At 34.8% G+C, this 72089-nt stretch overlaps 5 protein-coding genes across 5 annotated transcripts; 3 read left to right on the top strand and 2 right to left on the bottom strand.

Moving 5' to 3' along the window:
• Positions 1-4033: 4033 nt before the first annotated feature.
• LOC133784665 (protein TOPLESS-RELATED PROTEIN 2-like) lies at positions 4034-9495 on the top strand. The gene is made up of 14 exons (XM_062223954.1): positions 4034-4240; positions 5360-5770; positions 5835-6073; positions 6258-6432; positions 6519-6645; positions 7008-7117; positions 7570-7705; positions 7779-7888; positions 8108-8177; positions 8275-8346; positions 8420-8517; positions 8602-8697; positions 8862-8989; positions 9279-9495. Exons 1-14 carry the CDS (start codon positions 4034-4036, stop codon positions 9493-9495), a joined length of 2196 nt encoding a protein of 731 aa, XP_062079938.1.
• Positions 9496-13298: 3803 nt separating this feature from the next.
• Positions 13299-15113, top strand: LOC133781616 (grpE protein homolog 2, mitochondrial-like). The gene is made up of 4 exons (XM_062220658.1): positions 13299-13339; positions 13423-13590; positions 14445-14612; positions 14925-15113. Exons 1-3 carry the CDS (start codon positions 13304-13306, stop codon positions 14595-14597), a joined length of 357 nt encoding a protein of 118 aa, XP_062076642.1. The 5' UTR covers positions 13299-13303; the 3' UTR covers positions 14598-14612; positions 14925-15113.
• Positions 15114-38028: 22915 nt separating this feature from the next.
• On the bottom strand, positions 38029-48686 carry LOC133781617 (uncharacterized). Its single transcript, XM_062220659.1, has 8 exons — positions 48365-48686; positions 48195-48241; positions 45991-46063; positions 44413-44457; positions 39128-39558; positions 38668-39048; positions 38478-38582; positions 38029-38398 (listed from the first exon to the last, which is right to left on the bottom strand). Exons 6-8 carry the CDS (start codon positions 38782-38784, stop codon positions 38054-38056), a joined length of 567 nt encoding a protein of 188 aa, XP_062076643.1. The 5' UTR covers positions 38785-39048; positions 39128-39558; positions 44413-44457; positions 45991-46063; positions 48195-48241; positions 48365-48686; the 3' UTR covers positions 38029-38053.
• Positions 40990-43393, bottom strand: LOC133784664 (uncharacterized). The gene is made up of 2 exons (XM_062223953.1): positions 41192-43393; positions 40990-41046 (listed from the first exon to the last, which is right to left on the bottom strand). Exons 1-2 carry the CDS (start codon positions 43391-43393, stop codon positions 40990-40992), a joined length of 2259 nt encoding a protein of 752 aa, XP_062079937.1.
• A 7006-nt stretch (positions 48687-55692) lies between the features above and the next one.
• On the top strand, positions 55693-56187 carry LOC133784662 (BURP domain protein USPL1-like). The gene has a single exon (XM_062223952.1). It carries the CDS (start codon positions 55693-55695, stop codon positions 56185-56187), a length of 495 nt encoding a protein of 164 aa, XP_062079936.1.
• Positions 56188-72089: the final 15902 nt, after the last annotated feature.

The following is a 72089-nucleotide window of genomic DNA, read 5'->3' as shown; positions in this document are numbered from 1 at the left end:
GTATCGAAGGTCAGTGATTCTCTGCTTCATATGTTGCTAATTTTCTTTTTCCCACCTTTTCTTATCTAAAAATATTGTGACTACGTACCCGAGATTCTTACTGCTGGTTCCAAACTAGAAAATATCATTTTTGAAATTGTCAACTATGAGGGTATTGTGGATGATACTATCCACGATGAAGAGAAAACTGGTCTGTCACATATGCTAACAATAAAGGCTGATTGGCTTAATTTGGGAGAGTCTGTCCGGTATACTTTCAAGCATGGGCATTGCATTGTTCCTGCTATTCCTTTATCTCAAATTGCAGGAAACTATAGCTTCTTAGCTCTCCATTCTTGCCATTCAAACCTTAGTCTGAATGTTGAGGTGGGAACAACTATGTAAAAGCTATATGTGATGTTTTTGTTTTGTTGGTTGAAGTAGTTTACAAACCATTACTTATTGGACCATTGCTATACTCCATATGCAGGTTCATGTCAAAAGTGGAGCTTGATGGAAAAAACTTCTCCACGGTCATTGAAAATAATAAAAAGGTACAAGCATACAACTACTAATTGTCACTTTTTCATGACTTTTCAAAGAATGTGCAGTTTTTATCTTGGCACGGACTAACCATTGCAATAATTATTTTTATTCATCTATAGAGTTTCACAGGCTTTAGGAAGATAGATCTTCCCTTCTTGTACACATTTCATGCTGGATTTAGGATTTCTTGAGTTTCTTTATTTCACTGCAGGTCTTTGAAGAGGACCTGTTAAAAATTGGCTCTGTAGTCCGAATATTGGAAGAAAAATGTGTCAAGCTAAATGAAGAGAAGGAAAAAATTGAGCAAACTATGAAAAAATTGCAAGGTTTTGACTGGCTAGCACATCTATAGCTATTCTTTTTTATCTACTGGAATCATTGTAAAAATGTTTTGACATATCTAAAGAATCTACTTGACCAAATCGACCATTTAATTTTGTGACACTGACATGTCCTTCCATGCTAGATATTATACCTGGGCGCACTCACTTGGCTTTTAAAAATTATTGTAGTGATGAGACGACACCCTTTTTTCTATTGTGTGTCCTGGGCCTTGTTTTTCTAGTTTTAGGACATATTTGCTATATTAGAACTTTGTTGATTGAAGTACTTAACGGGATCTTATATTTGTTGTAAAATTTCTAGATTCTAAAGAACTATATCCATTTGGTCTCGAAAATCAGTTGTCCTCGAAAGAGGAAGTGATGGAGAATATAGAAAAGATGGGTAACTCTGCTGCTGCGGTTCTTTGCATTATTTCTAGGGGAATTCCATTCCAAGAGCCAGAAAATCATTTAATGAAAGACACAATAGGAGTGGTTGCTCTACTTGGAAGAGTTCGGCCTCATTGCAGCCAGCTGAGCAGGTCAAACATCTCATGTGTTTGCATTTTCCCAACCAAAACACTATCTTGTCATCCTTTTATTTTATTTTTTCTTTATTCGGTTCTAACTTGCATTCATTAAATATTACTTGTGTCGTACCATTAATTTATATGTTGATTTAGGGAATTACTAGCATATTTTGTTGAGACATTTATTTTCTCAATCAACTTGATGACCTTAAACATTATCTACTTTATATTAGGTATGTAGAAAACAATCTACAGTATGCTCAATCCGACGTTTACTTACTCAAATTTCGACAACTGCAGGTAGAAACAAATTTATGCACATAGCTGATTAGATAACGTTACATTTTTTCACATTCTTCCACTAAAATTTGTTTCCATTTCCAATAATTGAGTAATTTTCACTACTAGAAAATTGTACTTAGATGACGCACATGAGACGACATTTTTAGTAGAATAGTCGTCTCATGTTAAAAGTAAAGATGAGACGACAGACTATCTAAAACTGTCGTGCCATTCAAACCAAAGATTACATGAGATGACTGTTCTATAGAGACTGTTGTCACGTATCTACCTTTAACACGAGAAGATGGTTCTAATAGAAACGTTGTCTCAATGCAACCCAATTTTTTTGGCATTAATTAAATTTGTATATTTTAATATGAATTAATAAATATACTTAATCTATTATGCAAATATATTTATAAAAAATAAATAATAATTAATAATTCAAATTTAAATTTAAAAGAGTTATTTAATATTAATTGTTAACTTATTTAATAATATTATATTAATAATACTAAAAGATAAAAATTAATTAAAAAAAAGTCATACTTCTATTAGTTATATATACTTCCATTAACAGTACTTTTAAATTATAACCATAATGTTTTTAAACTAATAAAATATAATATATAAAAAGAAATTGAATAAAAATACTAACTGTGAAAGAAACCCTCTCTTGTGCACAAGACAATAGCACAACCCTCTGCCATAACAGCGACCAGCAACAATCCAACAATCGACGACAACTAGGGAGAACGGCGACAGCGCGGCGACAACGGATCCTTCCCTGCGTACGGGCAAACCCTAATCTGCTTGTGGTCCAACCCATCTCCGTCCTAAAGCTCCGGCGTCTTCGCACCTAATTCTCAATCCGACCGTTCGATCGCCGCCCTCCACCCATCTCCGGCGTAAAGCTCTTCTCGCTGCCCTGTACCTGCTTCTCTATCTTCGTCATAGTGATAGCCACAAGACTTTGGGTATTTTATTTTTTTCTTTCTCTCTCTGGACTGAGTTTTTTGGTTTAAATACTAAAGATTTGATTGAATATGGCATATTTAGCATTTTTTGTTTGAATTAGAACAAACGGTTTTGGATTTCTTGTACACTGTCTCGTTTGGAAATGAATCGTTTGATTTTTGGTAGCTTCGTAATATCTGCTGTCTTTATCGCTCTTCACTCATCGAAGAGATTGTTTGCCTTTAGTTTTGATTTGAGAGCGGACTTCGTTTGCAGTGTTCGCTAGTTTTGACTATTTAAGTGACGATTACTCTTTGCTTTGGACCACATTCGAAGGGGGGTTTAGATTGTCAAGAATTGTCTATTGGTGCTCTTAAGCACCACATTGGGAGCTCTTGTGTTTTGTTATCGTTGTTTGGTTGAGATTTGACCTTGTTTTTTAAGATGGCTCTAGGATTTTCTGTAGACTGTCGTAACATTTATTTCTCATTCATTGAATTAATTTTATTATACTAAAATGTACTTTTTTCTTATATTTCTGATCCTGGAGGAGCAAAGTAAAGTATCTTTTAAATTCGGTTGAAAATTGAAGTTGAGGAAAAGTTTTATGATCGTTTCCCTTTTATGATATATTGCTGTTCCTATACTATGTAGAAAACCACAAAAGGCCATGTAATAATGTATTCGGCCATGCCAACTAGATCTTTATGACGGCATTATGATTCCACAAGAATGTTTTGTAGCCGTTATTTTTCTTAATTTCAGCGAGCCATATCTAGTTATTTTATGGAGCAAATTCAAGTATAAGCTTTATATCATTATCCATGATAGACAGCTTGGACCCTTAATATTTTCTGTTATGATTTTATTTTAAAGCTTGTTTTTGTGTGTGTGGTATTGATGCAATTCATCTTTATCATGGGAAGATTTTTACGTATTGAACTGGCAATTATAAATTGAATGAAAGAGGATTTTAAGCACTTTAGGGTCGTTCTTATTTATCTTATTGGAGATGGTAATGCAAGTGTAGAAATTTTGAGTGGCCAGCTTTCAAATTTTGGGTGCTGGATGTGGGAAATCTGGAAAGTAACAAGTATATATTGCCAATATATGTTTACTAATATGAAAAGAACTAGATATTTTTATTAAAAAGGTAAAAAGGGGGTGGATTCTCTATTTTGTTTGCTATTTAATTCCTAAATTTAAAACCTAGTTATCAACTATATGTTTTCTGCATACAGTTCTGTAGAAAGTTTGAGTTTATGTATGTATAACCAAGTATGTTCTTCTCTATTAAGTACTTTTGAACTATAGCTATATAGTAACTATTATATTTCCTTAGTTTTTTTTGTGTATACTTGTCTACTATGTACTATAGCGCTGTATCATCCAACTGTTTTGGGTGCCCATAATACAATGGGGCAAGAAGCTTGGTATTCTGCAAATGCTTTGGCCAAGCGCTTTAGATACGAGAGTGCAAGCAATTTGCCTATATACCCACAAAGGCCAGGAGAGAAGGATTGTGTCCACTATATGCAAACAAGAACCTGTAAATTTGGAGATAGCTGCAAATTTGACCATGCTATTTGGGTTCCTGAAGGTGGAATCCCAGATTGGAAAGAGGTGACTGTTTATTACTATATTTATTTATATGAAAAGTTATTTTTATTAGAGTAAACATATATGTTATGATATAATAGTTTTTCCTTTAAAATGCTATTACTCAGATAACTATTGCGTTTTATGAGAGAATAGACCCTATATTATAGTTTTGGATTTAATATTTCGTTGAAATATCATATTCGGAAGTATCAATTTATCTATGTTGTGTGAAAAGTAAGGGAATACATCCAGTCTAACTTTTTCTTTCCCTATGTTTTTCAAAACTATGCAATATGAATGCTTATGTATAACAATTGTATATCTATATTTAGTTTCATGTAAATTATAATATTCTACATAAACCCTGGTTTATGCAAACCTTAGAAAAAAATGGTCGTTGATGGATGTTCTTAAAGTTGTCTACTTCTTTCGCCCCCCTCCTTTTTGTTTTGTTGGTGGTGTGGCAGTGTCTTTTGCTCTCCTTGTTTTATTGAATTTCTGTATTTGGGTTTTTGGGGGGTGACCAAGTGGAATTATAACACGTGAATACAACTTATAATAGTGATATAAGAATTATAACAATTGGAATTATAACCGAGATGGTTTTGTTTTGGTCCCCACGCATAAGATTACACATATTATATGGTAAGCTTTTGAAACTATTCTCCGTTATTCCTTGGACATTAACGCTATGAAACTTTCACTTACTATAAGGACAAAAGTAATTTCATACAATTTCTTCATTTAGTTTCTTTATTTGATTAATGTCAATAACAAATTTTGAGGGGAATACTTGATTGGCTTTCTGGGCTTCTTTCAGATTGTTACATTATATGTATATGTGCAGGCTTCATGATTACTGTAATGTCTGAAGTACAGATTTTTAGTTTCTAATTTTTTGTTTTAATGTGTTCGCTTAATTAAATATAGTTTTATGGTTATATTTACAACTTTAGCTTATATAGCTGAGGTTCTTATTAACTTTCATCTTACTTATGTATCTAACCGTTGTATTAGCTTATGTATCTAACCATTGTGTTTGCTGAAGTTTAAAGGGTTGTGCTTTCAAAATTTAAGTTGTGTTCCAAAATTTTTAAAGCTATCTAATTTATTGTATTTGGGTTTTTTCTTCTTTTTTAGTTGGCTCCTGGCCAGGTGTCTCTATTCCATCTGAGTTCTTCTCCCTTTCAAAGATTTGGTTTTGCTTCTTTTGCGTCCCCCGAGACTTCTGAAAAAGAACATGGGAGTAATTCAGAGAATAATGGAGATGCTAAAGTCTCCAGTCAAGCCGCCTCTGAGCAGAGTGATGTTGCTGATCAAACAAAAGAATCAGGTTCTATATCAGATTCTCAGTCTACTATGTCTAATAATGTGAAAACAAGGAGAAGAACTAAACGAACAGCATTTTCTGATTCAGATTCCGACGAGGATTTGAGTGTAGATGATCTGGTGAAACTTGTGGCTGAGAAGGAAGAGCTTTTGAAGCAGAAGCATAAAGAGATTGAGAAAATGCAAGATAAAGTCCTCAGAAGCTATGCGGAAATGGAGAATGTCATGGACAGGACACGACGTGAAGCAGAGAACTCGAAAAAATTTGAAAAAATTGCGATGATTGATTGTTTGGTTTTTATTTATTTTTGCTGTTTGTATTTGTTTGGTTTTTATTTATTTTTGCTGTTTGTATCATATAAACAGGCAGAATGAGCAGCTTTCCAAGTATGGGGACACAAAATCAGCTCGAAACATCATGCTTATAGAACTTAAAAAGTTAATTGAAGCGAACCCTTTGTTTCGTGATAAACTTACATTCCCAGCCTTCAAAAGTTCGCGTCTAAGGACTTTAATAAATCAGAGGTGATTCTTGCATATACTGATATATTTAATTTGTGTGTAACTATCAACTCTTATAACACAGGTTTAAATGATTAAATTGCTCTGTATTATTGTCCAAGTCAATGAAATTACTGTTCCTTTTGTCTAATGTTATATTCTGCATAAGCTTTGTTTACTTGAATCTCATTTAGTGAGAATTTTTCAGTCTAAACTGGCAGCATCAACTTTGCAAGAATCCTCGTCCAAACCCTAATATAAAAACACTTTTTACGGATCATTCTTGCAATCCAACTACTAATGGATCTCGTCCTCCTCCAACAAACAACCTTGTGGGGCCGATTCCCAAGGCTGGTGCATTTCCTCCTATTGGTGCCCATGGTGTAAGTGTATTCCCTCAATGTTTTTTTTTGCCGGAGTAATTTGCAACGATTTCCTAACACTTCAAGTTTCTTTTTATTCTGTGCAGCCATTTCAGCCGGTTGTGTCCCCATCTCCTAGTACTATTGCTGGTTGGATGTCAAATTCTAATTCATCTTTGTCTCATCCTGTTGTGGCAGCACCACCTCCTGGTTTTGTCCAGCAATCTAGTGCAGGTAAGAATGTCAACGATATCTACTGAAAGAATCACCAAATCGAAATGGAGAACCATTGAATTTTTTTCTCCGACAATTTGTTTCAATGTTCGTCCACCCTATTCTAGAGAGAGTAATTTTTCTAGTTCTCAATTCTTGATTGTTCACTTTTTTGTTTATTGTTTGATTCTGTCAGACAATTTCTTTGTATAGATTCTTTTTTGTGCCAAATGGCTGTGTGTATGTTATGATGCCACCTAATTTTATCAAATGAATGAGAATCGTTACTTCATTCCCATAGTTATGTATTATCTAACTTGATTTCTGGATTGCTGACTTACTTTGAGATCTGATATAACTTTCATCATTTTTTTCGCATGTAGCTGCATTTTTGAAACACCCAAGGACTCCTACAGGTGTTACGGGGATGGATTATCAATCAGCTGACTCTGAGCACTTGATTAAGCGCATTCGTACTGGACAGTCTAATGAGGTTAGGAAGAGGATATTATGTAATTTCTATGTTCAAGGTTCAATTATCAAATCTACTATGTATATCTATATCTTATCAACAACTTTCATTGTAATTGTAGTGTATTCTTTCTTTTCTTCTCACACTACCACATTATTTATAAAAAAAACATAAGCAATGTTTTAGTTTAACTCTTCTTTTAATATGTTTATGCCATTCTTTTATATTGTTTATTTATTCAAAATTTATATGACAATCATGAAAACTTAATAAAAATAATTAATAATTTTTTTAAATAAAACTCAGCAAACTTACATTGCATGTTGCTTGCATCTAGTATATATATGTGTAGAAATCTTTGTTATGTTGCTGTATGTGTTATCTTGTCTTCGCCCCCATTCACAGCCATCGAAAGAGAGGGAGAGAGTGAGAAAAAAAAAATCTCATAGTATTCTCATACCTGCTTTTTACAGGTATCATTCTCTGGTGTAATGCATTCTAGGGCCTATTCACAAGATGACATTCCCAAAAATCTTGTCCGGACCCTTAGTCAAGGATCTAATGTTATGAGCATGGATTTTCATCCTCAACAACAAACCATACTGCTAGGTTTGTGACTAAATGTCTTGCTGAAGAAAACAATTTTGCAAAATTTTTTATTGTACTTTTCATTACATTGTAGTTGGGACAAATGTTGGTGACATTAGCCTTTGGGAAGTTGGGTCGCGGGAGAGGATGGTACATAAACCCTTCAAGGTTTGGGATATACAATCTGCTTCGATGCCATTGCAGGTACCTTTTTTGCTCATTATTTTAGAATTTCTGATTAAAATAAATATATATTTCTTTTTATGCAGTCAAATAGCTATTTTATTTGCTTGCGCCTTGCACTTTTCTATTAGCACATCCTAATAGCTATGGATTCGATTGTGGTAACTTTTCCGAAGGAAAAAGAATTAGCTGGTGATTCTTTAAACTGATTTTCCTTTCAACTTTCTTTCTCTGCCTCAGTCAGCTTTGTTAAGTGATGCTGGAATATCAGTGAATCGTTGTGTTTGGGGGTCAGATGGGCTCATGCTTGGTATGTGTAACCTTTCTATTCAGTGCCAGCATGTTATTTTGTTTGTATTCTTGTTGGAGAATACTGATAGGTCCTTGCTGTATTTAACATTGTATAGGTGTTGCATTTTCAAAGCACACTGTCCAGATATATACTTACAATCCAACTGGGGAACTCCGTCAACATTTGGAGGTAAATCTTATTCATTTTCCTGTTATCTCTTTCTTCATTGGCAATGGTAGGATATTGATTGTCTCATTTTCAAATTGATGCTCATGTGGGTGGAGTTAATGACATTGCCTTTGCCCATCCCAACAAGCAACATTGCATTGTTACGTGTGGAGATGATAAGATGATCAAGGTATTGGTTGTCACACGCTTGACTAGTCTTATATTTAGAGAATCTTTAGGCATCTTAGTATAACTTGTATATGTTGCTGTACAGGTATGGGATGCTGTATCTGGACGTAGACTCTATATATTTGAAGGTCATGAAGCTCCAGTATATTCTGTTTGTCCTCATTACAAAGAAAATATTCAGGTATATCTCCTATAAATCCTCATTATGAGCTATTTAGCTTATCAAACAAATTAGGAGCTATTTATTACTTCTAATACGTAGCTTTTCATAGTAGTACATCCAATTTTTCATTTTACTACAAAAGCTAAATTCTTCATGTAAAAATTAACACACTACTCGTGCAGTTCATATTTTCAATTGCTATTGATGGGAAAATTAAAGCTTGGCTTTATGATTGCTTGGGATCAAGAGTGGATTATGATGCTCCTGGACTATGGTGCACTATGATGGCATATAGTGCAGATGGAACTAGGTAAAGCTTACGAGAGTCAATAGATGAGCACATATGCTTTGTTGGAAAGAGCATTGTAATTTGCTTTATCCAATTTTTCTATTTGTGGGGTTTTCATATAACTGTTCAACTATTGATTTCAAAGTCGTTATGCTTATTTTTTTTCTCATGATGTAGATGTACAAGGAAAATGCATAGATTGTTATTTTTATTTTCCAAGGATTTGTTTGATCCAACATATTCTGTGTTTATATATATATATATTTTAATTCGAGTTTTTACAATAGCATGTAAATTCTTCTTGTGGCAGGCTCTTCTCATGCGGAACAAGTAAGGAGGGTGAATCTCATCTTGTTGAGTGGAATGAGAGTGAAGGAGCTATCAAACGTACATATTCTGGTTTCAGGAAGAGATCTTTAGGTGTTGTTCAGTTTGACACAACAAGAAACCGGTTTTTAGCTGCTGGTGACGAATTTCAAATTAAGTTATGGGATATGGACAGTACCTGTAACGACCCGGATTTTTAAGACTCGATAATGCGGAAATATAAATGTTTTCATTTAACAAAATGTCTCAAAAACCCGTATAAAAAAAAAATTAAAAAGTCGTATGGCCATACTTAACATTTAGTTTCAACATATTTTATAATGAGTAGAGTGAGCCTAGTTTAGGAAAATTACACAACATTTCCAAAAATAAAACGGCTTCCCAAAAGGTCGGTCCACATGTACATTTGCAAGGAAGACTCCAGCGCTCACTGCTCTGCCTTGCCCTTGCTCTTACCTACAACATGAAACAACTAGGTAAGCAAAAACGCTTAGTAAGATCAACTTTCAAACAAAGCATGTAGAGAATTAGGGTTCCGGACCCATCCGGACCCTAAACAATCAATTTCAAGAACGCTAAAGCGTCCTGGCAAACTTATGGTCATGCCTGATAACCAATGATAAATTAATTCGTAACTAGATAAAAATCCTGCACTTAGAAAAATCCCAGAACAAGCAGATATATTATATCACAACTATATCTTATCAACAATTATAGCCCTGCACTCAGAAAATCCCAGAGCAAGCAGATATATTATATCACAACTATATCTTATCAACAATTATATCCCTGCACTCAGAAAATCCCAGAGCAAGCAGATATATTATATCACCAAATAATTCGAGACCAACGCTCGACAATTTCCAACAATTCAAGCGTAACGCGCCCTCCAACATAATTGCTAATCTGTAAAAGAGAACTGAGTCCCCACACTAAGATCTAGCCAATAAATATTCTCATCAAGGGTAACTATCGTGTTACTTAGGGCATCGCTACATATTCAAGAGTGTAATCCAATTTACACGGTTTTATGGAGACTTCTATGTTAATCAATGGTGCTGGTGAGCAGCTGCCCCTAGGGTGTTCAACCTCACTCTATCTTGGCAACCCCTAGTATCTCTAGGCACTCTCACGGAATGGCCAATATTCACGGCTGCTATCCGGGAATAACTTATCAGAGCACTTGCTCGGATTCTAACCGTCCAATGATTAAGTAAGCATGAGGGCCCCTAGGTCCCATTTATCTTGGCGCCCCTAGGTTTAACCAGCTTATCCTCATCTCATGGCCACTCGTCTCGGTAATGAACCAGACATAAATAAAATCAAGCAGTGTGATGGGGATCAACCGTCTAGGATATGACGGACTTCTACCGTTCATATTTTCTAAATCAGCACTCACTAGACTAACGTCTCTAAGCAACTTTCTATGACAGCCTATGTATATGCATGTATCCCTATACTAACATACAAGACAATAATCATTTCATGTTGCAGCCATACAATATAAGTTGACTTACTTGGAGTCCTTAGCGCTCAGCAAGTTTTCACCCTCCAACGTTCAGTCCAGTTACGCTTAGCCAATACTGTAGTTATCCATACAGTATACTCGGATTAATTATGGCACTAATAATTCATTATTATTATTTTGGGCAGTTTGGTCATTTTAATAAAAGTCATTTGTAAGGATTTACAATCCTTATTTGGTTTTAAACCTATTAAGGAAAGTTATACAAAATATTCGAGACTAAACCCTAAGTCTCGGGGAGACCTATCCTAAGGTCTCGATACCTAGGCTCCGGTATCACAATGGTATTTCCCCACAACCCGCTAAAAATCTTATTCTTTCAAGGTATCACTATTAACCCGCACTTTCGACTAGTCGGTTAAAATATGTAAGATTTTAGCCGGTATTATATCCAGAAAATACAAATAAATTCCTTAATTATTTTTAAAGAAAATAAACTCTTTAAATTTTCCTTTTATTTTTCTTAAGGTTTTAATATCTAAAAACCGTTTTAAGAAAATTGCCTAATTTGTCTTAATTAGGAAAACCGTTATAAATTTCTCATCTTGACTAATTAATTTTCCAAAAGCAATTAATCAATTTTACTTACTAGGAAAATAATTTATTTAATTATTTTTCTCAAAATATAGGGTTTTAATCCATCTTTTAATTTATTAACTATTAATAAATTAAATCTCTTATTTTTAGAAAGAATAAAAACTCTTTAATAAAAATAATTCATTTAAACTCAAAGGGTAAATTTTAGTGAAAATATGATTTCAAGACTTACCATTTTATATCTTGAAATAAACAAAATTTTACTTTTTACCTTATGTTCCAAAATCTCATTTTTACACTAAGTGTGAAAAACCTATTTTTCACATTTTTAACTACATACTTCGTTAGTTCATAACTTGAAATTTACTTACCCAATTGTTACCAAAATTTCCCAATTCCATTTTTGTTATGCCATTTAGGTCTTTGAAAAATCTTAGGTCAAAATGAGCATTTTTGATTGGTGAAATCATTTTCCAACAATGAGGTAAAAATGACCTTATTTTCAAGTCCTTATTTTTTTCCAAACTTTGAAAGTTAATAACTTTCAAACCATTTAATATTTTATTACCAAATTTTACAGTGGACTAATAGGTTATGCCAGAAATATGTCCACAAAAGTTTAGAAAAAACTGGGTTCATTTGCCCTATACAGAGGCTGTCCAAACTTGGTTCCGAAAATGAGAATACGAAAAAACAGTTTTTTACCTAAACTTTGAAATAGCATAACTTAGTCATTTCTAAACATTTTTTTTGTGTTTCAAAAGCTCAATTTTATGTACTCAATCTCAACAACATCACAGTACAATTTAATTTTACAAAAACAATATACAGTGGCTGCTTGACCCTTTGGAAGTCACAGCTCAAAACATGTTTTGTTTTAGGGTATCCTACCAAAACCCTTGGGGGTTTTGGTTCCCATTTTAAAAAATCAATACACATGCATCATAAAAATTATTAAACAACTACCATAACCTTATTACATCACCAACAAGAAACTTTAAGCATTAGATATACAAAATAATGCTTAAAACTAAAAACCCTACAACAAAATCATCAAAAGTAAACTTTTTACCTCTTTGGTGTTCTTGCTTAAGGTTTGGACCTTCCTATTAGCTTTGGCTCCTCCAAAATCTTTCAAAAACCCTAACCAACTTCCCCCAACAACATTGGTAATTAGCTATTTGAAACTCTATGATTAAAACTTGACAAAAGTCTAGATTAATGAAACTTTACCTTAGGGAAAACCCTTCCTAGACCAAGACTTAGCTTCCAAGTTTCTTTGGTGTTCTTGGGGTTGCAAATGGAGAGAACACTTGAGAGAGTCTTCAAAAATCAGATGAGAGTGAATGAGGGAGGGAGAGTGGTCGGATTTGGGGGTTAGAATGGCTCACACAACTCTTCAAAATATCACAAAACACTTGAGTGCTTTTCTACCCACTTGACTTCTTACACCTTTTTCACTCTCATTAAGTTTTAATCACCAAACTTACTATTAATTAATTAAATTAAATGTCTCTCACATTTAATTTAATTAACCACAAAATAAAATTTAACCTAAGGTCCATTCATGGAATAAAATTCCCCATTTCGGCAAAATTAGGCATTTACCACAAAATGCCTTAAAATTTCCATTTTCTTTTAGGTTTATTATTTTTGACCAAACTTTAACTTTTATGAATGTATTTTATGCCCAAAATATAATTGCCATGATTTTTCATTTTATTTTCTGAGATTTTTACCAGATAAGGGTTTTTGTGTCGGTCCAGGACCGAAAGTCTTATCTTGACTTTTAAAATCACAAAATTCATATTTTGGCTAGCAATAACTCATGGAATACTTACAAACAAAATATATTATTATTTAAAATAATATTCTTAACCCGGGGGAAAAATCCCGACCCGAGTCGTTTAAAGGTACCCAAAAACGTAGGACGTTACAGTACCAACATGTTGACAGCTATCGATGCCGATGGGGGTTTACCTGTTAGTATTGCTGTTTGTCACATTTTTTTTTATAGCACTTTAGAAGAGTTGATCTGTAACAGTTAGTCTATTTTTATTTGCAGGCTAGTCCAAGATTGAGATTTAACAAAGAAGGGTCATTGTTGGCAGTCACAACAAATGACAATGGTATTAAGATTTTAGCCAACAATGATGGGTTGCGCTTGATAAGGATGCTGGAGAGCAGGGCTATGGATAAGAATCGAGGCCCTTCCGAGCCTATCAATTCTAAGGTAGTAGTACTATTCTTACCTTGGTTTTAAAAAGCTTTTGAAACCTAGGCCTCAAAACTCGTTTTGAACTGAGGCGCTAGAAAAAACATATTGAGGCTTACATTTCTCAGATTTTCTTTAAAACCTATGTCTCAGTGCATTGAGGCGTACGTTTCAGTGCCTTTACGAACCAAAACTCATGAGGCTTACGCCTCAGTTATTTATACATTTTTAAGTAAAAATTGGGCTTATGTGTTATTGGGTCTACAACCTAAATGAGATAAAGTTAAAACTGAAACTTCAAAATTAAAACCCTAAACTCATCCTCTCCATTCTCTCTCGAGTCCCCACACTATTAAATTAAAAGACTGGACGCAGGACTAAAGGACTAGGCCAGGTTACTAAATTTTATGTTTGTCTAATTTAGAACTTCTATTTGTCTTGAAACTTTGAGTGTTCTTTTATTATGTATGAATTTGGTGTGATATATTTTTATGTTCTATTTTGAAACTTACGCCTCGATCTAATTTAAATCCTATGCCTTGATCTAATTCGAAACCTAAGTTTCGTTTCGGTATGTTTTTTTACTTCTATCCATATAGATATTACAGTTTTTGGCTAAACCTAAAAATATGAAATTCATAAAGAAAAAATATCTGGATTATTCAGACAGGTCTAAAAGGAGTTGGTAAAAGCACTTAATTCAGGAAGAAAAGAATACACTTAATTCGAAAAAATTTGCCACTCAGGTTTGGTACCAAAGCTTATTTGCATATATATCTTATTTTCACATAAAAGTTTCCTTGTTCAAAATAGTAGGTTTGGTACGCCTGTTGAAGTCTTAGCTTGACAAATTGCTTGAAATCTTGTTGCAGAATTTTGCAAAGAGTCTACTTGATGTTGCAGACAAGTTGGGACGTGCTTCTTCAGTTGTCAAAGAAAGTTTTTCAAAGATTGACACATCTAAGGATTCATCTGGGGCTGCTCCACTTTTAAAAACACTTCTAGAGGGTGTTGAAATGACATAAAAACAACTTGTAGAGGTAAATGATATCATCTTCACCACAAGGTACCTCTCAATATCAAATCATTCATAGATGAAGTTTCTTGTTTTTTACTTTTTATAAGTTCAGGGGACATACTGTTAGATGTTCGAATATTTTGCTTTTCATTTAATTTAAGTCAAACATTGTCAGTAGAGTGCATCTTTTATATCATAAGGATGGTGAATGACTATTGCTTGAATGAGACACCCATGTTATGGCTAACTAGTAATGTAACTGTATTTATTATTATTGAACTACAATTTTATTGAATTTAATTTCTGATTTAGTTTTTTATTTTGTGTTTTGTAGTGTGGTGGGAAAAATACATATACATTTGGCAAAATTAATGAAATTCGAAATGAATAGGCAACCAAGCTTCTTGAGCGGACGAGTCATAGCTAGAGTAACTTTTGAAATCAGAATTAAAAAATATACTAATTGTAGTTTTTAGTTAGCACTTACATAGTTATTCCAAGTCTATATTTTGATCTTGCAATTTTTAGATTTTGAACATACTGAGTTATATTGATTTTTTCTGCCTATTGATTCTATTTGAACTATGTTGTAATTACACAGGAAATTATGAATGAATATAGTATTGAAAATAGAGAAATGAAAAAATTATCATATTCTACATGGGACGTCGGTCTCCACAAAACTGTCGTCTTATGTATTGCATGGGACGATATTTACACATAAATTGTCATCTCGTGTACTGCAGGGGGATGACGCTTGAGTAGGAACTATCATCTCATTTACTGCAGTAGATGACGTTTACACATAAACTGTCGTCTCATGTACTACAAGAGAGAACGTTTGTATAGGAACTATTGTCTCATGTATGACGGGAGATGACGCTTTTATTTAAACTGTTGTTTCATGCTTTACATGGCATGACATTGCATGGGACGACGATATTAAAACCGACGTATGAGAGTCCATATGACGGTTTAAAACCATCGTCCCATGTCAATTTTGTAGTAGTGTTTTTTTTTATGACAGTCTCGAGCATTGGGTATGATTTGCTCTCATGTACTTTCTATACTCAAAAGTGCGTCTTCTCAGGTAAAATAATGTAGGGGTTGAATTAATGCGCTCCATTGTTTTGTGCTGTTTTGTTGGGTTGGTAGACCTCTGTTTCTGTCTCCTTTTGGTCTTAAATCAAGTGCTCTGTTTATTACCTAAAAAAGAAAACATTCTGGTTCTATATGGTTATTGTTTCTTCATCAAGTTCAGTCAGCAATCCGGAGAAATAGTAGCAGCAAGGCATCTCTTGCTGAGGGTGTAGAGGCATCTGTTATATATGTTCGTTTCAAGGCAGCGGCAAGTGAGGTACTGTTTCTTTCTTAGCGATTCTTTTTTATTAAGACTCCTGTTTGGTCAGTAATGATATGTAATTAAATCTCCTCTGCTGTAGGTTCATGCGGCCAGAAACTGCACAGGGCATATTTGTTAACTTCAAAGACTTGTACTATTACAATGGGAACAAGCTTCCTTTTGCTGCTGCTCAAATTGGCCAGGCTTTCAGAAATGAGGTTCTTAATTTTCTTATCTTTGGACTTTAGCACTTATGTTGGCATAGGATGCTCATATTATTTCTAATGAGTAACGGTTCTTTGTAACTAGTATTTTGGTCCTCTCCTTTCTTATAAGAATAGAAAATAGCCCTGTAATGTAGCTGTTGCATTCCTTAGTGCTATGCTTCTTTTTTGCCCAAAACTGTGTCCCATTGATCTGTGACAGTGTTGCAAGGTCCATTTTGTTTTTTAAATTAATTACTCTTAAGATATTTCCAAGTTTGCCAAGTAAAAAAAAAAAGGTTTGCTTTATAAAAATATAAAAAGCAGCAATGTTTCTTCCTTTCTTATCCATCTGTGTAAAACTGTTATTGGAAAGGTTGTAATATTGGGTAGTGAGATCATTGAATGGGTAATTTTACCTAAAAGTTTCATCACATCTCTTGATTGTGAGCAACATAACTAGAATTTTGCTTTACTAATTGTGTCATCATTTGATTTAGACAGGATAATTTCTAAAGGATTCTTCTGTTGTATGAATAGATATATGAACTGCGTTGGAACTGGGACAATTTAGAACTTCTAGCACAGGGCAGAAACTTCATGTTATGATAAATGGCAGTGTAAGTAACATCCCATTCAATGGAAGTCTTAAAGGCAGTGCTAATATAACAATAAAACTTTTTCTATAAGCCCTGCTAATTTAAAATTGTATTTGTCCTCTGTTTTTGCTAGTCTACTTAGTTTTGTTTCCTCAACTAAAATATATGAGTACTGCCCTGTTTTTGTTTCTCAGGCAAGTAAAAAAGCCTTGGATACAGTTGCTCCAGTTTATTGGTACTGCCTTGTATTAGTATCTAACATATTAACTTCAACATGCCAAAATGAGGTTAGCTGTCTCCATTTTCAGCGTTCAAGTCTAGCGCTGATCCATATTGCATTAGAACGGAAAGAGGTTGTTGCAGAGCTAACCAAGCTTGCTTCAACAAAAAGAATAGCACCCGGTGATTTCTCAGAAATCTGTCGGACACTAAAAAAGGTACATTGTCTTTTTATGTTTGGGTATTTCATTTGCATCGTTTATACCTCTATCTATTGCCAAGGATCTTTTTAATATTGCATAGTTAAGTGTTCAATCTGCTCCATTAAGTTTTAACTTCATGCTTTATATTCTTCCTTTTGTTATAAGTTTATACTTGCTTTTTGAGTTGATGAATAAAAATCATTTAATTCTTTTTCTGTACAGCTCATAATAGATGTTAATATCGCTATAGCAGTCGAGGCAATTCAAGCTATTGGCAATCTTGCTCGGGGTTTAAGAACTAATTTCTCTGCAAGTTCACGCTTCCTATTGCCAGTTTTGCTGATATGTTTATTTTTTGCTAGCTAAAAAAATAATATTATATCAACTTAAAATGCAAACAGACTGTTTGAATGTAACCAAGCTGTTCAAGTGCTCGTTTACTTTTTGCCAGTTACTTACAATTGAGCATGGTGGTATTTTTATTTTTGGATTTTGACTTGTACATTCATTTTTCTTATTAATAAAAGTGCACTTAGTCATACGAGTAGATTCTTTTTTAGAAGTTCAAATGATGTTGATCGTAGCTTTGATTTGTATATAAAGTTATTTTTTTATTCAATTTTACTTTTAATATATATTTTGATCTGGTTTATCTCAGATTTTTCTTAGAAATAATTTAATAAAGATTGAAGAAGGGATATTATTTTATTGCATTTATCTAACTCCTTTGATTTATCTCTCTCTCTCTCTCTCTCTTATTTTTTTTTTATAAAGGAAAAATTGAAAGAGAAAAAACCTGCCTCTACTGAGGCACTAAATCAAAGTCTTCAGGCAATGCATATAGCTAGGTGCTTAAGTCTAGCTGACATTGTGGAAGGCAAGTATATCTTTATCCTACGCTGTAGTTCTTTAATTCAAAATATAGTATTGTCATAGGATTCCTTACTATGTTTTTGGTTTAAGTTTTTTTTTTATTAGAGGTTAGATGACATAAATTCTTTGCATTTGAGTGTTTGTAATCGCTTTGATAGGTGGTAATTTTGATTTTTCCCAAACTGTAATGGATGTTGTCTATTGCAGATATTAAGACTGCTGTAAAAAATAAAAAGTTCCTCTTGTACGATCATCAACTCTTAACTGGGTAACATTCTATATTGAAACAAGTAACAAGGCTGTTATTTTAAAGGTGCACAAGGACTATGTGCCTATCCTTATGGAGGTAAGTGCATTTATGTTTGTAGTTGTAATATATTTCATATTTTTGAACAATCAGTTGAGTAAAATGTGCTAAACATTGCTAATTCCCATTTATTTTAGAAGACAGCTTCAGTACTGGTTTTGATGAGTTTAGAGCACTAATTCATGGTTTCTTACTTTTTCACATTGCCTCAATGATGGGACTCTAGATGTGAGGGATGCAGCCTTTTCAGCTTTGGCATCGATAGCTAAGGTATCGTTTTATTTATTTATCAATTTTGTGCTTTTGCTGCTTAATTCTGAATTTTGATTATTGATGGTATGGATTTATTTCTTCTTTTCCCATTTTATTTAGTTGGTTGGTATGAGACCCTTGGAGCGGTCACTTGAGAAACTTGATGATGTTAGAAGAAAGAAGCTTTCTGAAATGATTTTAGGTTCTGAAGGTGGCACATCCACCAATACAAGCTCGGGTTTGTATTATCTTTATAGCATCAGTTCTTATATCACTAATTTGTTCAACATTCTTGTGAGTTCTTATAACCTTGTGTGCATACTTATTGTTGTGTGAGCAGCAGTCCAAGCTTCTGGTGCAACCACATCCTCTCATGAGGTGAGTTATTTCTTATATAATGGATTTATGGAAGTTAAAGAACAATGCTATGTTGAGAGGTTGCATGTAATGTTGCTATGTTACACGATTTTAGTTAATATTCTTCTGGATTACAAAGTTATTTGGTCAATAAACATGATTTTGCCACCTACTGGCGTGTATTTTTTTGTTTGTTAAGAATGATCCTTGAGACCTCCAACGAGAAAGGATAATTATTTACGTCTTTAATGTATGCAGGCATCAGATGCTTCATTTGTTAAAAAGTCAGCAGCAAGCATGCTTAGTGGGAAGAGGCCTGTTCAAGCAGCTGTGAGTTCTTGACACTGTTAATTATTTTTGTTCATATGTTGTTGAAGTTATTTTGATCTTGATATTTTGTGATTGACGATATTTTCTATCAGCCTACCAACAAAAAAGGGGCTTCTGCTAAAGGGGGTGTGAGTAAGAAGAGTGATGCACCTGCACAGACAAAATCCTCTAAATCTGCTGAAACACCCGAAGATGTTGAGGTAGAGTGGTACACACTTATTGATATGCTTACAGGTGGAAACTAGCTTAAGTCTTATGTTCTTAATAATAAAAGGACTTTTTTTTTTACAATGTGTAGGTATACTGAGATGATTTCTTTGGAGCAATTCTTGAAAACATTTGTAGTTGAGGCCTTTAGAATGGAAGAATGTATTTCACTAATTTTTAAATACATTTCTTGTTTTGTATTTAGTGATAAAGGAATCTGAATTGGGCATAAATTATGTTGTAATATGATTTCTTAAGCCTAGACTAGTAGACTAAATATTGTAATTACATTTGAGTAATTAATAAAAATCTATTTATGTTACTTTAATTGGCTTCAACTTTCATATTTGTTTTCCTAGTTTTGTGTAAGTAAAAAAAGATTATGTTTCTGTAATGCCCCGGATTCCCTAATATGGTTAATGGCTGGGTTAGTAGGCCGGGAGGGCCATAACTGTTTAATTATGCCATTAAATGTGTTTATGCATGTTTATGAGAATTATATTATAATATGATGTTAAATGCATGCATGTGGGTCCACATTTGTTTACAGGGGTGTTTTGATAATCTGGCCCGTTGAGGGTATAATTGTAAATTTGCATGTGCGTTAATGATATATTGTGAGACCACATTATAATGTGGATTGGTTCGAGTATTCCGACATGAGACGATCGTTGAACGGGATTTATCGGTTTGGTCATAACAGGTTTGAGCTCGGGGCTCGGGGTGAGTCTCGGGGTGTTACTAATGACTATAGCATTACCGGGGATTTTAGGGTAACGGGATATGAATTATTGGTGTTTGAGGATTTTGAGATTAGCGGGAATTGGGAAGTGTTAATTATAATTAACGGGATAGGCGGAAAGTACCAATTTTGCCCTTGAGGTGGCTTTAGAGGCTTAAGATGACACAAGGGTATTTTGGTCTTTTTGGGAGGATATATGAGACTTATGTGGCTGTAGAAGGTGGTAGAATAAACAGAACAAAAACAGGGATTTGCTTCTTCCTTTCCCGTACATCATCTTCTTCACTTCTCCTTTGAGGGTTTTGAGTTCTTGGTGGCGATTCAACCAAGGGAAATTGAAAGGCTGCATTGGAGCACTTGTTTTAGCTTGTGTGGGAGGTTTAAAGCTAGTCTCAAGGTGAGTTTTGGCCATTTATCACAGCTGGTGCTCTGTTTTACTTTTGGTTTTCAGCTTATGTTTTTGATGTGGGAAGTGAGAATCAAAGGGGGTTTTAGTGTTAGTTTGATTGGGATTTGATGAGGGTGAGTTAAGGGTGTTATTTGGGGGTTTAATTGTAGGTTAAGAAGGGGTTTTATGAAGGTTTGAAGGACTGGTTTGAGAGGAAATCGCACAGGGGAAAAACTGGTTCGTGCGTGGGCATGTTGTTGAACTGGGTTGGGCGCCGCGACGCATCAGGGTTGTGCCGCGGCCCTTTGTAGAGTCCAAGACCTTTACTTAGCTAGTTAGATAGTAGTATTATAGTATGTATAGTATTATCTTTGTTACTGTGGATTTTTGGTTCAGACCGGGAATTATTTGGACACTCATAGTAGTACTTATAGACTTTCTAAGTTTGACCTATAGTTTAAGAATGTTAATTTTAACCTAAGGTTTGATTATATAGCTGATATTAAGAATAATATATATTATACTATAAGGTTTAGATATCAACCAATAGGATTTTAAGCACATGTTATGAATGGGTGAATAAAGATTAAGTATTTTGGAGGATTAAATTTAATAAGGAGTAAAGTTTGAATGCATTAAGGTCAGTCAGCAGCTTTGAATACGTTGAGGGCTTAGTCAAGCTGTTTAATCCATTCAAACTTAGCTAAAAATGTGTAATTTCGTGTTTAATTAATCAGCGTGTGCCGATATATCGCAGCTATAGGGGGCGATATATCGCAGCACGTAGATACGGAAAACACGAGACGATGCACGGTCGCCTCGGGCATACTGGCCCAGGCGATATATCGCCTACAGGGGGCGATATATCGCCTACTTCAGTGTATTTTCAAATGTTTTTGAATTCTTTTCCTTTCAGCCATTCAAAATCTTGATAAGTCCAGCATCTTTCTGAACGAGTCTTCAGCCTCTGCTGAATGATTATTCAAATTATTTTCACCTAAAAAGCTATTATTTTTATTCAAGTAAAATCAAGATCCTTTCATTCCTAAACTCTATAAATAGGACCTATTACCCAACCATTATTCACCTTTTTACTCTAAGTTCAGAAGCTGCAAGTGCTAGGAGAGTGTGAGAGTTAAACACCTGGGTTGGGGAAATCATAAGCTTAAACATCATAAGCTTATCAAACACTTTGGGAAGTAAGGTTCTATAATATTTCGGTTGTGGTGTAGATTGGTCTTACAAGTCTTTGAGGTAAACCAAAACTCTAGTTCATTTGTTTTATGTTATGTTTCCTTCTCTTAGTCTTCTACTCAGTCTCCTAACCTCATTCTTATTTTGGTTAGGAAATCTAAATTCTTGAGCACATAAGTTTTGGTAAGTGTGACTTTCAATGGTTTAGTCTTTCCATCCCTTTCATTTCATCTCTTTTCTTCAAATCTACTCACCCTTTATATATGGTTTTAGGAGTGTTCCAAAAGTCCCAACTCAGTCCACATATCCCGGTAACTTTGGTAAGGAAAATAGGCTAGAATCAATATGTTATATGTTTATGTTATCTTATGTTTTATGTTATTAAATGTGTTATGATATGTATGTATATATGTTTGTAGGCTTGGGCATATGACCCATATGACTAACAAGACCCCAAATGGGTTATGGGCATATGACCTACTTAGCTAGTAGGACCCCACTAACCCCATGGGCATATGACTTGTTTAGTCTATGGGACCCCAAGTAATAATGGCCATTATAATAAGTGTATGTAATAAGTGTTATGATATGTCTTTATGTTTATCATGAAATTTTATGTTTTTAATTATGTGTTAGATTTTCTTTGCTGGGCATTAGGCTCATTCCTTTTTGTTTTATGTGCAGGAAAATAGCTTTAAGAGGCGGTAAGCTTCGTGGACACTTAGAGAATGTGTATCGATGGTGAATGGAGTCAAGGAGCCGAGCGTTATTCGATTCGAGGATGTAGTTTTGTTTTATGTCTTTTTACATGTATTTTCCGCACTATTTATGTAATGTCTTTTTATTTTAAATCATGTTTTGTTTTTAAAGACAATGGGATCCCATATCCTTCTTGGTATTTATTTTGTAAGTAACTCTAATTTTTTTCAAGTTACTTAATAAAATTATGGTATTTTTGCAAATGTAAGTTCTATTAAGGATGGTATGTATAGTTTCGTTAATGGTCCAAAAGTCTAGAGTAGTGGGTCATTACACCCTTGGCGTCTGGCAGAGGGAGCACCCTCTCTGTTTGAGGGCGCGGCGCGGCGCAGCAGAGGAGTGTCGCGGCCCTTAAGGCCAATTTTGTTAAAATATGGTTTTTAGCTTGGGGATTCAAACCATAGGCCTCGGGGTTGGACTTAGTACCCGGTTTGGTGGTATTTGATGTCTCGGGGGGCTGGGATTCGGTTTGGGAACCCTCAGTTATCATTTTTATAGATAAATTCTATAATTTGGCTATGACCAGGTGACCGTCAAGGACTTTAAAGGTTGATCGTTCTGAGGGATCGTTCATATTATAATTCTCACTCGAACCAGAGGTAAGAAAACGGTGTATGAATACAGTTGCACCCTGTATAGGTATATGACATGCATGGTTTTAAATTGGAGCATGTTGGTTAGTATATGTGGACGTGGATTGCATATTAAATGTTGTTGTACGCTGATTACTTGTTTAAGACACTGACTAGTCAGGGACCGACTCTAAAGTCGAGAATCACGCATTGAATGGCTCTATGGCATTAATGTTAGACCAACCCTAAGGTCGAAGAACTTATAAGCGCTGGCCTGGTCTACGACCAGATGAACATAGCCAAGGTATATGACCCCGGTGACCGTTTGTCACATGGCTAAGGGACGTTGTCCATAGTTTCGACTCTAGAGTCGTGAGGAAGGTTATGTTGGTGACTAATCACCATACACCTGTCCTGATCAACCTATGAGAGAATCACTTATCAGTTAAGCCCTGGTGACCCTGTCGTCACATGGCTAGTGGGAGCGATGCTCGTTATTGTGACTTTTAGCTATTTTCACCTATTTGCTGGACTGATAGTCCTGAATGGTTATTATGATCGTTGTTGATATTATATCATGCCTCATTGTGTTTTCTTGCTGGGCCTTGGCTCATGGGTGCTATGTGGTGCAAGTAAAGGAAAGGAGAAGCTTAACCAACCCTGAGTGGAGAGCTTGGGCGATGTTGTGTACATACAGGGCCGCTTGACCGCCACGGTCAAGGTGTTCTCAGAGGGACTAGGGGTTTACCCTACTTTTGCCGCTTAGGCCGGCGGGGATTGTAAATTTGAGACAGTAGTGACTCTTTTGTATTACGAACTACTTGTAAACATTTTGAAAGGCTCATGAGCAGTTTATTTACTTAATGAAATGTACTCTTTCCTTTTTATTGGTTTTTCACCTTAACCTAATAATAGTACCTAGATCACGTTTTTAACCAAAGGACTCGGGTAGCGAGTCAAATTTCCAGTTCACTGTTCACCGTAACTGCTCTGGGGTAACCAGGGCGTTACAACTTGGTATCAGAGCAATGCCAAGGTTAGGGTTCCTGTAGACTGGCTGGGTATGTACACACATCACCGAAGTCAAGCTCGACTCACGGTTTTGTAGCTATTTACGTGGTTACATGTATAATTGTTTAAATGTGATATATATGTTTTACCTGTGTGCATGAGATACTATGTTGAGCCTGTGCCTTGAAATATTATATCTTCAGCAAATGTGTGCTAATTAGTACTGAGATTGTTGGCGCCTGCTTATTAGTATGGTTGTTTATTATGTGATACATGCTGAGTGCTGAGTGCCATGAACATGTATCTGATTGTGATTATTGAATGACTGTGGATTGTGATAATTGTCTGTTGTTCTTGGACCGTAAGGCGGCAAGAGGTTTAGTTATTACTACCTGACTGGCCGTATTGATTATTGTTTCAGTAATGTATCAGTGACAGAATGAACCCAGAACAGACAGGCACCTCAGCTGGCCAGAGTGGTCAGGGTCAGAATAATGACAACAGTCAGGGTCAAGTGAATGACCAATCCCATGTTCCACAGCCAGCACCTGCAAACTGGCAGCAGATGTGTAATGATTTGCAGGCTATAGTGATAAAAAAGGGAGAGGAGCTTCGTCTCCTAAGACAGCAGCAAGTGCCTGTGGTGGCCAGTGTTGCAGAGGCACCTTCTGTGTCGGTGCCAGTTATTGGGCAACTGCCTGGGGTTGAAAACAGATTGGAACCTCTTTATGAGCGGTTCAGGAAACAGCAACCTCCTGTGTTTGAAGGCAATGCCGATCCTACCCAAGCTGAACAATGGATGAGCATGATTACCACTATTCTTGACTTTATGAAGGTAGTTGGTACTGAGAGGGTGGCCTGTGCGGCCTATATGTTTCGGGATGATGCCCGGATTTGGTGGGAAGTGGTTGGTTAGACCAAGGATGTTAATCTTCTGAGCTGGGAGGAATTTCAAACCCTGTTCAATGAAAAGTATTACAATGACGCCATTAGAGCGGCGAAGGCTGATGAATTTATGAGGCTACTTCAGGGAAGCTTATCAGTAACCGAGTATGCCTTAAAGTTTGACCGTTTGGCAAAGTTTGCCAAGGAGTTGGTGCCCACTGATGGGACCAGGAGAGAGCGTTTCTTACAGGGGCTACAACCCAGGTTAGCCCGAGATGTGCGCATCACCACTGTGGCAGGAGTGACCACTTATGCACAGGTGGTGGAGAAGGCACTTACAGCTGAAACTGCATAGATTAAGATCTGGCGTGACAATGCAACCAAAAGGGATTTCAGGAGGCCAGGTCCTCCATTTGTGGGTTCTGGTAGGGGTGTTGGCCCCAGTGATCAGAAGAGGAAGGTTCCTGATACCTTCCCAGTTCCAGGTCCTGACAGGAGACCTCGTGGTATTACAATAGGTCGTCCTGGGGGCAGTGAAGCCTGGAAGTCTTATCCCGAGTGTCCCAGATGCAAGAGACATCACTTGGGGGAGTGTAAGGCAAGGGCCTGCTTCTCTTGTGGAGCCGTGGGTCATCTAAAAAAGGATTGCCATAAGGCAAGAAAGGAAGAACCCAGGAAGGCAGACAGCTCGGCCCCAGCGCGAGTGTTTGCATTGACTCAGGCAGAAGCTGAGGGTTCCCCCTCAGTTGTTACAGGTCAGCTTCTTAGTGCAGGAACTGCTTATAATGTATTGATTGACTCTGGTGCTACACATTCCTTTGTTGCTAGTAGTGTTATTGATAGGTTGTGTAGACCTTGTGATTTCCATGCTGTGGGGTTTGGTACTTTGTTACCCATTGGAGAGCTGGTTATATCCAGGAGGTGGGTCAGATCTTTGCCAGTGATGGTGGAGGGCAGAGAGTTGTCAGTGGATCTTATAGAGTTGGTTATGACTGACTTCGATATGATACTGGGTATGGACTGGTTAGCCAAGTATGGGGCAACCATTGACTGCAGAAGAAAGATGGTCACCTTTGAGCCTGAGGGTGAGGATCCTTTTGTATTTATTGGTACTGTGCATGGACCTCGTATTCCTATGATTTCGGTATTGAGGGCTAGGGATTTATTGCAAGGGGGTTGCATTGGATTCTTAGCCAGTGTGGTTGATACCACCCAGGTCGTGCTAGTGAGACCAGAGGATACTAGACTTGTGTGTGAGTTTCTGGATGTGTTTCCAGAAGATTTGCCAGGGTTGCCACCACACAGAAAGATTGAGTTCGTTATAGAACTGGCCCCAGGGACGGAGCCAGTGTCTAGAGCACCATACAGAATGGTCCCAGCTGAGTTGAAAGAGTTAAAGGTACAGTTGCAAGAGCTGTTGGATTTGGGTTTTATCAAACCTAGCTTTTCACCTTGGGGTGCGCCAGTTCTGTTTGTAAAGAAGAAAGATGGTTCTCTGAGGATGTGTATGGATTATAGGGAACTAAATAAGCTGACAATTAAGAACCGGTATTCTTTTCCAAGGATAGATGATCTGTTTGATCAATTGCAGGGTAAGACGGTATTCTCTAAGATCGACCTTCGTTCTGGTTATCATCAGTTGAGGGTCAAGGAGGGAGACATACCGAAGACCGCTTTTCGCACTAAGTATGGGCATTATGAGTTTCTAGTTATGTCGTTTGGGTTGACTAATGCCCATGCCGCTTTCATGGATATGATGAACAGGGTGTTCAAAGATTATTTAGACCAGTTTGTGATCGTCTTTATCGATGATATTCTGGTATATTCTCAGACGAAGTCAGAGCATGAACATCATCTGAGGTTGGTTTTACAGAGATTGAGAGAACACAGAATGCTTGCAAAGTTCAAGAAGTGTGAATTCTGGTTGTCTCGGGTATCCTTCCTTGGGCACATTATCAGTAAGGAGGGGATTAAAGTGGATCCATTAAAGATTGAAGCGGTCAGAGATTGGCCAAGGCCAAAAAATGCTACTGAGGTTAGAAGTTTCCTTGGATTGGCAGGGTATTACAGGCGTTTTGTGGAGGGGTTCTCAAAGATTACTACTTCGTTGACTGAGCTGACACGCAAGGGTCAGAAGTTTGTGTGGTCAGACTAATGTGAGAACAGCTTCCAAGAGTTGATACAGAGGTTGATTACAGCTCCAGTTCTAAGTCTTCCAACAAACCAGGAGAAGTTTGTGATATACTGCGATGCTTCTCATCAGGGTTTGGGCTGTGTTTTGATGCCATCAGAGAGAGTCATAGCTTATGCTTCTCGTCAGTTGAAGGAGTATGAGAAGAGGTATCCTACTCATGACTTAGAGTTGGCAGCGGTGGTTTTTGCCTTAAAGATATGGAGGCACTATCTCTATGGAGAGAAGTGTGAGATTTATACAGACCACAAGAGCCTGAAGTACTTCTTCACCCAAAAGGACTTGAACATGAGACAAAGGCATTGGCTAGAATTAGTGAAAGATTATGATTGTGAGATTCTGTATCACCCAGGGAAAGCCAACGTGGTAGCTGATGCATTGAGCCGGAAGGGTCCGTGACAGATTCATGGTATTAGGTTGATAGCCGGAGAGTTAGCTGATGATATGACCAGAGCTGGTATAGAGTTACTGGTGGGCCAGTTTGCCAATATTACGCTACAGTCTACGCTGCTAGAGAGGATCAAAGAGGGTCAGTTGGGTGATCCACAACTGATCAAGATTAGAGAGAATGTCTTGGTTGGAGCATCCAGGGATTATACAGTGTCTGATTTGGGGTTGTTGAGATACAAGGGATGGATATGTGTTCTGTTAGACACTGCATTGAGGCAGGAGATTTTGGATGAATCTCATACTACACCTTACTCTTTGCATCCAGGCACCACGAAGATGTATCAGGATGTGAGATCATTGTATTGGTGGCCAGGGATGAAGAGAGATGTAGTAGAGTATGTGGCTAAGTGCTTGACATGTCAACAGGTCAAGGTTGAGCATCAGAGGCCGGCAGGGTTACTGCAGCCTCTGGATATCCCAGAGTGGAAGTGGGAAGACATCACAATGGACTTTGTGGTGGGCTTGCCCAGGACAGTTGGTCAGCATGATTCCATTTGGGTGATAGTGGAACCTTATACCAAGTCAGCTCACTTTCTACCAGTGAGGACTACTTATATTGTTGACCAGTATGCAGATCTCTATGTGAGAGAGAGATCGTGCGCCTCCATGGAGCTCCTAGGTCGATTGTGTCAGATCGGGACCCTACATTTACTTTCAAGTTCTGGAAGAGTTTACAAACAGCCATGGGTACACGACTGAAGTTCAGTACAACTTATCATCCTCAGACAGATAGGCAATCTGAGAGGACGATCCAGATATTAGAGGACATGCTGCGGGCATGTGTGCTGGACTTTGGTGGATCATGGAGTAAGTATCTGCCTTTGATAGAGTTCTCCTATAATAACAGTTATCAGTCTACCATTGGTGTTGCACCTTATGAGATGCTATATGGTAGGAAGTGTAGATCTCCCATTCATTGGGACGAGACAGGTGAAAGGAAATACTTAGGTCCTGAGGCAGTTCAGAGGACCAGTGAGGCTATTGATATGATTAAAGCTCAGATGCTTACTTCTCAGAGTAGACAGAAGAGCTATGCAGATCTCAAACGCAGGAACGTGGAGTTCCAGCTAGGAGACTATGTCTTCCTTAGAGTCTCGCCATGGAAAGGGGTGAGAAGGTTTGGGAAGAAAGGCAAGCTGAGTCCCAGGTTTGTAGGTCCATTTGAGATCCTGGAGAGAATTGGTCAAGTGGCTTACAGGCTATCTTTGCCTCCGGCGTTGTCGGCCGTGCATAATGTATTCCATGTATCCGCTCTTCAGAGGTATGTATCTGATGAGAGACATGTTTTGAGTTATGAAGATCTGGAGCTTGAACCAGATCTCTCCTTTGAGGAGCAGCCTGTTCAGATACTTGATCAGAAGGATAAAGTCCTCAGGAACAAGACAATACCTTTGGTTAAGGTATTGTGGAGGAACAGCAAGGTCGAGGAGGCGACCTGGGAGCTAGAGTCAGATATGCGGAGTCAGTATCCCAAGCTATTCAGGTAAATTTCGAGGACGAAATTTCTGTAAGGAGAGGATAGTTGTAATACCCCGGATTCCCTAATATGGTTAATGGCTGGGTTAGTAGGCCGGGAGGGCCATAACTGTTTAATTATACCATTAAATGTGTTTAAGCATGTTTATGAGAATTATATTATAATAAGATGTTAAATGCATGCATGTGGATCCACATTTGTTTACAGGGGTGTTTTGGTAATCTGGCCCGTTGAGGGTATAATTGTATATTTGTATGTGCGTTAATGATATATTGTGAGATCACATTATAATGTGGATTGGTTCGAGTATTCCGACATGAGACGATCATTGAACGGGATTTATCGGTTTGGTCATAACAGGTTTGAGCTCGGGGCTCGAGGTGAGTCTCGGGATGTTACTAATGACTATAGCGTTACTGGGGATTTTAGGGTAACGGGATATGAATTATTGGTGTTTGAGGATTTTGAGATTAGCGGGAATTGGGAAGCGTTAATTATAATTAACGAGATAGGCGGAAAGTACCAATTTTGTCCTTGAGGTGGCTTTAGAGGCTTAAGATGACACAAGGGTATTTTGGTCTTTTTGGGAGGATATATGAGACTTATGTGGCTATAGAAGGTGGTAGAATAAACAGAACAAAAATAGGGATTTGCTTCTTCCTTTCCCGTACATCATCTTCTTCACTTCTCCTTTGAGGGTTTTGAGTTCTTGGTGGAGATTCAACCAAGGGAAATTGAAAGGCTGCGTTGGAGCACTTGTTTTAGCTTGTGTGGGAGGTTTAAAGCTAGTCTCAAGGTGAGTTTTGGCCATTTATCACAGCTGGTGCTCTGTTTTACTTTTGGTTTTCAGCTTATGTTTTTGATGTGGGAAGTGAGAATCAAATGGGGTTTCAGTGTTAGTTTGATTGGGATTTGATGAGGGTGAGTTAAAGGTGTTATTTGGGGGTTTAATTGTAGGTTAGGAAGGGGTTTTATGAAGGTTTGAAGGACTGGTTTGAGAGGAAATCGCACAGGGGAAAAACTGGTTCGTGCGTGGGCATGTTGCTGAACTGGGCTGGGCGCCACAGCGCAGCAGGGTTGTGCCGCGGCCCTTGGCGTCTGGCAGAGGGAGTACCCTCTCTGTTTGAGGGCGCGCCGCGGCGCAGCAGAGGAGTGTCGCGGCCCTTAAGGCCAATTTTGTTAAAATATGGTTTTTAGCTTGGGGATTCAAACCATAGGCCTCGGGGTTGGACTTAGTACTCGGTTGGGTGGTATTTGATGTCTCGGGGGGCTGGGATTTGGTTTGGGAACCCTTAGTTATCATTGTTATTGATAAATTCTATAATTTGGTTATGACCAGGTGACCGTCAAGGACTTTAAAGGTTGATCGTTCTCAGGGGTCGTTCATATTATAATTCTCACTCGAACCAGAGGTAAGAAAACGGTGTATGAATACAGTTGCACCCTGTATAGGTATATGACATGCATGGTTTGATATTGGAGCATGTTGGTTAGTATATGTGGACGTGGATTGCATATTAAATGCTGTTGTACGCTGATTACTTGTTTAAGACACTGACTAGTCAGGGACCGACTCTAAAGTCGAGAATCACGCATTGAATGGCTCTATGGCATTAATGTTAGACCGACCCTAAGGTCAAAGAACTTATAAGCGCTGGCCTGGTCTACGACCAGATGAACATAGCCAAGGTATATGACCCCGGTGACTGTTTGTCACATGGCTAAGGGACGTTGTCCATAGTTTCGACTCTAGAGTCGTGAGGAAGGTTATGTTGGTGGCTAATCACCATACACCTATCCTGATCAACCTATGAGAGAATCACTTATCAGTTAAGCCCTGGTGACCCTGTCGTCACATGGCTAGAGGGAGCGATGCTCATTATTGTGACTTTTGGCTATTGTCACCTATTTCCTGGACTGATAGTCTTGAATGGTTATTATGATCGTTGTTGATATTATATCATGCCTTATTGTGTTTTCTTGCTGGGCCTTGGCTCATGGGTGCTATGTGGTGCAGGTAAAGGAAAGGAGAAGCTTAACCAACCCTGAGTGGAGAGCTTGGGCGATGTTGTATACATACAGGGCCGCTTGACCGCCACGGTCAAGGTGTTCTCAGAGGGACTAGGGGTTTACCCTACTTTTGCCGCTTAGGCCGGCGGGGATTGTAAATTTGAGACAGTAGTGACTTTTTTGTATTACGAACTACTTGTAAACATTTTGAAAGGCTCATGAGCAGTTTATTTACTTAATGAAATGTACCCTTTCCTTTTTATTGGTTTTTCACCTTAACCTGATAATAGTACCTAGATCACGTTTTTAACCAAAGGACTCGGGTAGCGAGTCAAATTTCCGGTTCACTGTTCACCGTAACTGTTCTGGGGTAACCAGGGCGTTACAGTTTCTCTAATCTAATATAATGCATGTGTTATACTAAAGTGTAGTATAACACAAATAATGTGTTATGCTAAAGTGTAGTATAACACAAAAAAAGTGTTATACTAAAGTGTAGTATAACACAAAAAAAGTGTTATATAATCGACTATAAATAACATAATTCAACACTTATCAATATATTAAAATAACACAGAAATTGTGTTATCGTTGACAATACAATAACACATCTGTTCTGATAAAGTGTTATGTAAAGTACCCTGACCTACGATAACATAGTCGGTCTTAACACATCAGAAAGTGTTATCGTATGTTTTGATAACACATTTTCGGTGTTATTAAAAGCATTTTTTCTTGTTGTGGAAAGAACCATATTTTGGTATTTTACGCGTGAACTGGGTTTGGAACCAATAATGTTAGAACATAAATCTAATATTTATCAGCCAAAACATTCTAGTGCGTTAAACTAATGAATGGACCAACAGTATCCTAGTGATAAACTAGTGCCCAAGGTGGAACAGAAGCATAAACGTGCATGAAAAGATAAAGTATGAACACAGATATAAGGGGTTAAGAACATATACTTACACAATGTAGCTGGCGGGTACTGAGAAATTGAAGACCGAAGGAGTGGTTGCAAAGAAGATCCCACGAAGTCGAACAAGCCAACATTGTTTTGTTTTCTTGGTTTGGAGAACATGCAAGAACTGGGGCAAATTCAAATTCTGGTTTTTCTTCTTTTTCCTCTGAAAACACAAGGCGAAAGTGATGTGGGGAAGACGATGGGGATGTATTTATAGGCCCCTGGGAATGTCAAAGGCCGAGCTAATCTGAGTCGTTGGCCAGATTTCGTATCTGATCCGACGGTCAAGGAAAAATGATATGATGGTACCATAAAGAATGGCAAGCGGATAGACGTTGGCAGGTTTCCAAGGTACTCAAGTACTTTGAGTGATCAATACCCATTCGACGCGTGTCCACACTCGAATATATTTGATGGTACGGTTCCCAATGGAAGTAGTTCAAAAGTTTCCTTCTCATAGGATTCGAACTAATACTTTTGAGGGGGCAAACTGTTACACCCAGATTTTGAGACCAGAGATTATGACCTCGAAAGCTGGACTCGTTAAGTATGAGCTCGAGATATATGAAATACATGTTTATGGTCCAATTGTAAAACCTCCGAAGTAATCTCGACAACATGTAACCTCGAGATTCTTTCTAGGCTCGAAAGGGCATAGTATCGGGATACATCCGTTAACAAGTGCCTTCAGATTGAGTAGTCTGAGCTTAAAGAGTGCAAGCTCGAAATGTGACAGCCTCGATGGTATTTATCTGCTCCGAGCAGGTCTTGGAATAAGATAGCCAGTTCGTAACATGTTTGTAAACCTTGACTGACACGATGTTGGTTGCTGACCTCGGAGGTTCGATGAGTCATCTGATATAAAGCATGTTGTATGTTTAAATGTATTTATTGTTGTAACATCCCAACATTAAAGGGATATTAACAAGTTTGTTATCTGTTTTCGGGTCTTCAGGGGACGTTTCCTTGTATATAGGAGTTACAACATTTAATGTAATTACTTGAATTTATATGCAGAGTTTCTTCCCGAAATATGTGGGAATGAACTCTGTAACCTCTCTATAAATAGAGAGGTCATGAACACTTGTAGGGGACCGATCACCTGATATCTTGAGAGAATACTCTGGGTAATTCATCTCTGAAGGATTTCCAGAAAACTCCAAGTCTTGATAACATAGACTCGTGGACTAGGTAGATTTAACTGCTGAACCACGTAAAAACCTTATTGTTCCACTATACTATTTATTCGCACCATAGTTCATATTTATTAATTGCTCTACGTTTTAAGTTGACAAGCGTCAACATATTATATGGTTCTTAGAAGTTGAATTTAAAATTGGATCGAGAAATTATTAAATTTAACCACTTATAAAATACAATCTCAAATAGTATTGAGTATCATACAATCTCAAGTGCTTATAAAATCACTTAAATATTTATATATTAAAAATGTGTATGTAATGAATTCTGAGTTTAACAAATTATTTTTTATAAAGCATATATCTTCTAATTCTCCAAGCAAAATTACAATAATATTATGGGTAGCTAATAATGTTGCAATAATTATTTTTAAAATAAATAAAGAAATAATATATAATATAATATAATATATATAGGCCTATTACTTTGTGTTCCTATAAATAGTGTGACATGTTTCATATATCTCTCCACACAACACAACACAAGAAAAACATATGAGATTTTGGGTACACAAAACAAACATTATGAAATCTCAGGCTGCTATTCTCTTAGCTCTCTTTGGACTACTTCAGCTGGTATGTACATTCATTCATTCATTCATTTTCTCCCTACAACTTCTTATCTTTATTTATTTCTCTAAATAATTTTTATTTAATTTTGAAGTAGTTAATTTTATCGTAGAATAATTAATACATTATTATCAATGTTTATGTGTTATTCATTTTTATGTACGTACTTGATCAAAATTTATTAATTTATATATAAGTTGAAGTATTTATTACTCTTATTTCAGCAATACTTTTTTGTGGGGGTTTAACATAATATATACAATGTTAAAATATATTTATGAATAAAATGATGTTCCCAATTAGTGTATAGAAATCACTCCAACTTAATACTATAATATTTTCTTTAGAGCATTAACATAATATTTAGATTAAAAAAATGAGTAAATAAAAAAAAAAACTAAGAATCGCATGCCTAAAAAATTTCATCCTAAATAATTACATGCTTTTTGCCAATTGTGCTTTTTCACAATCATAAAAAAAAATTAAGATGATTTCAAAAACATATACCTCACATATACTAACACCGCTAAAATGTAATTTTTTTTTGTTTGTATAAATCGGTTTTGGATGTAAATTTCTATATAATATTATCTTCAAATTTAAATCCATTTAAATCCATTTAAATTTTATTTATACAACTACCTCCTCACAACTCTCATCTAATATCTTTTTTTTTTTCTTTGGATGCAGTACTTTATGAGTACTACTACTGAAGCAAGAAAAAATCCAATGGGCGAATCCTTTGTCAAAAAATTGGATATTGGTGTTGATGTTCGTCCTAAAAAACAAGAAGCTTCTGAACAAAGTGAAAATCCAATATTCATCTATGGAAAAGAAGATGGCGTTGCAAAATTAGCAAGTGAAAATCCAATATTCATCTATGGAAAAGAAGATGGCGTTGCAAAATTACCAAGTGAAAATCCAATATTCATCTATGGAAAAGAAGATGGCGTTGCAAAATTAGCAAGTGAAAATCCAATATTCATCTATGGAAAAGAAGATGGCGTTGCAAAATTAGCAAGTGAAAATCCAATATTCATCTATGGAAAAGAAGATGGCGTTGCAAAATTACCAAGTGAAAATCCAATATTCATCTATGGAAAAGAAGATGGCGTTACAAAATTACCAAGCGAAAATCCAATATTCATCTATGGAAACGAAGATGGGGTTGCAAAATTAGCAAGTGAAAATCCAATATTCATCTATGGAAGAGAAGATGGCGTTGCAAATAAATTAGCAAGTGAAAATACATTTTTCACCCAATATTCATCTATGGAAAAGAAGATGGCGTTGCAAAATTAGCAAGTGAAAATACAATATTCATCTATGGAAAAGAAGATAGTGTTGCAAAATTAGCAAAAGCCAACCAAGATGATAATATTCGTCCTAAATAACAGATACAAAAAAGTTCGGAGCCAAGTGAAAATGTGTTTATCCAATAGTTACTGCCATGGGTACCACCAATGTTAAGAATATGTTAATGATATTTTATGTTGGTGGATTTTACTATTCAATAAGCCTTTACTAAGAAAAAAAATGGAAATGAGTACAGGCACCTGTTGTGGTAAGAAAAATTTGTCTTTTTAAGTAATATGTGGTGTTATCATTGTACTAAATTTTATGCAAATATGCTTATTGTCTTATATGTTAATATATATAGTTAATTTAGATAGTCTTGTTATATTTTTTATTAGAGTAATGATATATGCATTCAAAATATACACTCAAATATTACACATAGTGATGTAGCAATTCAGCCTAGCCAATCACGTTTATTAAAATTATGACATACTGTTTTAAAAAATAGTGACATGTTACTGTGTGTAATATTTGACTGCACATATCATTACTCTTTTTATTATTTCCCATGGGATCATTTTAAATTTGGATCATTTTAAACACAGCCCAATCTCAATAAATACCTACCTACCTCACTACCAACTATGTATGTATATATATTAATGAACCCAATATGTCTTGTAGTCTCTGTTTTATATGTATATAAATATATTAAGTACCAACCACTAACACACCAATCATATATTTGTTTATTACTTTATTATGCTGCAAATCTATGCACGCACAGTATCGACCTTATGCTCAACACAACAAAAAATAGGTACGTAATGGCTCTAATCATACAATATATATTATATCTTCTTTTCTCCTTGAAAAAACAAAACTAATCATATCTATAGGGATGTAGTAGTTGGCTCTAATCTCATGTTGAGTAATGAACTCCCCACCCAAAATGAAAGGGATGTCTAGAAAAACTTTTTTTTTATTATTATTCTTCTTCTTGATCCACCTAGACACCATTATTATTAGTATTTTTTAAATCAATTTTTTTTGTTTAATTAAAATTGAATTTGCTTTATTTTGCATGTTCTGAATTGTTACTTTGTGAATTGTTTGTGATTTTAGTTCAACTGAGAAAATAAGTTGTGCGCACTTAGAGAAAATATATATACACCACCAAAAGACAGTTAAAATTGAGAAAAAAGTTGGGAACTTTGTTTTGTGGTTTGCATTTTATATATATGGTGTTTTTCAAGTAAAAAAATAAAAATAAAGAGTGAAATAAGAAAATAAGATATAGGAACTACTATAGTAAGAATAGAGTTTTTTCAACATATAAATAAAACCCAACAAAAAATACATCAATCATATATCTTCATTTATTACGTCCAAATTTTCTCGCAAAAAGTCGTATATACTGTCTTGCATGCTGTACGAGAACTGAAAAAATAATTTTGATTCAAAATTTAAAAAATGATTACTTTATAAAACAACACAATAATAGTAGTGTGATTTGTATTTACAATTTATCATTATAAAATAAATTATACAATAATGTTAAAGAGAAAAATATAGTAATTAAATTTGATATATGTTTAAGAAGGTGGGGAATGATAATTTTATAAAATTAATTAATTGTTTTGAATCAAATATCATCGATCAATCCATCCAAATTTATATATTTAATATCAATTAAAATACATAAATTATAAAATAATGTATATATAATTATACGTGTGGTCAATTATGCTATATTATTTAACTCCCCATACGTATACACGTGACAATGATCAATAGAAAAATAATGCATTTTTAAAGAATAACTCGAAATGACAATTTGAGCCTTAAGTAGGGATTTCTCTCTAAAACTCTCTTGCTGCCAAGGTCCCCTTTAAGTTTTCTTCACTTCTCTTGGTCAGGAGACCGTCACAGTCTTCGGCATGTGGCTGGATGTCTCCTGGCCGAGAGAGGTGGTTTTGTGGGTTGTTGGGCTCTTCTGGTTGGTGGGTGAGACATGGATCGGTGATGGAGGTGTGTCTTCATTTGCAATAGTTTCTTCAATACTTAAGTGACATGTGGCATGTTCAGCGACGGAGCCACTTTGGACTGAGAAGGGGCTTAAGCCCTCACTGAAATTAAAAAAAAATACTTATATTATATATGTGTTAATTTTTTTTTCTTTTTACTAAACATATATGACTTTCCTTACATGTTTAAAGCCATCACTTAAACTACTTAAGCTCGCTTACACTTTTATAAGTAACAATCTATTTGTATATTTTTATATGTGTATGTATACATATTTGAAGGAATAGCGTACTAGTTAAATTTTTTAGTTTAATATGAATAAATAAATATGACACTACAGGAAAAAGGGGTTTTAGCGACGACTTAAGTCGTCGCTAATTCCCCAAATATAGTCGCTAATTGTTTTAGCGACGACCTTGTCGTCGCTATTTGTCGTCGCTAATTGGTTTTAATTAGCGACGAAATGAAAAATGTCGTCGCTATTTCCTTTTAGCGATGACATGTGGTCGCTAAAAGATCCACTTTTTCGTCGCTGTTAGTTTGGAATGTGCTCTGATTTTTGAAATTATTTGGGTATTTAGCGACGACATTTATCCTTTTTTGCGACAACATGTTGTCGCTAAAAGTCTTTTTTTTTTTTTTTTGCCTAAAGAACTATTATATACACTTAAAAAAAATGTCATTATTCAATATATATACTAACACATTTTTTTGCTAAAAGATTTGAAATAAAAGAGAAATTTAATCATGCACAAAATTATATTTTTACTATAAATATTTATATAACAAAGTACTACCATAGTAAAATTAAAATACATAAATATAAATATTTTTAACTAGGTGTTGTAGGATCGGCACCAGGACCTTGCTGAGAAGATCCAGATCCCGAGACTCCACCAATCCTAGCCAAGTGCTCCTCTATGGCTCGGAGTCGCTCCCTCACCTCTTGCATGTCTTGTGCGGTAGGAGGTGGTTGGGTTGGTTGAGGTACCTCAGCCGCTTCACAATTCGCCCTCGTGCGAATCCTACGACCAAGACCCGGCTGATAGCCTCGACGACGTCCAAAGATCGTCTCAACAAGAATAATGTCATCATCTTCTCTCGGGATAGTACTCGAGGCAGAGGCGCTCGTAGATGATTGTGACTGCAGAGTGTCACGTATCTCTATCATCTTTTCCTGTATCACACAATTTTCAAGAATATTAGAATTTACAACACAATAAAGTAAGAACATCATAAAATATAAATTTGCTTACATAGTTATCTTTTGCTGCCTTGCTCACCCAACCTTCCCCGTCTATATACTTAGTCGCCATCCAAATCTCTGGAACCCCAGCAAGACACCCAGTTTGTAAATCACGCTACAATACAAGAAGTTTGAAAAAAATTAAGAAAAAAAATCATTATAAAAAAACATAAATAAAAATTATGTAAAAAAGAAAGTACCTTCTTGTAACGAAGGGCTGGCGTAGACTGTGAACCCTGCACGCTTCTCTGTTTTTGTTTTGCACGGTTCACAGAGTTAGTCTCAGAATGCCTCTGCAAAGAACTTGTGTTAACCATATGTTAAATTAACAAAAATAAATTAAAAAATAATATTTTTGTGAATGCCTTCACTTCAGGGCGATCAAAATACTGGAGCGCCTTCTGCCATTTCTCCACCACCAAACCATCAGGAGGATGTGCTCGACCATTCTTTTTTAAATGAGTGGACAAGTCATTCTTCCACTCCGAGTAACGATCAGCGCATGACCGTTGAATGCCCAAAAGAATGCCGGGGAGGTTCTCTGAGGCATATCGACTTCGACCAATGTCGAATAAATCATCCTGAATAAAAAATATAAAATAAATTAGCTAGATTTAATATTAAAGTGAACCCAATAAAAAAATTATAGAAATAAATTACCTCTAGACGAGGAAGTATGCGATCTCTAACTTCGCTGGGTACTTTATCCCATCGGTCGTAGTCGGGATCGGCATATTGTCGAATGAGAATGCCGATCTCTCTAGAGAAATGTTGGGAATAATTACCAATTTCTTTGTAAGTCTTCCCTCGAACATCCCACTCCAGTGGTAGTGGTCTACCTAATGCAACTCTAGCTTCTCGAGTTGAAAACCCCTTGTTGATGCCGCGCCTTTTCATTTTAGTCGTCACTATTATTTCTCAAATACATATAATTATTATATACACATAAATAAATTAATTCAATATATTCATCCAAAAAAAATAATTGCATGTGTTACCTCTCTCACAATCAGCCTGTATCTGCGTTGGATCTGGAGGAGGATTTGCCCCACCATCCCCTCCGTGATGTTGCATAACCGCAGAAGACATATCTAAAAAAATTGATGATATATATGCATTGATAAATTTGTACAATCAAATTTAAATATTATAAAATTTCAATACATTTGAACAATCTTTCAATGTAAAAATAATATAAGCTTCACTATAATATTCACTATCACCGAAAATAATATAGATTGCTGACATTTAAGATTCATGTGAGGTATTCTAGACACTTTATTTATCACCGAAAATTAAGAATATATATTTCTAACAGTTAAACTCAACATACCAACGAATAATGATATAATGATATATATGGTTATCCATAAATAATAAGTGCAAGCAATCTTTGAATGCAAAAATTACAACTTAATCATCACTATAATATTCATTATCACTATCATTCTCATTTTCTTCTACATTATCTTCTTCTAAGTCCATCTCTTCCTCTTCCTCTTCCTCTTCCTCTTCATCGACCATCTCCTCTTCCTCTTCATCGACCATTTCCTCTTCCTCTTCCTCTTCATCTTCCTCTTGATCAACAGGAGTATCTACATTGACAACATATGGCGATTGATCTCTACGGCAAAAATTGATTTCAGGCAACGGACCAAGATCGACAAACAATTGGAAATCAGATGATATTGTGTCATGCATAACATCTATTTCAATGGGATCCAACTGTTCATCAGTTGCTGGGGTGTCCCACACATTTCTATGATGAACTTCTTCAACAATTTTCCAATCCCGGTCATTTTTCAAATCATCAAGATAGAAAATTTGTTTTGCCTGAGTTGCCAAGATAAACTTGTCATCTTTGTACCACTCGAACTTAGTAAATATACTGGTTATATTATTTTCATGCTTCATCCTACTCTTGGTAGGATCTGTATCAAACCATTTACACTTAAATAATACAACAGAACAACCAACAAGGTATGACATCACTATAACCTCTTCTAATTGCCCGTAGAAATTTTTGTTGTCTACTCCGGGTACTAAGACACCACTGTTTTGAGTTTTCAAATTTTTATCTCTATCATAACACAAAAATCGAACTCCATTGACAATACACCCAGTGTATGAAGAAACAAGATTAGAGGAGCCGCTTGCTAAGGAGAATAACTCTTCAGAAGCTTCTGCAGATCCTGCTTGTCGAAGATTGTAAAGCTTATTGTAAAACCACATGGGGAACTCCTTTTTCTGTAATTGATCTAGGTTTTCAGCACCACTAGATAAAAGGATCTGCTTGTGCTCTCTACACATATAAAATATGAAAGACTTAAAAAATTTGAAAGATAAAATGGAAGAGTAGATATATTGTTAGTGTGATCAAAGTACTTACTGAATATATGGGAGAATCTCAATGCAATTGTTGAGAATGTACCACTCAGCAGTTTTTTTAAGTTCATCGTCCAAAGTTGTTAGTGTCTTCTTACCGATCGGACGACCTTGAGATTGAAACACATACAACTTCTTTAGTGATGGAATTGCATCAACATTTCTATCTGGACGATTAAACCTTGTTTCCACCCCTTTGAAGTACATAGAACAGAATGTCAATGCTTCATCAACGACATAACCCTCAGCTATGGACCCCTCAGGACGAGCTTTATTACGCACATAATGTTTCAATTTTTTCATGTATCTCTCAAAGGGATACATCCACCTCATGTGTACTGGACCTCCATCTATTGCTTCTTGAGGCAAATGTATCATTAGGTGAACCATAACATCAAAAAACGCTGGCGGAAAAATGATTTCTAGTCCGCAAAGAATTTCAACAATTGATGTTTTCACTTTCTCCAAATCAGAAACAATCAGAGTTCTAGCACAAATAATCTTGAAGAAAGTGCACAAGTCAATAATGGTCTTGGCAATTGGTTTTTCTAGGAATGAATGAACACCAATTGGCAAAAGACGTTGCAATATGACATGACAATCGTGGGATTTCAACCCAGTAATCTTATTGTCATTTTCAATCACATTCTTCCTTAGATTAGATGCAAACCCATCTGGGAATTTGACTGATTTCAAAAATCGACAAAACTTATGCCGATTTTCAGGAATAAATGTGTATTTCGCTGCTGGCTTTTCCATTCGACCATTTACCATTCTCAGATGCAATTCTGGCCTTATCTTCATCTTCTCCAAATCTACTCTAGCGCTAACTGTATCTTTGGTCTTATTTTCCAACCCGACTATTGTGCCAACTAAGCTGTCGCATACATTTTTCTCAATATGCATGACATCTAGGTTATGTCGCAACTTCATATTGGCCCAATATGGGAGCTCAAAGAAAATGCTTTTTTTACGCCAACCAACTTGCTCTTTTATGCGTTTCCTTTTTTGTCCACCGTAGCTAACATGCTTACCAGGAAGAGATTCAGGCATAAAATTCATTTGTGTGAAAATAGCTTCAGTGCTAAATTCCTCTGGAGGTGGTCTTTTCTCAATTGAACCATATAACTTCTTCTTTTTTCTAATTTGGTGTCCCATTGGTAAAAAATGTCTGTGACCGTAAAATGCAACCTTATTTTGCAAACGAACTGATGGTGTTGATACATTGCAAGTAGGACAAGCAGTGTAACATTGACCACTCCATCCAGAAAGACTACTCCTCGCTGGAAAATCATTTATAGTCCACAATAAAACTGCTCGAAGCTTAAAAAAACTACCATCAACAACATCCCGAGTCTGAACACCGTTCACCCATAATTCCTTCAACTCATCAACCAATGGCCTTAAGAAAACATCAAAATCTTTTCCAGGTGAATGTGGACCAGGAATTAATAAAGTCAACATAAAGTTAGTCTCTTTCATGCATAACCACGGTGGCAAGTTGTAAGTCGTTAACACAACCGGCCACATGCTATAAGACAAACTCATATTTCCAAAAGGATTGAATCCATCAGCAGCCAATCCAAGGCGCACATTCCTAGGTTCCATTGCAAACGCTGGATTGCTACGATCAAAATCCTTCCATGCTTTCCCATCTGCAGGATGACGCATGATACCATCTTCTTTAACACGCCCTTCATGATGCCATCTCATATGTTGAGAAATGTGCCTTGATGCATATTTTCGCATCAACCGAGGGGTCAATGGAAAATAACGCATAACTTTTTGGGGCACTTTCTTCCCCTTGGTATTTTTATCCACCCAACGATCCTCCCCACAAATTGGACACTTGTGTTTTCCAGCATTTTCCTTCCAAAACAATGCACAATCATGCTTACAAACATGGATTGACTCGTAACCCAAACCCAATTTCCTCATCAACCTCTTCGCCGCATAATGTGACTTTGGTATCTTATTTGGAGATGGGAATGCATCTTCTAACAACTCCAAGATTCCATCAAAAATTTTGTTAGGAATTTTCCCCAACACTTTGAAATGCATCAACTTAGCTACGAAATTCAAAGATGTGTATTTTTCACACCCTGGGAATAACGGAGACTCCATCTCGGCAAATAAGTCATTATAGTATTGGCTAGTACCTCTGCATTCTGATGCTGGTGGTATCTCATCATCAACCTCATTCTCATCATCTTCACAATTGTTAGGTTGTGCTATATCATTAAGAACATCCATCATCTCGTCCTCGTGACATTGGTGGACTACTCTATTGGTCGGTATTATTTCCTCCTCTCCATGCCAATACCAATTTGTATAACTTCGTAGAAAACCATTCTCAAAAAGATGACTTTCTAGCACACCAATCGTTTGCAATTCGATATTAAGACACTTGTTACAAGGACACTTCACTAGTCCCCTTGTATCCACAAATTGTTGAGCTCTCTCAACAAATGCAAACGCTCCAGCAACATACTCATCAGGAAATTTATTTGAATTATTAATCCAAGTCTTGTTGATCGACATTCTATAGGACACTGCACAGTGTAAGAAATTATTAATTATTACACTGCACAGTGTAAGAAATTATTATTTGAATTATTATTTTTTCAATGAATTATCATGTTTTACAAATAAATCATCAATAACTTATTAGATTAAAGTTTATTAATTAATAAATTAAGTGAGTAATTAATAATCAATTTAATTTCAATTTTATATATAATTTAGTAATTACTTTTATTTGATTTAATTATTTGTTTTATTATACTTATTTTATTAATTATTACTTTTATTGGTTATTAAATTTAGTAAAAAATTTATAAGTTTATGCATATTGACCATTTATAAAATATTTATGAAAGAGAAAACCACAAAATGAATAACATAAATCTTATGGTTATTATTTATTGTATAATTTTATTGATTCACTCATTACTACTTTTTTCTTTCTATTTTTTTTAATGCACGCAAATTGCTTGCTCAGAGTTGATGTATGGTACATATATACATAAATTTCCCTAAAAAAACACACACATGTACCATACATCTTAATTAGAAATATATCATATTTTTTCTTGGGTAAACCTGACTCCATATTTCTTGAGGAAAAATAGTTGCATCAAGAAAATTGATAGACTATTACAAAAGGATGGGAAGTAATTAAAGAAAAATAACATCACAAAGAGCAACAAATATACATATTATTATGAGAAACTCAAAACTTGTAAAAATAGTAAGACTTCTTTTTCTTGATAAAAAAAAAATATACTATTTTAAATAGGACTAAATATGTGTAAATATCAATCTAGTTATAGGTAGCTATAGCTTAAACATATTGTATTAATTACATGGAATTGGATTAACCTCCACTTGACTCTATATTGGGTTCTCTTAGAACAACATATATTTTTCTACATACATTAAAGTTTTACAAAAATTCAGTTGAAACATGTATTCTCTTCAACTTATAGCACATAATGAAAAAAAAAACCAAAATAAACAATACTAAATATAGAGAATAAACACATTTGAAGAGTAAATACCTCAATAAATCAATCAAAATCCAAAGTCTTTTATTATAGAAAATCCTGCAAAACCAAGCTCCTGCTCAAATTACAATCAACAATTAATCCTGAAAATTAAAAATGTCGTGGTTAGTCAACAGAGTACAAATTAATAAAAAGAAGAGTAATGCAATAGTGATTTATTTTTGACAACAATTACAAGTGAAAATGACATAACTTGGTAAACTTGGGCACGATATTGTTACTTTTCAATTACTTGGAGATAATTGGCTTGGACATTTCCATGTAGTTTCCAAATTAATAGAAAAATATATTGTCCATGCATGTATAGTCATAGATGATTATTTTTTCTAAAAAAATTCAGGGGGTACCCGTGTGCCCACTGATCCTTAAGATTCTTCAGTCATATATATATGTATATGTATATGTATATGTATATATGGGTTTGATCTTCGTCCTAGTTTAACTGCACCACTGGAATCTCTATCTCTAGCCAGTAAGTACTCTGTAACTATGACTTTTATTTAGCTTGGATTTTTAGTTCATGATCTGTTCACTAAAATGCTCCACTGGGTTTCTTTCTAAAAATGGATACAGCACCCATACTGGACTAGTCGCTGAGGTAATCGTTATCTTTCTTTTTGTCTGTACTGTCTTCTTTGCTACTGAACCCAATTTAACAAATTCAACCATTGTAGCTCAAAAACAAAAGCTCAGGGACTAAAATGAGTGTTCATGCATAGAGGGTATTGGTGCTAAAAACCAGAAACTAATAGATAGTTGTAATACATATTTAAAATCTAAATAGAAAAAAACTACTTTTTACTGATTTTTTTTTATTTCTTTCACTTTCTGTTACATATTTTTTCTTTTCAAACAACTATTATGGCCTCTGTAACATCATCTCAGTCACATGGCGGCATCCATAAGAATTTCAAGCAAATCACCCTTAACCGTAATAATATATATATATGTATATAATGTTGTTCTTATATATGTTATGATTATATGTTTCACTGATTTATATCCAACTCAGTGATATAATAATTGTTAGGGCTGTTGCATGAAATTCTAAGAACAGACACCAAGTCAAGAAAATCATGGGAACAGAAGGTATACCAATATATAATTTCTATGTCAATGAACTATCTTTGATTTTAATCATGAAGATTTTTGGTATGTTTTACATTCTTAAAAGCATTATTATAATAGCTCATATGCACTTTTATTTTTTCAGTAATATAATTTTATAGTAATAGATAGCCCTTCTTAACCTACTACCAATCTACTAGACTATATACAGAATCCTAAAGCAGTTTAACTCAATTCTCAGTTATCTATCTGTGATAAAAAAAAAAGATGCAGCTGAAATCAAAGCGAACTATATACTCTAAGCTAATTTATTTTGTCTTTCTAGAAGGATTCAAAATAGCTATAATTATACAAAAGCAATGTTCAAGATACAGAATAAGTGTGAGTTTTACAAACTTAAATTTGTTGTGACTAAAAATAAGGTTTTTGTTTTTATTTTTAAAAGTGAAAATAAGCATTTTATAATATAGTGAAGAAACAAGTCGTTGAGTTAATAAGACAAACCTTTTGCCCGGAATTCATAATGAGTACACTGTCTTGCAGTTAATGTGTTGTTTGGTGCATGTACCAGAAGAACCTGGATTAAAGGAAAGGCAGAGAAAAATAATGAAGTTGTTGAGCTTCTGGGTGTGAATACAAAAGTGTTTTAGTGAAAAAGAGTTATAAATCAGTGAAAAAGACTGAATAGAACTTGTATTATTTATATAGAATAGATACAACTGAGTTCTGTTATAAACCAACAGAATATATATATGTCCAAGAAAGAGGCTGTTAAGACAGCTGAAAATACAGTTGAAATAAACTAATTTGCAGTTAAATACAAGCCTAACCATATGTACTAACAGCCCCCTCAAGTTGATAGGGACCAACCACCACTACTCTCCTTATTGTGGTGCCTAATATTTTTTATTGCCCAAAAAATTTGTACATGTTTTTAAATCACGGGTGATAAAAAAATACAGAAAGCAAAAGTTAATGTGAGATTATTATATCAACTTGCTTCATTTGGCCTCTGTTCTCTGGTGATCCTGTATGCAAGAGTGGAAGTAATTCAATGAAACTCACTATTTCACAGTTACTATTTGACAAGATAATTTGGTGTCTGTCAGATGAGGACTGAGGGGCCCAAACTTGTTATTTTTCATAGATAAAAGAGGATATTATTCTCAAATAACACACACATAGCTAGACCTAAAGAAAGGCTTGTTATTTTATTGTTTAGTGTTGTTTAACTTAGACAAAAAAAAAAAGAATAGCATTGAGTGAGTCTTTACTACTGGGCATCCAATCTTAGTAAAAATAGTGAATCCTTTCAAACTGGGTTTCTGTTAAAATTTGGTTCTCTTTCCCTGATTTACCAACACAGGGGTAAAACATAAAAGCATATGTCAATGGTTAAATCATCCAAATTTGGCCAATCTATTCCAACCCTTTATAATAGTTTGTTTGTATGTGTAACAGGTTTAAATTATTAATGCTCACAAACCATACTTTAAATTGAAAACAACTGCTTTGCAGGATTAATTAAATTAGGGAGAGAGGGGCAAACAGTTCAATTTGCTTGCCATTGGCTTCCTAAAGCATTTGCTGGAACTTCCATAAACCATCAACATAAAGAGAACAAGATTTAAATTTCATATTTTAACATCAACAATAATACTGCAGTTTTGCTAACAAAAAAAAATGAACCATAGTTATTTTTTTAAATGAACTTTTACTTTCTTCCCATTAATTTTCATATTCAGAACACAAAACATCTTTAACGCAGCAAAATGATCACCAAACAATGGGTTTAAGGATAAAGCAAAAAGAGTACGGTAAGTTGTAAAAGGGGTCCACTGATATTGCATATGTTGAGGTGCTGTCAATCAATATATGCATGCTCCTTGTAAATAACATCATGATGTTGTATACAAAATTTTTGAGATACTTGAAGACTGCCTCTGGATTGGTTATAAGAAAAATAGAAATAAAAAGGTGGCAGGGTAAAAAGATGTAGATTGGGCTGGTTCGATTGAAGATAGAAGAACTACATTAGTACATTGTTCTTTTGTTTGGAAAAAACTTGTAATGTAAAGAAGCAGTATATGGTGTCCAGCAGTAAAGCAGGAGCTGCCTTGAGAGCACATGCTCAAGGCACTAGTGAGTTGATGTGGCTGAAAAGATGTTGAAAGAGCTACAAACCACTAATGATGACCCAAGCACAACCTATTGAACAATTTTTCAACTTTGGTAAACTAATTAACCTCATATAAGTACAAAGCTTAATTCCCATGAAAAAGGGACAAATATTCTTAATCAAGGTAAGAATTGTAATATAATATAAAAAACTCTCAACCTATCAGAGGTAAAAACCACAAAGGATGTCATGTATGGGAACCGACCTTTAAATTCCATTCGAAGCAACTTGGTCATTTATTACTGACTTTTGTATAAAGACCATTATTTACAATTTTTTTTGTATAAAATTGATTGATTCGGTCAATTACTTCCATGACATGTTAAATTATCATAATTTTATTTTCAGTACACTGCTAAACGATCAGAGTGGTCCATAAGAAAGAAAGAAGTAAAGCAACATATATAATATTCTGATAAGAATATACTTTATCTATATATATGTAATAGTAACAGCTAATTTTCTAATAGTAACAGAGAAATCAGTGTAAAAAGGCAAAAAGAACAAATGAAGGGAGTCAAGACATTACCCAAACAAGTCAAATACAGGTTTTGAAACATTGAAATAGAGAGATACCTGCAAAACAGAGAAGGAGTCGAGAGATACCTTCAGTCACAAAAGAATATATATATATAAATTAACTAAACAATACTAATAATAAAAAACTAAATATTTATATATATATATAAATATATGTACCCATGGAGCTCAGAGGAACCGTCTCCGTCTCTGATGGTTCTCACGGTTGTCTCCGGCGGAGCTTGGAAGAGCCACAGATGGAGGATGCTCGAGAGGATGGGGGTTCTCACGGTCGTCTCCGTCTCTGATGGTTCTCATGGTCGTCTCCGGCGGAGCTTGGAAGAGCCACAGATGGAGGATGCTCGAGAGGATGGGGGTTCTCACGGTCGTCTCCGTCTCTGATGGTTCTCACGGTCGTCTCCGGCGGAGCTTGGAAGAGCCACAGATGGAGGATGCTCGAGAGGATGGGGGTTCTCACGGTTTGGGGTTGAGGTCTGAGAGAAGAGAGTGGGGTCTGAGAGGAGATGGGGGTTCTCACGGTTTGGGGTTGAGGTCTGAGAGGGGAGAGAAAGGGGTTTGGGGTTGAGGTCTGAGAGAAGGGCTTCGGTAGAGGGGAGAGAATGGGGTTTGGGGTATATATGGGTCTGAGGGAAAAAAAACTGGGGAAAACAAAAAATTTGGTGGGGAAAACAAAAATTTGGTGGGCTTTTTTATTTGGGTTCGCGGTAAATAGGGTAGACGTGGGGAGTAAGTCTAAAAGTACATCTAGCGACGAAAATCGGAATGTCGTCGCTAGATGTGTCGTCGCTAGAACCCAATTTTCCTGTAGTGTGATAGAGCATACATTTACTTATTATATAATGAAGAGATATCAATTTGTCAAACAATAATTTGTAACACATATACGATATATATTTATCATTCATTTTTACTAAGCTATAAGTTTCTGGCTCCGTCACTGGGCATGTTACCTTTGGGTGGTTTGTTGCCTTTGCTGGCACTAATTAATAGGATCGCGTTGCATCGAGCTCCTTCGACAGCTTAGTTGCTCTATTAGATCGGGACATGTGTTATTAAAAATATTGTGCCAAAGACCTATAATCAATCCAAACACCATTATTAAAAATAAAGCAACAATCCAAAAAATTCCATTAATTACCAAATTATACGTTGAAAGCTTTTCGAAACAAATGGTTAATAACCAACTGAAAACAAACCTTGGGTCCATATTTGAAAGAGATCTAACTAATAGCTATATGTACCAAACATTGTGAGGCATTACTAACCCAACACAACAAAATATACTACTTCCACAAAAGTCACTAACCCTATCAAAAAGATAGTGACACGATGAGTGATAACTGATAAACATCATTATTAAAATATTAAAATAAACCAAAATCCATATCTTGTAATAGAAAAAACACAAAAACTATAAGAAAGGAAAACAACCAGTAGACTACCAATTGCTCAACCCCCGAACCCTAAGGAGTCGTTGTGAGATTTCAATGCGCAAGTATACGCAATCAGAAACAAGTAATACAGATAATAAATATAAGTATCATCCCACAGAGATTGTTTATCAATTACCAACGATTAATTTCTATTTCTATTTAGATACTAAAAATTAGATTTCAAAATTATTTTAAAAAATAACAAAATAAGTAAATTAACAATTGAAAATTAAAAGAGACAGATAACAAATAACACAATGGATGAAAAACCTAGAGTATTTAATTTCATCATTAATCTACTCTATTATATCATCAATACAAATTTTATTATTCTTCCTCTCCTTGTGATAGCATGTTTACTAAAGCAATCTATATTCTTACTAGGATATATAATTCTCAACCATATGCAAACTTTCTACACCTCTATGATAAGTTTTAACATATAGCATAAATTAAACATAGAAACCCAAAAATTATACAACATATAGCAGTCCTTTTCATTCTTGAGCATGTTCTTATCTATATTTATTTATGGTATTATTTCGATATTAGATGAGAGTACATGTATGGTTTGTGTAGTTTTCAGATTTATATATTTAATGTCTGTTATATATTGAAACTTATATTTGTGTAGTTTATTTAAAAATAGAATATAATGATAATAATATAAAAAAAATAACACAAATCTCTAAATCATTAAACTACTAAATAAAAGAGTAATGATACATGCGCTTTAAAATTACACACTCAAATTACACACCATAATGCGTAAGTAATCTCAACCATGGATATTTATAAGTAATCTCAACCATGATGTGTAATTTAAATGTGTGGCCAATTATGCTATATTATTTAACTCCCCACATGTCTACATGGGGACAATAAACAATGGTTTTGTTTTCCGTCAATAGAAAAATAATGCATTTTTAAAACTTAACTAGAAATGACAATTCGAGTCTTAATTGGGGTTTTTAAACTCTCTTGCCACCAAGGTCCTTTTTAAGTTTTCTTCAATTCTCTTAGCAAGGAGGCGGTCACAGGCTTCGGCATGTTTCTGGTTGTCTCGTGGCTGAGAGAGGTGGTCATGTGGGTTGTTGCTCTCTCAGTTGGTAGGTGAGACAGAGATCGGTGATGGAGGTGTGTCTTCCTTTGCAGTAGTTTCTTCTTGACTTAGACAACATGCAGTCTGTCACCTTTGGGTGGTTTGATGCCTTTTCTGGCACTATAATAGGATCGCACTGCGTCGAGCTCCTTCGACAACTTAGTTGCTCTATTAGACCAGGGCTTGTATCTATGTTCTTTCTTTTCTATTTTTTGTGTCAATTTTGTATTGGCTTTCTCATATGTCATCTTTAATTTGACTTTATCATATTATATGTCTAGTGCCAAATTAACCTAAACAAACTTTGATCAACCAACGCAAAAAATAATAATAATTTGGTACATAAAGAAAAAATAAACAACTAAATCAATTATGCTAACGTACCCAAAGTCCAATCTTTACATATACCTACTATATATATTTATGGAAAATAACCATATTATTAAGATTAATCAACCCAACAATTATTGTTGCCTCTATTTTATATATAATATTATGTTCCAACAAAAAATACATCAATATATATAATTAAAATTACAATAATGGGTAGCTAATAATAATGTTGCAATAATTATTTTAAAAATAAATAAATAATATATAATATTATATATATATATATATAGGCCTATTACTTTGTGTTCCTTTAAATAGTGTGACATATTTCATATATCTCTCCACACAACACAACACAACAAAAACAAATAAGATTTTGGGTACACAAAACAAACATTATGAAATCCCAGGCTGCTATCTTAGCTCTCATTGGACTACTTCAGCTGGTATGTACATTCATTCATTCATTCTCTCCCTAGCTTAATTCCTGCTACTTCTTATCTTTATTTATTTCTCTAAATAATTTTTATTTAATTTTGAAGCAGTTAATTTTATCGTAGAAGATAATTTAAAATATATACCTTACATATACTGTACATATACCTCACATATACTAACACCGCTAAAATGTAAAAAATTAAAGTAAAAAAAAAAATGTTTTGACAAGAACCGTAAAAAAAAAGTACATTTTTTTTGTTTGTATAAATCGGTTTTGGATGTAAATTTCTATACAATATTATCTTCAAATTTAAATCCATTTAAATTTTATTTATATAACTACCTACAAATAACTCTCATCTAATATCCTTTTTTTTCTTTGGATGCAGGACTTTATGAGTACTACTACTGAAGCAAGAAAAAATCCAGTGGGCGAATCCTTTGTCAAAAAATTGGATATGGGTGTTGACGTTCGTCCTAACGAACAAACACAAACACAAGAAGCTTCTAAACCAAGTGAACATATGATTTTGTATACATATTTTGGAAAATAAGATGGTGTTGCAAAATTAGCAAAAATCACGCCTAAAACTTAGGTGTGGCTACAGTTTACCAAGGTGGTGATGTTCGTCCTAAAGAACAAACACAAGAAGCTTCCGAACCAAGTGAATTTTTTTTTATTCTATACAGATAATGGGAAAGAAGATGGTGTTGCAAAATTAGCAAAAGCCAACCAAGATGATAATATTCGTCCTAAAGAACAGACACAAAAAGGTTCAGAACCAAGTGAAAATGTGTTTATCCAATAGTTACTGCCATGGGTACCACCAATGTTAAGAATATGTTAATGTTATTTTATGTTGGTGTATGTTACTATTCAATAAGCCTTTACTAAGAAACAAAATGGAAAGGAGTAAAGGCACCTGTTGTGATCAGAAAAATTTGTCTTCTTATGTAATATGTAGTGTTATCATTGTACTAAATTTTATGCAAATATGTTTATTGTCTTATATGTTAATATATGGTTTGTGTGGTGGTGAATTAGTTTGAATAAAAAACATTCCAGTTATTCACTATAAAATTGATTGTAAATATTTTAAGAGAAAATTACATGAAATATGACCTTTTGTTTTAGTTTTTTTTTTTTTTTTTACACATGCGCTTTTTTTTTTTAGTTTTAAGTTCATTATATGGGATTAACTTTCTCATAATTTTGAATGATTTTGAAATAATGCCAATAGTTTTGATTAAGTTTAGTGTGTTTAATTTTGTTTTATGTTTTAGAACCATTTTGTCATTTTACCCATAATTTTTAAGCTTAAATTTTCAGAATCTTATAAACAAAAATTGGTCTGTCCACAAGCTTGATGTTAGTATTGCTTTTCTAAATTAAACTTTAGAGGAATCACAGTGTACATGAAGCAACCTGAAGGTTTTATTGATTCTACAAGGCCTTTTTATGTTTGTAAGCTTAATAAAGCTTTGTATGACCTTAAGCAGGCACCACGGGCATGGAATGACAAGTTGAAAGCTTCTCTATTCATAAAAGGTTTTATTATGTCAAAATCATATTTCTCTTTGTTTGTTTATGGTTCAGGAAATCAGCTGGTAATTCTTCTTGTATATGTTGATGATATACTTCTCACAGGTCCAAATAAGTCTCTCATTACTCAACTTATTTGTGACCTTAATCATGATTTTTCTTTAAATGACTTTGGTCCAGTGCATTACTTTCTTGGTGTAGAAATTTGTAGAACAGCTGCTGGAATGTATTTGTCACAGACCAAATATATCACAGATCTTCTTGCCAAGTTATATATGGAAGGAGTAAAGGCTAGTCCATGTCCTACTAGTTCTTCTCAAAAGCTATCTCTTCATGAAGATGCTCCTTTTTCAGATACTTCTCTGTATCGAAGTGTGTTAGGTGCTCTTCAGTGTCTCACCTTAACCCGACCAGATGTTGCCTTTATTATAAATAAACTAACTTAATTTATTCATGTAACTACTGATGTGCACTAGGAGGCTTGCAAACGTTTGCTGATGTATCCCGAAGGTACTCTTCATGAAGGTATTCTCATCAAACCAACTTTCCATTTTAGTCTTCATGCTTATTCGGATGCCGACTGGGAAAGTTGTCCAGATGATCGACGGCCTACTGGGGGCTCTGCTGTTTTCTTTGGTGACAATTTGGTATCTTGGTCAGCCAAGAAGAAACAGGTTGTGGCTCAGTCTAGCACAGAAAGTGAATTTCATGCCTTAGCAAACACTGCTACTGAAGTAAAATGGCTCACTTCTCTGCTGAAAGAATTGTAATGTCCTCTTCCTGCTTCTCCTATTATATGGGCAAACAACCAGGGTGTAGCTTCATTAGCTACTAACCTTGTGTTTCATGCCATGTCTAAACACATTGAAATAGATCTACATTTTGTGAGGGTTAAAATTTTGGCCAAGGAACTTGATGTTCGTTATGTTCCTTTTTTTGAACAAGTTGCTAACATTTTAACTAAGTCTTTGCCCATTGATCGTTTTCTCTACTTAAAGTCCAAGCTCAAAGTGGTCTCCACACCTTTACCCTTGAGGGGGGATGATAGCCAAGATAGTTAGACCTTCTGTTATAGATTAGTTACTCTCTTATTTCAGTCATTATTGTCTTAGCATCATGTAATTAGTTACAAAATTAGTTGAATTAATTCTGTTCTTGTTTTCATATAACTAATTCATATATAAATAAGATTTTACTCAACTAAGCAACTCATCAAATGCTTCTGAGTAGTTTTCATTCAAATCTCTCTAAATAGTTTTTACTTCCTGAGTTTGTTCAATGCGATGAATGTTTTTGGTGAGTCTGTTGATTTGAATTGCATGAATCTCATGAGTTATTACAAGATATATAACAAAAAAAATAAATGATACATGATGTATATGGACACTGGATCAATCTCGGTAGAACTCAATAAATGGAACGATGGAAAAAATGATACGTGTCTTCATTTCAAGAAAAAAAAAATAGTGCGCCATAGGTAGTTTTTCCTAAAAAAAAAATTGAGTATTTAAACGTAATACATTTAAAAGTTTAAGGAGTTTTATCGCAAAATTTTCGTTACTATATATTTTAACAAAATGTAGATTTTGACTCCTTCAATGCCAATAATACTTTCCTAGCATCTTATAAACAAAAATTGGTACAAAATAGTAACTCGACTCAAATTTGATTGATAAATTATTAAATATAATTAATTGTCCTCAATTATAAATTATTTAAATTTAATGATGGGGTGTAAACATTTATACATACTCTATTTCGAGCATTAAGTGATGTGTAGATAAAATTTATCACTATTGTTCTCACACAAATTAATTTAAATGAGGATTGGGATGATTTGTGACAGCTTACCAACTCTCTATATAAATAAATATATTTCTAGCACAACCAAAAAAAGAAAAAATTTATACATAAATATTATATTAATTTATTATGTCAACTTATCTTTCTCCACACTATATAATAATGTTGTAGTGGAAAATGTGCAGAGCAGAATAAGAAAATGTTAAAGATGGGATTGGGTTCTTGGTGTGCGTTTCTTGTCCTCCTGGTAATTATTCTTTTCTTATATCAACTCATGAAACATCATCACTATTTGTGTACGTAAAAGTATAAAACATGAAATCTATTTAGTTAATTATTAGAAGTTTATTAATCTTGTAATAATATGTTTGGCTGTTCATCATAAAGATCAATATGACAGTATAGTAATATTGATCAGTTTATAACAGTTAATATATATATGAATTTTGCAGTACTTTTCTTGGAGTAGCGAATGTCATCAAGAGACGAATGGAGATCAATACAGCTCGGATATAAGACTTCCAAGTGCTAGCAAAGAAGATCATGATCATCATGGCCATATGCATAATGTTGATGATCATGGTCCATCATCATCATCATCCTCACACACTCATCTTGACCGTTCAACACTACAACAGTCGGTTTTCCTCAACATCAACGACATAAAAGTGGGGTTAACAAAGCCCATTTATTTTCCAAAGAAGAAGAAAGCGTCTCCTCCATTTCTGGGAAGACAAATATTAGGAGACCCTAACTCGATTCCATTCTCCTCAGAACAACTTCCCAACTTTCTTAGGCTATTCTCAGCCCTCAAGGTTCACCACAAGCCAAAGCCATGGAGTTCACTCTCCAAATGTGTGAGTCTAACCCCATAAAAGGGGAGACAAAGATGTGTGCCACTTCTTTTGACTCCATGCTTGAGTTCGTACGTGGCATGTTCGGATTGGACGGCTTGGGCCACGGGTTCACACATCTCACAACCACCTTCTACAACGATTCCAATACCATGTACCAAAACTACACCGTTTTGGAGGACCTGAGAGAGATACCAACACCCAAGATGGTGGCATGCCATCTTATGGAATTTCCTTACGCTGTGTATGGCTGCCATAGCATGGCCAAGGACAGGAAGCTCTTCAAGGTGTCGTTGAGTGGCCACATGGGAGACAGAGTTGAAACCATTGTCGTTTGTCACATGGATACCTCGCTGTGGGATTCAGATCATCCTTCCTTCAAGGCCCTAGGGTTTGGGCCAGGCATGGGACCTGTCTGTCATTTCTTCCCTGATCACACTAATTTCGTATGGCTTCCTTCCTCTGTTCAAGTCTAAGCTATATTTCAGCAAATAAATCTTTAGGGTTTATATATGGCCCTTTACTCTAGAAATATGAATCGTATTACTGTTCGTCATTTCTTTCTTGTGGTATTGTAAAGTGTTTGTGTTGTTTCCCTTTTAATTTCGATGAAATAAGTAACAGAGGGACATTAATATTGTAGCTTTACATCAATTTGGATCTGATTCAAATTGATGTATACTATATATAAAATTATCTTTAATGCATGGTGTAAATTTTACTATTAAATGTGTTTAAGAAGTCAGTCGTCAAATGTCAATTAGTAAATCATAATAATTATTCACAATATGATAAATAAAAAATGTTAAATTTGACACAATTTTTAGAATATCATTAAAGTAGTAATTTTTTTTACAACGTTCTAAAATAATGGCAAAAACCTATAATCAATCCAAACATCATTATTAAAAATAAAACAACAATCCACAAATTTCATGAATTACCAATGCATCACCTTAAAAGCTTTCGAAACAAATTAAATGTGCTTAAAAAGTTAGTCGTCAATTTTCAATTAGTAAATCATAATAATTATTTACAAAATGATAGAATTAAAACGTGGGTTTTCAACTCCTTTAAGAAATTGAACCTATATAATTAAATATAGTTTTATAATATTATAAAATATATATTCTCAAAGTAAGTTCCCAAGTCTATATGAAGCAACATTTTAATCATTTAACTATATTATATATAATATATATATATATATGATAGCAATCTATGTCTTTAAGATACCTCTCATGTTTTTGATCCTAAACCATAAATTAATATGTATAATATATATAATTAAGATGTATTCCATTCATCATTTTTCTCTAGATTCATATGATAACCATATTACTTTTCTATATCTAATCGCATGAATTTTAACACATTATACTTCTACATTATTGTTATATATTTTAATATTTAAAATGATTTTTTTTTGGAATAATGGGAACTTAAAAACAAATAAATAAGACAAAACAAATATGTTCCAATATGAATAGAGATATTTTACCAAATAAGGAAATGATTCTATTGGACAACTTTTTCAATATAGTTTCAAGAGCAATTTAGTCAATTAAACAATTGAAAGTTATGACATAAATTCACCCCTAGGGTAATATGTCACTATTACAATATATATATTAGAGAAGAACAAAAAAACAAGGAAATTAGAGTTAGATATGGTTCATCTTACTAACATATTGTGTATATATATATATATTTATAGATGGATTGAATGTAATATTCTTACCAATATGTTTTTAGGATATTATTCTTTTATTCTTATCTAAAAAAGATTTCTAATTTTTTTCTTGATTGGATGGAGAACTAGTTATAATATAATATAGAGTTCTTTGTTTAGAAATAAAACTCCTTACAAAAGGTTTCAAAGCACATAAAATATTAATGAAAATAATTTAGAATATAAATAAAAAATATTTATTTACATTTTATTACTGATTTAATGAATCATCGAATGTAATAACTTAATTTTCAGTATTTTTGTTATTAATTAAGTAATGAACTTTTCTTTTTTGAAGAAAAAGCAATGCCACGGTTGCACTTTTTCGAAAATTATATATTATGTTTATTTAGGGTTAAATGAGAGAAATAATGTATGAGTATATATTTTAGTTTTTTTGCTCTCATAACATAAATGAAAAGATTTGGATATATATCATTTTAAACACAACCCAACATCAATCCCTACCTACCTACCTATACCTACTGTATTTATGGAAGATAACATGTATAAATTTATAGGACAATTCTATTGGGCTTCACTTTAAGCCCTATCGGTGGGGCTCTCAGTGTTTTTCGAACCGTGTACAGTTTTTGGCGCGATTTTTTTTATGACCATATATATTGTAGTCATTTAGAACATCCTGCAAATTTAAAAAAAATATCTGAATAGTTTACAGTACCGAAAACTAGATTCAAACATGTTACTTTCCACTCGCATAAAAAAAATTAGTCACGAGTGCAACAACATATTTGAACTTAGTTTTCAGTACTATAAACTATTCAGAATTTTTGGAAAATTCGCAGGATGCTCTAAACAGCTACAATATACACGATCATAAAAAAAATCGCGCCGAAAACTGTTCATGGATCGAGAACAATGAGAGTCCAACCAGTAGAGCTTAAAGTGAAACCCCTGTAGAAGAATTACCCTAAATTTATATATATATATATTGGATAATTCTTCTATAGGGGCTTCACTTTAAGCCCTACCAGTAGGGCTCTCAGTGTTTCTTAACTCATGAACAGTTTTCGGCGCGACTTTTTTTTATGACCGTGTATATTGTAGCTATTTACAACATCTTGCAAATTTTTAGAAAATTTCGAATAGTTTACAGTACCGAAAACTAGGTTAAAACATATTGTTTTCCACGCGCATAAAAAAAATTAGTCACGCATGCAACAACATGTTTGAACCTAATTTTTCGGTACTGTAAACTATTCATAATTTTTTGAAAATTTGCAGGATGCTCTAAATAGGTACAATATACACGATCACAAAAAAAATCGCGCCAAAAACTGTTAACGGATTGTAAACACTGAGAGTCCTACCGATAAGGCTTAAAGTACCAACCACATGCACGCATTAATCTTATGTGTGGCTATAATACAATGTGTACCCATTATTTCACTCATTAAAATGATGATTGCTTGAAAAAACACCATATATAGATAATGCAACCTACAAAACAAAGTTCCCAACTTTTTTCTCAATTTTGACTTTATTTATTATTCTCTGTACTCGTGTATTGGTGGTGTAAATTTTCTCTAAATTAATTTCACACATTATCTTTTCTTTTTCCTATTTGTTCGAAGCTGGGAAAGCATATTAATAATATGGCATTTAACGAGAGTAGTTGAGAAAGAATGGACACATGATTTTTTGGGACGTAAATGAGGTTTTAATAGTTCAATAAGAGGGGCAAAATGTAACGTATTTATTTGATATGATCCGGTTGGTGGTATTTTTATTTTTAATATTTTGGTGGAATAAATGTGCATTTTATGGGCCTTTGCTGGCATAAATTATTGAGAAATTAATAATACAAGGCCCTAGGGTTTGAGCCAGGGATGGGACCTGTGTTTCATTTCTTCTCTGATCACACTTATTTTGTATGGCTTCCTTCCTCAATGCAAGTCTAAGCTATATGAGCAATAAATCTTCTATCTTTATATATTGCAGCAATAAATATCTTTAGGGTTTCTTTACTCTAGAAATGTGAATCGTTTTACTATTCGTCATTTCCTTCTTGTGGTATTGTTTTTTTTTTATTATTGTCAAGAAAAATAATTTTCTTGTGGTATTGTTAAGTGTTTGTGTTGTTTCCCTTTTAATTTCGATGAAATAAGTAAGAGAGGGACATTAATATTGTAGCTTTACATCAACCCTATCAGAAAGAGAGTGATAATTTGAAAGAGATCTAACTAAGAGCTATATGTACCAAGCATTGTCAGGCATTACTAACCCAACACTACAGAAAAATACTACTTCCCCAAAAGTCACTAACCCTATCAGAAAGAGAGTGGGACGATGAGTGATAATTGATAAACTTCATTATTAAAATAGTAAAACAAACAAAAATTATTTGAATATAGAAATTGAAAATTTTATTTAATAAAAGTTTTTACAATTAATAATGATAAAATAAAAATTACTACATTTCTTATCATAATTTATTTTTTAATTAATTAAATAATAAAAGTTTGATTCAACATTATTTAATTAAATAATTTAATTTAATTTTTTATTAAATAACAATATCTAATTGAATAATTTAATTTAATTTAATAAAAGTGTTAAAAATTAATAATGATTAATTAAATAAATAATAAATTATTTTAAGAAATTATTTTAATTTGTTTATTAAATATTATTATCTAATATTAACTAGTATTAAATTATTTGAATATAGAAATTAAAAATTTTATTTAATAAAAGTTTTTAGAATTAATAATGATTAATTAAAAATTACTACATATCTCATAATAATTTATTTTTTAATTTTTTAATTAATTAAATAATAAAACTTTGATTCAAATTATTTAATTAAATAATTTAATTTAATTTTTGTATTAAATAACATTATCTAATTGAATAATTTAATTTAATTTAATAAAAGAGTTAAAAATTAATAATGGTTAATGAAATAAATAATAAATTATTTTAAGAAATTATTTTAATTTGTTTGTTAAATATTATTATCCAATATTAACTGCTATTAAATTATTTGAATATAGAAATTGAAAATTTTATTTAATAAAAGTTTTTACAATTAATAATGATTAATTAAAAATTACTACATATCTTATAATAATTTTTTTTTGTCCCGGTATGCTTGTGATTGATGGTTGTTGACTACAACCATCAATTACAGGGATATCGGCACAGAAATGATAAGTTTAAAATATTAATAATAAAATAATGAATTTTTTTTTTTAATTTGAATATTATTATCTAATAAAACATCATAAAATAACATAAGATATTAATATATTTGATAAGATTTCAAAAATGATAACAATTTTGTTTGTTATTTATTCCTATCCACATTACTAAAACTCAAAGACTCTTTTAACACTTTAGATGGCGATTGACAAGACTTGGACAACATTGAGAAATCACGCTTGTCAAGAATATTGGAATGGTCTACAATCTTTTTTGACGATGGCCTCGGAACATAAGGATTCTGATGGAAGAATTAGGTGTCCGTGTGTCAAATGCATAAATAATAAGCTTGAAATTTTACCTATTGTTGAAGCACATGTGTTCGATAGGGGATTTTATCAAGGTTATGAGAGGTGGATTTATCATGGGGAAGCGGAACTAGATGTTGTTGATGAGGTAGTTGATGATGATGAAGTTGACGAGATGATTCCCATAGTGGAGGACTTGCTCTTACCGACAACTGAGCAAGCAGACAATTGTTATGGCGCAAGTCAGTATTACGATGAGTTATTTGAGGAGATTGAAGCTGAGTTGTATCCTGGATGTGATTGGATTTCTTCCCTTAACTTCTTAGCTAAGCTATTACATTTTAAAGTTAGAGGGAAGATTCCTAACAACATATATGATGAATTATTGAAATTGTTAAATCTTTCCTTTCCGAAGGAAAATAAAATTCCATCAATGTACAACGAGGCTAAAAAGAGATTGAAGAAATTAGGGTTGGGATACGAGTCGATTCATGTGTGCCAATATGATTGTTGATTATTTTACAAAGAGCATGCAAACAAAGAGGAATGTCCAGTTTGCAGAACTATTCGATGGGTTACTTTTGAAAAAACTAAAGGAAAAAGGGTGCCGCATAAGGTGATGCGTTACTTTCCATTGACACCCCGGTTGAAAAGACTATACAGCTCAAGGCTTACAGCGAAGGACATGCTATGGCACCACACTAGGAAATCGAAAGATGAAGGAGTGATGCGACACCCGATGGATGGGACGGCGTGGAAGAACTTTGACGTCAATCATCCTGCTTTTGCAAGTGATCCTAGGAATGTTTGTTTTGGCTTAGCTACTGAAGTTTTATCCTTTTGGAAACATGAACCTAGCATATAGCATGTGGCCTGTGGTGTTGGCGAACTATAATCTTCCACCTTGGTTATGTATGAAAGACAATAATTTGATGCTGACCATCCTTATTCCCAGTCCAAAATCACCAGGTAAGGACATAGATGTATTTCTAAGACCGTTGGTGGATAAGTTGAAGGAGATGTGGGCTAACGGAGTTGTTACGAGAGATTGTACGACCAACACTATGTTCAAGTTGCGCGCAGCCCTTTTATGGACAGTCAATGATTTTCCAGCTCGAAGTAGTTTGTCTGGATGGAGTGGTCAGGGATACAAAGCTTGTCCCATATGTAATGAAGACACATCTTCCATTCGAGTGATCGGTAAGACATCTTATGTTGGTCACAGAAGATTCTTGCCTAGTACACATCGAATGAGAAGGGACACTGAGTTCGACGGCCAAATTGAGAGAAGACGTCCTCTGAAATGATTTACTTGTGAGGAAATATTAGAACAAGTGAACAACCTTCCACCCCAAGTTCTTGGAAAACACTTGCAGTTTGGAGGTGTGAAACGTAGAAGAGTTGCGAAAGACAGAAATTGGAGGAAAAAAAACATCTTCTACGAGCTTGATTATTGGTGTACAAACATTTTAAAACATAACATTGATGTCATGCATGTCGAAAAAAATGTGTGTGATAGTCTCATCGGCACAATCTTGGACAATGACAAGTCTAAGGACACCACTAATGCAAGATATGATTTGAAGAAGATGGGGGTAAGGGAATCATTGTTGATTTATGAAGATGAGAATGGAAAGTTGATGAAGCCACATGCTTCTTACGTGTTAACTCCTGCTCGGAGACAACAATTTTGTAAATTTATTAAAGAAGTGAAATTTCCAGATGGATTTTGTCCAAATTTGAAGAAAAAAGTAATCGAGAATGAAACAAATATCACTGGGTTGAAATCCCACACAACCATGTTATAATGCAACGATTACTGTCAGTGGGTGTTCGCAAGTTTCTCCCAAAAGATATATCGACCACCATTTTTGAACTGTGTAATTTTTCCAGGCAAGTATGTTCGAGGACTATAAATGTTACATATATGGAGGAAGCACAAAAAGACCTTGTTCTGATATTGTGCAAGATGGAGATGATTTTTCCTCCGACTTTTTTTGATATAATGATTCACTTGGTCTTACATTTTCCTGAAGAAGCGATTTTGGGTGGACCAGTATTTATGAGGTGGATGTATCCTTTTGAAAGGTACATGAAAAAATTGAAGAACTACGTGGGAAATAAAGCTTGTCCTGAAGGGTCGATAGCTGAAGGCTATGTTAGTGATGAGGCTTTGACATTTTGTTCGATGTATTTCAAAGGGGTTGAAACAAAATTTAAGCATCTTGATCGCAATGAAGATGAGGTGTATGTCCCACGACACCTTACTGTGTTTCAATCTCAATGTCGTCCCCTGACAAAGGGAACCCTCAAGCCTCTTGACCTTGCGACTCGTGAAATAGCTGAATGGTTCATACTTGACAATTCTCCCAAAATTCAAGATTACTTAGAGTAAGTTTATTCCCTTTAAAGTGAAATTTATGTTCATTCCAAATTGTTTTATCTAATATAGTCAAAGCATTCAAATTTATAGCGAACACCTAGTAGAGATCAAACTGAAATACCCAGATGGTGATCATAATTTTTTACACAAGAAATTTTTTTGCTAGTGGTTTCATAAGAAGGTAAAATTGAGATTATGTTTAAACCTTTATTGTTGTAATGATATTTTTATCATTCTACTATAGGTTTATTAATTTATTTAGATATATGACTTGCACAAACTTGGATCTTTAGAGAATGGTGATGAGTTGCTAGCTTTAGCATTTTGATCAGATCACTTGGCAACCTACTACAAAGGTTGTATAGTTAACAGTGTTCGATTTATTGCTTACGACCGAGATCAAAAGCGCACCACACAGAATAGTGGAGTGTCTGTTGCAAGAACTAAAGGTTTTAACTATTATGGCACGCTTCAAGAAGTACTGGTGCATATTCAGTTGCATTGTTTAGGTGCAAATGGTTTAACATTGATCCAAGCAAGAACAAAACAATCACTGAAAATAATATCACCAGTATAGTCAGTAGCAAATGGTACAAAGATGAGCCTTATATACTTGCTAGCCAAGCTAAGCAAGTATTCTATCTCGATGATCTACTTAGAGGCCGACACTGGAAAATTGTTGAGGATGTCAATCATCGTCAAATTTGGGACATCGAGGACAATGAAGCTGATGCAGACGTTGATGTTGTAATGACAGAAGCTCATCAAATTTTGTGTTGACCGTGGATCTCGGTCAGTTGGTTATGGAATCTCATGAACCTGCAACATATATTGGCACTATAAAAAATTCACCTACTGATTAATTGGATGATAATTTCATAAATGACGACTTAGGCGAAGAAGAAGTCGATGAATAAGATGAATTGGTGGTTGATATTTGTGAAGATGATGTTAATCATGTGTCTCCGATTGATGTTAATTTAATTAATGATGAAAGTGATAGTGATTATTCTACATAGTTTTTATATTTTTGTAATAAAGACAATCGTTTAAAATATAATGTATGGGACTTGTAATCATTTTGTTAATTTCCATTGGTGATATTTGATGCTAACTAATAATTTTTGTTCCTAAGTACAATGTCAGTGGATATAGCCACCTCTCACGACGAAGATGGTGGAGGTCTAGACCCGCCAGATCCTAGTAGAGTGCCCTCTTCCTGCGAGTCAGGTTAATAATAATTTTCAAATTTTGTTCATAGCTTGAAAGTCAAGCTCAACGAATGTTTAATATATATTAATATTTCAAATTTTGGTTATTGTTGAAAATGTGGATAGCTGAAGTGCCGAGAAGAAAGGGTCGTGGCCTAGCTAATACCATATACCACTTGAAATTCGAAGGCGGAATCCCGGGAAACCACTAGATCTTCAGCTTGATCCTAGGATGGACAAAGTGGTTGGCTTGGAGGACCAAAGTTTTGTCCGCGAGATAGGCCTCCAAGTCACCTTGTTGTTGCGAGGACATTACTTGGATTTCGTTGATGTACCTCAACAATTTAAGGAACAGGTCGTACAAAAGATGAACGTAAAAATTTAGAACAAGTCTTGTGGTATAATTTTTTTATTAAAATCATTTACAAACTAAACTAACGTGTTATTTTTAATGTAGCATTTTTATAATGTTGATGGTCATCCAAAACCCGAGAGAGTTATGAAAACTATCTACACAGAGATGCGCAAAAGATATTCTGAGAGAAAGAACATCAGGCATACTAACTTCAAAAAATATTACTCTAAGCCGGAATTTTTGGAGAGTGTTCTCATTGCCCCACCTGACCATTGCACCAAGGAGAGTTGGAAAGATATTGTTCAATTGTTTTTTAGCCCAAAATTTATTGCGCGATCCAACCAAAACAAGAAAAACAGAAAAGAAATGAAGTATACATCGACGCAAGGCACAAAATCGATGGCAGCTAAGCGTCACCAATTCGTAAGTAAAAATATTAATTTAATTTAACAAAATTTAACATTCTAACTTCCTATCTCTACATTTTTATAGGTGAACCCTAATGAACATGTTATTGATACTTGGAAAGATAGCCATTTGAGAAAAATGACAAAAGTTTTTGTCAACAACGCAGCTCGAGAAACTTTTGTGTTATTATTTTCATTAAACTATGTTACTGTTGTGTTTCTAAAACTTTTTATGATCAGGGAAAAATGACGGAAGAGCTTGAGAGGGTACGACTTCAAAGCCAGTCTCAAGGACCGATGGAGGGATCTGAAACTGGATCTGTTGTTGATTCCTTGTCGATCGATCAATACGAGATTATGAGTAAAGTACTTGGGGAGAGGTCTGACTTTCAAAGAGGAGTAGGTTACAGCAAAGGCAAAGGGAAAAAATCAGCTTCCAGCTCCACAGGTCAAAGTCAGTCACAGGCCCAACCTGCTCATACACCTCAGGAAGACATGGCTACTATGGCGGAAATGATGAAGTCAATGCGTGAAGAGATCCGGATGTTGAAATCTCAACAAGGTCCATTTGGTAATCCTCAGCATACCAGTACAGAAACTGAGTCGCAGTTTGAAAGCCTTATGCAACGATATTTACCATCACAACCTGAAAGTGGTATATCTTCTCAAAGTCCACCTCCTTGGTCGATGCCACAACTACAACATTTTTATCCACCTCAACAAAATTATACAAACATGTATGGACGCTCCTCCGAGTCCCCTCCTTTTTATTACCACGACGTCCCTATAGGATCTCAGACGTCACATCCTAGGCGTCGTGACTTTGGGGATTCATCGCAGCAGCAGCATCCACAGAAGATGTATGATCAATTTGTGAGTTCGTCGCAGCAGCAGAGGTATGGTTAGTTTGAGAGTTTATTGCATCAGTCTCCCTCATCTGATTCACAAACACTTGGCACTAAACCAATTCACAAGACATATTCAACACTCTCAGTGCTCTCACTACAACAAAATAGGCATTTAATGACTATATGGGGGAGACATTGTAGACATTTAATGTCTCCCCCTAGGGGAGACGTTGTTGCAGGAGCCATCTAAAGTGGCCCTATGACGTCTCCCAGGGGGAGACGTTGGATGTCTACAAAGTCTCCCCATGGGAGACGTTGTAGGTACCTATGACGTCTCCCACGGGGAGACTTTGTAGACATTCAGTGACTCATATAACGAGTCATCATTGGTTTTTGTATATTTTTTTTTAAAATTAAACAATTATTTTCAGTATATTAATTAATAGAATTAAAGATCTTAATTTTTTTTTGAAATAGAATTAAATATATTAATTAAAAAATCTAAATTATATGCAAATTTAAATTTTGAATTTTCATTAATAAAACCGAAATGTGTATCTAATATGTTTTTGCTAGCTAAATATACAAAATTGTAATATTTGTTGTTAAACATACAAAATTAACAAATATTACAGTAGCTAGCTAGACATATGGAAAGATAGAAAAAATATAAGAACCTATTTTTTGGGACGATGACTTTGAACTATCAGCACCATATCGTTCGCCCGCTGTTGTCGCATTTCAATAATCTGTGCTGGTGTATATGGCGGAGTGTTCAGCTACAAAAAATATAAAGTACAATATATTATTTAATTATTATTATTTGATTATATCTACTTTAATAATAAATAACCCGTATACTTTTTATAAATTTATATATATACATACCTCTTTCTTCAAGTAACATCTAGGTCTATCCATATCTTTTCCTATGTATATGAAAAATTAAACAATAAAACTATATAAGCATACGAAAAATTGGCCAGCATTTCCCTTATATTAGTAACCTAAACATATGTCAATCTAATCAAATAAGCACCACACAATACAAATATAATAATAGAATACATAATTCTAGACAAAATCGAGCAGCATTTCCCCTATAATAGTGATCTAACCATCTGTGAACAATAAGCCAAACAAATCAAACAACACACAATAAGTTTCTTCCTTATAGCTTCGCAGCACATAAACATATTTTCCAGAACCTACTTCACTAAAACACACAATTCTCAACCTTCTGTTATCACTACAACACACAATTTTAATCTCAGAACCTACTTCACTATGGATGAATATTTAAGATATTCAAACTCTTCTAACAAAAGTTTAATAATACTAAAACAAAAAATAAGATAATGTAATTACCTCTTGCAATTAATAGTCATTGCTAGCAAATTTACTTCACTTTTGCAATGTGCGCACTATGTTATTAATTAAATAATAAATGATTAGAAAATTAATAAAAAAAATATAACTATATATAAATAACCTACTTTAATGTTAATAATGATTAAAAATATATATATATATATAATTTTCTAATTAAATAATAATATAAATTAAAAAAATTTATAAACATATTAACTTGAATTATTATTACTATGTAAATTTTTTTTTTATTTTAGACAAAGTTATTAAATACATTTTAGCAAATCATATTTACATATATATAATTAACAAACATTAAAAATTAATTAAAAATATATATTTTTTGGAATAAATAGTAAATAATGTGGTAACATGTTAAAATTAAACAATGTAATATCTCAAATATACATAAAAAATATTTTTCATACTTTAAACTAATATTTCTAATAAAACCCACAAAAACAATAAAAAAATAAGCACAAAAACAATTTTTTCAACCATTATAACTACAATACATTGTTTAATCTTGAAATCATACCTCAAATATGCTTTAAATCCACTTTGATGAGCCAAAAATCACCCAAAACCGCAACTATCATAAACCCTAAAATCTCAATATCAATCCCTTAATATTTAGAGAAAATAAGCATAAAAATTATCCTAACTATTATACAACACTTATAAATGATAAAATCATACCTCAAAATGAATTTTATGGCCTAAAATTGGCCAAAATCGTCAAAGAGAACCCGAAAAATTGCCTGAAAACGCCTCCTCTCCGCCTCTCTGTTTCGTGCGTATGCTCTCGGGGAAGAAGAAGAAAAAGGGCTAAGTAATATAGTAGGGGAGGCCTTTAACGTCTCTCCTGGAAAGACGTGCCTAGCCTCTAACGTCTCCCCTTGGGAGACGTCCGATGTGGCACATCTTCCCAGGGGAGACGTTAGAGGCTAGGCACGTCTTCCCAGGGGAGACGTTAAAAGTCTTCCCTTATTTATATTCGATCCAATTTCTGATATTTAAAAAAAAAATAAAAAATTATATCACATTTTTAAGTATAACGTCTCCCACCACTTTTGATGACTTACCTAGCTAGTCATCAACAAAAACTTTTAATGACTTACACCTCTAGACTTTAAATATCACTGAATACTTTTAATGATTACACCATTGGTGTAAGTCATTATAGAGAGTCATTAAATATCAATTTTGTTGTAGTGTCTTATCTGATACAAAAACAATCTTTTATATAACTTCCTCTCTGTTCTCTAACTGGTCTTAACCAGATCCAAGATCCACCTTAGAGAATTCCATCTTACTCAATAACTAAACCTTTAATTCTTACAACTCCATTGAGCCATTCAAAATAGTGTTTACATCTAATTCCATCCCTGGCACTGTTCCAATCACCATTCTAGTCTCCTATCATATAAAATAAACCCTGACAAGTCCCCTGGAAACACATCCAGAAACTCACATATTAGTCCAGTATGTCCTAATCTCACTGGCACGATCTAAGTGGTATCCACCACACTAGCTAAGAGTTCCATGCACCTCCCTGCAACAAAACTCTAGCTCTCACTACAGATGTCATAAGCATACAGAACCATGCACCATGCAAATTATCACAAGGCTTCCCACTCTCAAGCCCAAGAGTTACTATACTTTCCTTGCCATTTAGCATTAACCCATAACTACTTAGCCAATCCATACCCTGAATCAAACCAAAGCCCGTCATAACCAGCTTTATCAAAATCACTGATAAGTCCTTCCACAATAATTCACCTGATCACTTAAATTACCAGTACAATATCACTTTTCATCATAACATAACCATATGACTTGTATATCAACTTTATACCTCTCTATATGCAACAAATAAAGGAACAGCGTGGCACCAAAACCAGTCAGCATAAATCAAATCTCAAAACTAGAAAATTGACCTGCCACCCCTGAGGAACTAGTCTCAGTCTCAGACTCTGACTGCCCTGGAATAAACACTCGAGTTGGAATCAAGCTTTCTATCCCCTTTTGCTCATGCTCTGTCCCTCGACATGGGCAATCCCTTTTTATATGTCCAACCACTTCACAAAAGAAACATGTCCTTGGTTGGCACCCCCTCAAATGATGCCTCTTGCACCGAACATATATTGGATAAGTCTTCTAGCTTTCATTCTTACTTGCTCCAATAAGTGGAGATACCACTATCTGAGCTCCGTGCTCCCTGACACTCTTCTTCTCATTTCTTATACTCTCAACAACAAGAGCCTTCCCTATCACCTGGGCATAGGTAGAGACTTCATGCAGTGGGGCAACTCTAATGCCTTGAGCTATTCCAGGATTAAATCCCTGAACAAACTTTTCCTTCCGAGCTATATCTGTGGGTACCATGTCAAAAGCGAACTTGGCCAACCCATCAAATCTGTTAACATGCTCGGCTACTGATGCCTTTCCCTGTATGAGATTCACAAACTCATTCATCTTAACAGTATTAGCTGCATCACAGTAATACTTCTCATTAAACAACTGCCTAAATTCTTTCCAATCCATCACAGATGTGTCTCGTTTCTGGGATACTATCTCCCACCACATCCGGGCATCATCTCGCAAAACAAATGTCGCACAAGCCACCCTATCGTGACCTACTAGCCCCATATTGTCAAGAATGGAACTGATCATGCCCATCCATTGCTCAGCTCTGAATGGATCTAGGCCTCCCTCGAAGACTGGAGGGTAATATTCCTGGAATCTTCCATAGAGAAATTCCCACTTGTTCTCAACCCTAGGCTGAGCCAATGTTGATGCCACTCCTGGCATAACTAAGGAAGAAGTGCTCCCCAACAGATTCCGTTGTTGCTTCAGACACCTGATCTCTTCCTCATGCCTCTGCATTTTTTGATTGCAAATCTATAAGCATATGCTGAAAATTCATAGGAGCAGATGAAGAAGTGATACCCTGGCTGTAACACCCAGCCTCATTATAACCACCACCAGGCCTCATTATCTGCCTTGATTATATGCCTGCTAATTGAATCTGCAGTCAATAACTTGACCCATAAAATATGATAAGCATATCGAGAACTTTCCCCCACGGGATAAATCTTACCACACCACAATCACAAACCACTCGCAGTGCTAAAAACATGCCCAGGGCATTCATATATCAATCATAATTCCTGCTCTTCCAACATTCACACCATGCCTCCAACTCTAGCATGCAAATATTACAGTTATATATTCGTGGAGCAGGTAATCATATGATCACAATTATATACATAATCACGGAGCATATAATCATATAGTCAAGAACCAGGCTCTATCAGAATCTCATGCTCCCTAATACAATGTGCAGGTAAAGCATTTACATTCTATTTAAGTAGTTAAGCACATAACTACAGAAATAGTTACCATTCCCTGAGTGAAGTTATCTTCAGTGACGGGTGTACATGCCCAGCTTGTCTTCAGGAACCATAAACCTTGGCTCGCTCTGATACCAACTTGTAACGCCCTAACTCCAGGGACCGTTACGGTGTGCCTTGTAAACAATGCTAAACTCGCTAATCGAGTTATATGGCCAAAATCGTGTAACTAAATATGATTAGCAGTTTAGGGATTAAAAATTTTGGTTAAGATATAACATTTCATTAAAATGTTTATTATATACATTGGGATCCCAAAAATATAATTTAGAGGTCTATTACAAGAAAATATTTACAACCAGCCGATCTAAGCGGCAAAACAGGGTTTAACCCTAGTTCCCCTTCAAACCTCAGTCGTGGTGGTCAAGCAGCTGCATATGTACACATCGTCACCCAAGCTCTACAACTCAATGATGGTCTAGCTTTCTTTTGCCTTTACCTGCACCACATAGCAACCGTGAGCCAAAGCCCAGCAAGAAAACTTAATATGCTCATGAACAGTTATAACATGTCATCAGATCATAAGGCACACGCCTAGCAGATATAGCCCTATTCAGGCAGGCAAATGAGTTCACGTAATGTTTAGTATAACACATCAACTAATGATCATAATAATCATCCAAGGATTTTAGCCCAAAATAGAAACGTAATCACTACTACAAAAACATCCTTTTAGGACACTCACATATATGCGAGTCCTAAAAACAACTTCTGGACTTTTTAGGACTCGCGTTGCGAGTCCTTAAAGAATATCTCGCGAGTCCTAAAATCTCTGTGTGTCCTAAAAAAGTTTTATTTTGGGTTTTAAAAAAACACCTCCTGGACTTTTTAGGACTCGCGTTGCGAGTCCTAAAATCTCTGTGTGTCCTAAAAAAGTTTGATTTTGGATTTTAAGAAAACACCTCCTGGACTTTTTAGGACTCGCAAAATCTTTTTAGGACACTCATTGCGAGTCCTAAAAATTTATGTGTCTCCTAAAAATTTGAATTTTAAAAAATCACAAATTCCCTCTAATCTCTTGGACTTTTTAGGACTCGCGTTGAGAGTCCTTAAAGAATTTCTTTTAGGACTCGCAACGTGAGTCCTAAAAACTAATGTGTGTCCTAAAAAAAATTAAAGTTTTATAAATAACTAAATTAAAAAAAACAAACCCACACTTATCAGCCCCCTCTTCTTTCTCTC

This window comes from Humulus lupulus, chromosome 6 (genome assembly GCF_963169125.1).
Source record: "Humulus lupulus chromosome 6, drHumLupu1.1, whole genome shotgun sequence".
NCBI classification, from domain to species: domain Eukaryota; kingdom Viridiplantae; phylum Streptophyta; class Magnoliopsida; order Rosales; family Cannabaceae; genus Humulus; species Humulus lupulus.
Note: the sequence above shows the minus strand (reverse complement) of the source record. Positions and strands in the feature narration are given on the sequence as shown.

What these genes read in the sequence shown, in the direction of transcription:
- LOC133784664 (XM_062223953.1), bottom strand. Translation starts at nt 43,393, where the DNA reads ATGTCGATCAACAAGACTTGGATTAATAATTCAAATAAATTTCCTGAT. An exon ending in AAGCAATAGATGGAGGTCCA is followed by an intron (nt 41,047 to 41,191) that starts GTACACATGAGG and finishes TGTACTTCAAAG; the next exon opens with GGGTGGAAACAAGGTTTAAT.
- LOC133781616 (XM_062220658.1), top strand. Translation starts at nt 13,304, where the DNA reads ATGTTGACAGCTATCGATGCCGATGGGGGTTTACCT. An exon ending in ATGCCGATGGGGGTTTACCT is followed by an intron (nt 13,340 to 13,422) that starts GTTAGTATTGCT and finishes TTTTATTTGCAG; the next exon opens with GCTAGTCCAAGATTGAGATT. An exon ending in CCGAGCCTATCAATTCTAAG is followed by an intron (nt 13,591 to 14,444) that starts GTAGTAGTACTA and finishes ATCTTGTTGCAG; the next exon opens with AATTTTGCAAAGAGTCTACT.
- LOC133784662 (XM_062223952.1), top strand. Translation starts at nt 55,693, where the DNA reads ATGGAGTTCACTCTCCAAATGTGTGAGTCTAACCCCATAAAAGGGGAG.
- LOC133781617 (XM_062220659.1), bottom strand. Translation starts at nt 38,784, where the DNA reads ATGGTTAACACAAGTTCTTTGCAGAGGCATTCTGAGACTAACTCTGTG. An exon ending in CAGCCCTTCGTTACAAGAAG is followed by an intron (nt 38,583 to 38,667) that starts GTACTTTCTTTT and finishes CTTGTATTGTAG; the next exon opens with CGTGATTTACAAACTGGGTG. An exon ending in AGGCAGCAAAAGATAACTAT is followed by an intron (nt 38,399 to 38,477) that starts GTAAGCAAATTT and finishes TGTGTGATACAG; the next exon opens with GAAAAGATGATAGAGATACG.
- LOC133784665 (XM_062223954.1), top strand. Translation starts at nt 4,034, where the DNA reads ATGGGGCAAGAAGCTTGGTATTCTGCAAATGCTTTGGCCAAGCGCTTT. An exon ending in TGTCCAGCAATCTAGTGCAG is followed by an intron (nt 6,646 to 7,007) that starts GTAAGAATGTCA and finishes TTTCGCATGTAG; the next exon opens with CTGCATTTTTGAAACACCCA. An exon ending in GTCAGATGGGCTCATGCTTG is followed by an intron (nt 8,178 to 8,274) that starts GTATGTGTAACC and finishes AACATTGTATAG; the next exon opens with GTGTTGCATTTTCAAAGCAC.